At 38.0% G+C, this 60948-nt stretch overlaps 1 protein-coding gene across 3 annotated transcripts; it reads left to right on the top strand.

The window, feature by feature from the left end:
• Positions 1–5657: 5657 nt before the first annotated feature.
• On the top strand, positions 5658–23616 carry LOC307158588 (neuropeptide FF receptor 2). Of its 3 annotated transcripts, XM_079871299.1 has the most exons (6): positions 6250–6342; positions 16123–16478; positions 20691–20790; positions 21459–22359; positions 23053–23103; positions 23209–23616. In XM_079871299.1, the coding sequence occupies exons 1-5, from the start codon at positions 6281–6283 to the stop codon at positions 23068–23070; spliced, it is 1437 nt and encodes a 478-aa protein (XP_079727425.1). In that variant the 5' UTR covers positions 6250–6280; the 3' UTR covers positions 23071–23103; positions 23209–23616. The 3 variants fall into 3 exon arrangements, with proteins under 3 accessions (XP_079727426.1, XP_079727425.1, XP_079727424.1); XM_079871300.1 differs by lacking the exons at positions 6250–6342; positions 23209–23616 and adding an exon at positions 5658–5788 and having other exon boundaries at positions 23053–23116; XM_079871298.1 differs by lacking the exon at positions 23209–23616 and having other exon boundaries at positions 23053–23116.
• Positions 23617–60948: the final 37332 nt, after the last annotated feature.

Here is a 60948-nt window from a genome sequence, read left to right as displayed (position 1 = left end):
CTCGCGAGTGTGACCTGGCTTGTGCATCTCTTACAATTTTGTGCACCGTTCATTCCAGTAATGCTCCTTATCTGCTCGTCTCCAGTTGGCAATTTCAATCGTCGCATCTGATAGCCACTGTGTGTCACGGATCTATGAAGGAGGACTCAAATTCAGAACGAGTGTTAACAGGTTTATTAACAAACAGTTGACAGATGACAATATGTGGTCGATTCGTTCAGTCAGAACGAGAGTCGCAGATCCAAACGCAAGCAAGGAGTTTATTGTAGACAAGCTTAAACAGGGGTTTTACTCAAAACACCAAGTATAGCAGGCGGGCATCCAGGATAAACAATCTCAGGAGAGGAAGAGTGACATGGATAAACCCAGCGTGGGTGCAAACTGGAACTGGATGACGAAATTCCAAACGACCTCCAGAAGCCTGGATACACAGACGAGATTGAGGAAATAACTCCACAAGGAAACTCAGGTACAGGAACTGGGTAAGAGAGCACAGACCAGAGTGACGAACCGACACCAAACAATGTAACACAACATCTAACAAACTGGCCACACGAGTGAAAGAGCACACATATAAAGGGAGCTAAGAACAAGAGGAACAGGTGAGCACACTCAGGTAAACGAGGACTCAAACAAGGGAGCAGAGAACATGAGGAACAGGTGACAACACTCAGGTAAACGAGGACTAAACTAGACAAGAGGGCGTGGTACAGGGAAACAAGGAGGCAGGAACAGAGAAGCACATGGCCAACACAAACATAGAGACATGAAACAAAGACAACACAGACAAAACTGACAGGGCAGAACCCTGACACTGTGTTGTTTTTGCTGAATTTTTGTCTTTCAGCTGTGTCCAATATGATTGATCATTTCAATCATTCCTCTGGAGATTTTTCAGCTGTATTTAGTAATTCAAATCTGTTCTTTACCTCAACCGCATATTGTGTTTGGATGTTACTAATATCAAAACGTTGTTTAATGGTGTTGAACCATGAGTTTGACTTTTGCTACAAGCAGCTGATGATTGGAGATGTGATCGGCACCAGGGAGTGTTTCGACTATTTTTACTGAGCACCTCCAACTTTGAAATAATCAATCTGATTACGATATTGTCGATTTGGAGCTGTCAATGTGTATAGGTGACAGTTTGGCTGCTCAAACCATGTGTTTCCGATCAATAATCGATTTTCTTGACAACACTTGCATGCAAACAACACTATTTTTTGCTGTAAAGTATCCCACAAGCAACCAGGGAAGAGCAAGGACGAACTTTGACTAGCTTGGACAATTATGACGCAGGTCTGACAAATCCATTAGGATTCTCCTACACCTAGGACTCACCAACACCGTTCTCCTAATCCAAATTTGCCTACAACAGGTATTTCAATTCCAGCACCTACTTTTGCGCTGAAATCCCCAGCAATAACCTTGTTCCAGGTTACAATGTTGTAAACCTTCGTAAACTGCAGACGATTTATTTCACGTGGGGCTGCATCCTAATGGATTTGTCAGACCTGCGTCATAATTGTCCAAGCTAGTCAAAGTTCGTCCTTGCTCTTCCCTGGTTGCTTGTGGGATACTTTACAGCAAAAAATAGTGTTGTTTGCATTGTTTTCTCCACCCCTCATGTATCCCAAATACGAGACTACCTGATTCCTTGTTCCCAAATGGAGTACACACACACACACACACACACACACACACACACACCACATGATGTTTCTCTGTCTCCTCTAAAAAGCAGTTTAAATGAGTGCAATGACAGAGTGCTGTCAGTCACTGCTTGTGTCCCTATTCATTTTTGCATATGTCTGCTTGTTTATGTAAAGCCACAATCTACATTAATCCTTTTAATTCAGTCCTTTTAAATGAAACATTCAGTTTTCAAAGGAAAATAGCATTAAAATTGTTTTCTAAAGTGTGCCTTTATTTAGAGTAAAGGCCCGTAAAGGGTCTAGAATTGCCCCAGGGGAACATTAAGAGCTTATGATTTACAATGAAATCTTATGAAATCTAAACAAATAATGCCTTCTATAGGTCAGTGTACTCTTACAAATGCACTGTGTCAGGCCGTTTTCACATACACAGAGCGTATCAGCACATATTTCTTTTCGCCGCCCATGTTAACAGGTTAGAGCAGACTTGCTTTGACTCACTGAAAACAACACTGCTATTCTTGTGTCACCTCTCAAGAATTGTTAAAAAGTTCTTCTCAATATTCTATTAGCATGGTTGTGTTTTACTTCTTAAATTAATTGCCCCATTAAGCTCCTGATATCTGGGGCTTCAACTTGTTCAGAATTGTGAAATATGAGCTTATAAAACTGCTAATTTGAAGTGTGTCCAAAGTATTAAACTGTTTTCAGACTTTAGACAAAGTGCAGTGAATGCGAAAAAGATCTGAAATAACATAGCCTACTTAAGTATTTTATGTATGCCTTTCTGGTGTGTCTATTCCTGACTGCAACCCTGGTTCTGTTCTGATGGTCTTTTTGTGACACACAGATTTTGACAAAATGTGATTTCTCCTCCAATTAGCAATTTGGTTAGGGGTATTATTTTAACAATTTTGAAGAAAGCATTTAACCAATTTAACCATTTTTATGATAACATTTTGTCAGTTTAAACAATTTCTTTAAGGCACATTTAATTCCAGAGCTTCTTTAAGCCAAGGACCTATTTTTCTTTCTGAAGATGTGTGCGACAGCATATTTGTGTTCTGTCTTGTCTTTTGAAAAGTTAACTTTGCACATATGCTGGTCATGGGGTAGAAAATAAACTTAAGAATTAAACTTGTGACAATTTGCATTGTGCACATACTACATGTATTTTACCGTAAATGTCAAAATGCCATTATTATAAAATGGCTTGTTGAAATATGGACCAAAGGATTATGTAAATATTTTCTCTTGACATAATTGTGTGGTTTTAAATATGTACCAGAAGTCTAAAGAAATGCATGGCCCAATTATCCAAGTTGAAACAGTTTTAGGCCAGTTTTTGTGTCTTTCTGTTTTTAATTTAATATTACTTTATTCTTTATAATGCAATTCATTTACATAGTTTGAGCAATTTTACATTGTCATGCCAATAAAGAGTAAAAAAATACATTAAATAAAATAATTTAATTACTGGTGTATTTTTGAACAGAGACCACCAACTGACATTTGTGGAGGAGGCTGGCAACACAGTTATTTTAGTTATCAAATCCCTTATTGTGGACATGTACAGTACTAATGTAGCTTTCTACCTCTGGAGCACACATAGAAAGTTTTTCAGTCATCTCTTGCCAGTCTACCTGTTTTAGAAAAATTGAGACAGCTCTCAACAATCTCAGCCTTCACATAGGTTTGTCCATTTTTGGTACACCCATTAAAGTCTTCCTGTCTTCCCTTGCCTGCATGACTAACTGTTCCGCTGTCAGCCAACCACCCCCTTTCACAAGAAGCATGTTTTAGTTATTACTGCTACCACCTGCCTGATAGAAGCATATTCGGGTTTAAAAAAGCCTTCCGGAACGGTCACTAGGCAGGTATCTTTATAATGGAATATGGCTAGTCAAGAGCAGATGTCAGTACATTTTTTTTCTTCTTCAAAATTGTGTTGAAAGATCAAAGTAGCTTGTGAAAGTTAGATTTTGAGCTAAGTGCAGCACTTTTCTCCCAACAATCGGCAAGCATAATATACCAGCCATCGTATTCATTTTATATAGGCTACCCTTTGAAATTTTGATCTGATAAATGCACTTTTCTATAATGGTGACCAACCACTGATAAACAGTTTATATGTTTTCTTTTATTTTTTTATGGATGAATCTAGATTCAATCTACTGTCTTGTGACAATGAAAGAATGTTGAATGAAATATTTCCAGGGCTGACAACAATAAAGTGTAAACATGGTTAATCAGTAATTATATTTCTTCTTAAGACAGCCCAGTTTTAATTTAATTAATATCTAACATTACTCTAGAGAATGGAAATAGAAGTGATTTCAACTTAATGGAAAATAAACATTGCTAGATAATATTTTAATAATTTGTTTTGTCGTTAGTTTAAGTGACAATATAAAAGCCAAGTAATTCAGGGAGTATTCCAGAAAGCATATAACCGTCAAACATACCCTGAACTCTCGGTTGATTAACGCAAACCTTGCTTACCCGAGGCATGCTGGTTCCAAAAACGTGTCCCGTCTAGGAGTAAGTTCAGCCAACCCAGAGTATGTTCATGGTTAACTCATAAAACATTCTCAACCGAGTGATGAATCTGAGACAAATTTCTTCTTCTTTTGTTTAACGGTTCAATGGCTACATACTTCGTTTATATAGATAATATATATTTACAGTGCTTAACTCATTTATTAGACCACCACCTAATGTAAGGTTTGTGCCACAGCTGCCCTATATTGGTGATTACCAAAATCATTTTTTTATGTTTCTGTAATGGTTAATCCACCATACAGTATGTGTAAGCTCTTTAGTCATAGTTGGCCAAGTCAAAGTCTGGACTTGAATCCTATTGAACAAATTTGGGATTTAGTGGATAAAAATATAGATTGCATATAAGTTTAATCAAAAGCAAGTCTTTGAGAACAACTAAACTATTTGGAAGTCATTAACAACAGAGACTGTACATAAAAACAATGCCAGCCAGATGGAAGCTGTTATCAAGGCCAAAGGATGGCATAAAAAAAATTACGTTTTTTGGTTATTATGTGTGAATAAAGACTATTTAGTAGTTTCAGTTTGTTATTTGCCTAATAAATGGCAATAATTTTAGTCTATATGGGAACACTATCTTTAGGTTATAAAATAACCTGCAGGGAACGTTCTGACATTTTCTTTAGGTTAAAAAAATAAAACCCCAAAATAACCTGCATTCATCTTCATCTACATGTTGCCCCAAGTTGCTGTCTGAAATATTGACTGTGTTCATATATGTTTTATATTTCATATAAATATTGGATGGTTGGCCTTTGAATGTTAAGAGCATTTAAAAAGATTTCCTCATTTGGCCAGCAGAAGGGTACATGAGAGGAGTAGATAACATTGTCTTGAAAGATGGGGTCATCTTTTTTTTTTTTTTTTCTTAAATTTGGTCTCTAATTTTGCCCTCTGGAGGGCCACTGAATTCCTGATGAAAATAGTAGACGTGGGTGGCACTGAGTTACAAGCTTTCTTGGAATTGATCCTGGCTGTGCTCAAGTTGATTTTGGAGTTATGACTGCTCAGCTTGCTGAATCTTCTGTTCTCAATCGCCATAGCTTTGCCAAAAAGTGATTTGTAGTTGCAAACAGAGCAATGAAAACACTGTGAAAAAAAAGAAGAAAGAAAAGTAAGACCAACCATTATGAAAACAACACCAGAGCCACTTTTTGAAGCCCAAAACATTCACTCAGCAACACTAAGAGAATGAATACCTTGGCTTATTGTAGTTTATATGATACTAATTTTTGTGTATATTAATGTGCGTGCGTGTTCTTCGGAGAACAGACTGGTTCTATTTTCATAGTTCCCCTTTCATAGGGCATCTTTATACCCTTCAGCCCGTGTTGTTTCTCCTCCTCTTTTCCTCTCAGGAGCGGCAGGGCGGGAATCTCTCCATCAGGTCTAATAGTAGAGCGCAGCGCGTGCAGAAGCAGCAGTTTATTAACCCGCGCGCGCCGCAACTTTACTCAGAAAAAATATCTGTTGATCTTTTATGGATCTTTCCTCGCTTTGATCTAATTCCCCCTCAAAGAAAGCAGAGAGGATCTTCTGAATCAGGAGTGGGAACGTTTATCTCACAAAAGGTGAGACGTACGTTTTTTAAATTGTCTGTGGTTAGGAAAATGTTGTTTTGAAAGATCACGTGGTTTGATTGAAATTGGCTCTATTTCATATTAATGGGCATGTATTATTTATTTACTTGAGGCTATGTGGATTTTAATATGAAATCATATTGACTAAATTATAGGTAACAGCAATACAATCAATGTAGGCTAAGCTATATTTAATAGCTATAATATCAAGTTTTTATATATTCATTTGTATATGCTTTGCTAAACACTTAGCACTATTAATGAATTAGTGAATTAGTATTTATTACTGTAATCTTTGATGTAAGTTTCCATACTGGCTGTAGCTGCTCCTGTCGCTTCATCTTGCCGCGCGTCTATTACGTCTCTCTGAAGCGCGCTCTTGATGAAATTAGAGAGGTAAACCCAACACACATAAATTTTAAGTTCGTTCGTTCATCTGCAACTATAACTGAACATCGCGTTCTCCTTCAGTTAACATTCAGCATGTGGTCATTGTTCCCTATGTCAGCAGAGGACAGCACATCTCAATGTGTCAAGTCAGAAAGGTAAATATACGGGTTATAGATCAAAACAGATCAGATCAGTCAGTCAATTTAATGATTATAAAGGAAATATATGGGAAAGATAAGCTTTCTTTTGTGGTTGCCCTAGTGAAAAAAAAAAACTTGTATGGAAAAAAAAATGTAGGCTATTTAAAATAGGGCTACATTTAGGCTATTTCATACCAAGTAGGCCTATAGCCTACTACAAATCCATTATTTAGCCTACTGACATATCGCTTGCGACTTACTGATATAAATATTATAATACAATTTTATTTTTCTTATATTGCACAATGCACATTTCTTAATACTAAGCCTAAAATGTATTTAATATCACTATTAGTAAGGATAGTATGATCTCTGTATAATATCAGTCTTTACATGCAAGATAAAGTGTACCTTAAGTATACTTGCAATAGTTCCTTTAGCACAATCAAATATAAGTAGGCCTATATCTTTAGTTGGACCTCAGCACTATTTCCGGATAACTAAAGTGCATTCTACAAAATTGGTTGTTCCAATTTTACAGACTTTAAGTATACCAATTTAGTATACCAAAGTACAATTGCAGGGTATTTATATTAAGTACATAAATATGTAAATGTATTTGTAGTAGGCTACTTAGCATAAAATAAATGTATTTCAAATACATTTTAGTATATAAATATATTTTCTTTAGAGTCTATGACTATAAAGGAAACGGAATAGACACAGATCAGGTGTAGCACTTTTAACCAGCACTTTTGAGTGCATAATTTGCTAAATTCTCATTCATCTACCTGTGCCCAACTTTTAGGCTGTGATAAACTGCAGTCTATAATCCATGGTGGCTGGATCATTGATCTGAATGAGTGGTTTTTACTAAAAGGCTAGCTTTTTAATCTTTATGAAATCATTAGTTCATGATGATTGAATTGTGGAGACAGTATCTTGTTTCATGCGATGTTTACAATTTTTAAATTGGGGAAAAGATTTCAAACTTCTTCAGTTAACTTGAATCTATGAGTGGCATCTGTTGGACTTGGCAAACTTCACTCATTCAAAAAAAGTGGCATCATCCTATTGTGCTAAATGTATTGGAAGGCTTGCTTGTCAGTGCTGTTGGAGTGTTAAGCCTACAGTTATGTTTACAATTATGAAAGAGATTGGCATTTTCTAGAATAGTGACTGCCTTAAATTTCCACAACATAAATTCTGATATTATGTTGATAATATGTAACACAAATACTTCATATTTATTCTGCAATATACTCAAGGCTGCTGTCAGTCGTGAGAGAGGGGAATTGACTTTGGTTGATTATACAGACAATGACAAACCTGTTAGTAAACATTTTCCACAATTTTCTGTTAGATAAATTGCGAAATTAAAATTATGCGTGTTTTTCACATCACATAAATTGTGTAATAATGTATAGCTATAACAAAGATAATAGGGATTCAAACATTTGATCAAACAGTGCATGGAGAGTTCAAATATTTGAGGTGAAATTGCTGCTGTTTTGGATGGGGAGCTCTGAGAAGTTAGATTATCAAAATTCAGCCCGGTCTCACCCCAAAACGTCACATACTGACGCGTCTTGACCATACGGCAACATACGACGAAAAGGGTACCCCTAAAACGTCCATATGAGACGAAGACATAAGCGCACCAGCAGCGCCTCTTAGCGGTACCCTAACGCATACCTAAACCTACCCATAACCCAAAACGTCACATATGGACGTTTTAGGGGTACCCTTTTCGTCGTATGTTGCCGTATGGTCAAGACGCGTCAGTATGTGACGTTTTGGGGTGAGACTGTGTTACAAAATTCACACTCCAGAGGGGGCACAGTGTGTATTATTTAAACAACACAGTTCACCCGAGTCCACAAGATGGTTTGACCAAAGTATAGCACCATAAATGTAGGCTACAAATAATACTTTGTTTAGCTAGCTGTTGTAGAGCCCTGCCAGATGTGGTAGACTGAATTATGTTTTTTCTCTCATGTAGTTGCAAATTTAAAGTGGGAGATTAAAGGATATAATAAAATTGGAAGGTGGCTGATTGAAAATAACTATAACACGTATTCAATACAAAAAAAATATATTCTTTGAAAGCTTTTCACATAAGTTGAATTTTTTCAATGGGTTTCAACTGTTATTGGAAAAGGCAGTATGATTATAACAACTTAGTATTTCCTGTTCTCATGCGTTTACACCGCATGGGTGGAAAAAAAATATTTGTGGGTTTTATGAGGGATTCATATTTTTAAATAGGTTTTTATAAAATATCCTTTAAAATTTCAATATTTCTAACTTTCCCTTTTGAAGATAACATGGACATGTGCCATGGTTTAGTGGAAAGTTGATGTCATCTGCTAAAGAAAAAGCATCACTCACTGGCTCTTTTGCCATTTCCACATAGGTATACAAGTTTTTATTTTTATTTTTTTAGACATTATAAAATCATTGTGTGTGTTTACTCCATTGTGGATGTATTGTGGTGTCATCCCTTTTTGTATATGTTCTGCATTGTAACAGACATTTTTTGAGAAATGATGTAACAGAAAGTCATTTTTTGTAGTCTCCCATTGATTTCTATGGGTGATTTTGTGTGTGTGTGAGAGAGAGAGCATGAGCGTTCCACATTGTGGATGTGTTATGGTTTTGCTGCCACATTTATGTGTAGTGTTCTGCATTGTGGCAGTGATTTAGTGATTTTGTCACACTAACATACAACCAGATTCAAAGTCATGAAATGACAAAGTCATTAAGTCTCATGCCATTTTGATGAAGGGAACATGAACATCCAGCAATGTTCATTTCGGGTCACCCTATACACCCTAACAGCGCATAAGGGTTAATCATATTAACACATAGCTGCTTTAAAATCAGTTTTTCTTCCTTTTCAGAGCCACAGACTCACTAAAGGCTGTTCATAATTTAGACAGCAGGGACAGATATATGTACAGTACGTTACTAAAAAATGAAGTTTAATGCGCCTTATCTCAGCACTGCTCAGCAGGGTTATTAAATACAGAAGAGTTTCTTCCAGCAGATGAAGTTCTGTCAAAACAGACTATAAATACTGATGCATGGTAATTTACATGAACATGTGAAATGTTGATCAAAACTTCAAGACTTCAAGGCTATTGCAGATTATTGTTTGCTTCTTAGCTTATTTTTTATGAGCATTTTAAGTCAGTCTTATTCTTTTAAGTCAGTCACTGACTCTCTTTTTACCAACTCTTTTTAAAAATACAAAAAAATAGAGCTTTGTCTCTACTTTGTCCACAATTTTAGTCAACTTGATTAAACAACTTAATTCATATGTAAATGCAGCCTGTCTGAAAATTCCTCCCAATCTGTTTTTTTTTTATTAATATATTTTTTAGCTTTATGTGTTTGTAGACTGTCATAATCTTTTCCTGTTTTTTTTGTTTTTGTTTTTTTGTTTCAAGTAGCTGATGCAAGCTGGTTTCAAATGAATTTTCTCTTTCATCTTTGCTAAATTTGCTGGCTTGTGCAACCATTATGTCTTTTACAGAGAAGCCATTGTTCTCTCACCTCAAAGAACAGTCAAGGTGAAGGTGAAAATGACAGTAAATACATGTGGATTGAACCTTGAATTATTTATACATGCTATCCTCATCAGATTACTGTTAAATATGATTAGAGGTCTCCGTCAGAACATGATTCAATGCAACATTTAATTTCTGACATAACTATATAATAAAAAAAGAAAAGAAAAACATCTGTAATGTGCTGTCATATGCCAACCCTACTTAAACTTGAGCTTTTACACCTCATGTCTCCCATGTCTTTTCACACATCTCTCAACAAGAGCACTTTCACATTGGAAGTATTTTCCATAGTAAGCATAAAATACCAATGCAGCCATTAAACTGCTTTTAAACAATAAATTGCGTAAAAGAGGCTCAATAGTATTGTTCACACTCTAAAAACTGCTGGGTTGTGTTAACCCAATTTTGGGTCAAATATGGACTAACCCAACGTTGGGTTAAAAAATGCAATTTAAAAATGGACAAATTGCATTTTGGACAAAATCAAAAATGGACAAAAATGCAATTTAAAAATGGACAAATTGCATTGGTTACATTAAAAATGTAAACCAACAGCTGGGTTTGTCCATTTTTAAATTGAATTTTTAACCCAACGTTGGGTTAGTCCATATTTGACCCAACATTGGGTTAACACAACCCAGCATTTTTTAGAGTGTATCTTATATGTCACACTTGTTTATCCTGCATACGTGACCTCGCCTTAAGCTTTCATGAGGAAAGGAGCTTGCTAACAAGATGTGACTACAGTTTGAATTATGCATGACCTCCCAATTTTAGCCATACAAAGCACATACAACACACAACTATTTGGTTAGAGAATGGAATAGAATTTATAATATTGAATGCACGGTAATGTCCATAAAACTGAGAGTGTATTCGTGCACATGTCATTTAAATAATGACATTTAACTATACCTTGTGGGAATATGACATATTGAAGTGGCGGAAATATTCTTCTCAATATGATGTGAAAGATATGAGGGTTCCAGTATCATATAGAGAACAACAGGGCTAAAGCCACGCCTTAAGAAAAAAATTGCTTTTTTCACTACTCCCATAGTGTATGATTTCTGAAAAAAAATAGATGTTTATATTGAACATTTATGGAGCAATTTTGTTTAAAAATCGTATAAATGTATGTGGTGGCGAGGGGGGCCTTTTACCACACACGGGGTAAAAGGCTCACCAGAATAGGGGGAAATCCTTTTTTAATAATGTCTAAGTTAATACTTGTTCAAAACAATCACTTTAGCAAAGTTTGTACTATTCTCTGTTTATTAAAAAAATAAAATAATAATAAGAATTTTTGTTCAATAAGTAGGCTATACTGTCATTAAAGTCCAACTGAAATCAAAATTTACCCTATTTACTTTGTTAGCGCATATTACGAGTCGTGTGGTGAAAAATTAATCCGTGCAAGTTAATACACAGAAAAAAATTGTTTGCCGTCGTAATCTTTAATCAAAGTCTGAAAAGTTACTTCCGGTCTGGAATGGCGTTCCTTCTCTGATGATATAAGTTTGACGGCTTGGGTTGGGAAACGCTTAACCACTCCCCTCAAACCGTTAGTCTGTTATGAGCAGAGTTGGAGAGGAGGAGCGCTAGAGTAAAACCCTGCCCTCTGTTCAATATTCCTTTTCACTGGGAAATACGTCACAACACTGGAGAAAAGTCGTTTGCAACTTCCGGTTCACGCGGACTTTAACTCTTCGGAGTCTTGGGCTATTTTGGCCGTTTTTGAGTACTTTTTATTTTTTTTATTTTGCGACATAAACAAATGTTTACCATACCAATGTTTGGTATTGTTTTTTTCAGCACAACATCACCTATATGAACAGACAATTATTTTTTCACTTTTATGTAGGCTACTGTATCAACATACTGGACCCAAAATCACACAAAAAACACAAAATCCGATTAGAAAAATTATAGTTTTTTTACTACAAAAAACACAAACATGCTCAATGAAGCATTTTAAAAGGTTTAAAATGTAAACACAAGTTGTAAATGTCAACATATACAGGTAAAATTCAGATATAATCAAGCTATATACAAAAAAAATATGATTTACAAAAAAAAAAGCGAGTGTAGCCATAGGCTTTTTTTTCTCTTTTTAGCTTTGCCACTTTTTAAAAGTTTATGCACACAATTATACAGAGAGCTATATTTAAGGCCTTGCATTCCCAGAGTATGAGGGTTCCCAATTAGTGCAAATACAACATAAAAAAGGTAAAATTGAGATAAAATCAAACTATATACAGCAAAAAGCAGGTGTGGCAATAGGCGTTTTTTTCTTTTCTTTTTTGCTTAGAAACTCTACAAAACACTTCATGTACAATTACACAGACAGCTACATTACAGGGCTTTCATTCCTTGAGTAAGAGGGGTTCCTAAAAAGTGCAAATATACTATACAAAAGGTAAAATGAACACAAAATCAAACTAGGCTATATATACAACTATTTACAACGAATATCAGGTGAGTTTTTTTTTTTATCTGTGCCACTCCTCAAAACAGTTTCTGTCAACAATGAGACCAAAGACATTCGCTTCATTTTCCTTCCACAAAAAACTACCTAAACTATCTACACTACTCCTAAACTACTCTCAAAATCTATTCAAACTTTTCCAAAAACAAGCAATAATATCTCTCTCTCTCTCTTTCTATATATATGTCTCTCTGTCTACTCCGTCAATCTCCCGACTCCCGCGGGCGCCTTTCAATTTCACTTCTTTGCTCAGTTGGCTCCTCCTCCACTCCCTAAAATGTGCAGCCTGAAGAGCAGAGTCAGCAGATTCACACATTTTTCTCCGTTTTGTTTTATGACAAAAACCGACGAAGTTATGAGAATAAATGCAACGCCTGTCGCATCCCATCTTGCGTTCCTTTACGAACGCGTCAATATTTTCAATATTTTTGTATATAAAGTTTAACCCTCAGAGAGTCTTCGGTCACTTCTGACCGAAAAATTTTCTGTTTTGAATTTTAAAAAATCACAGCTTCATCGGAAGGTTATGATACTTGGTGACTTTTATGGCATTAGGTATGTGTATGCAAAAAAAAATTGAGGTCATGATCCGAGCATGCTAAGTGGTCGTAAAAAAAATAGTCACACTCAGTGCCTTCGGTCAAAAATGACCGACCCATAGGAAATGAATGGGAAATTTACAAAAACACAAAAATTCTCTGAATTTTTGTCTGTACAATCTACAAATCGGCCACGATTCTAAAAAAAAGTACACCGCAGTAAAGGGGTGACACTCTACAACATCAAGAGTGCAAAAAAATCACACCCACCCACACACACACACATACAAACACACTTTTATACACATACACACCAATAAATTCAGATTACAAAAAATCTGTTTTGAATTTTTAAAAATCACAGCTTCATTGGAATGTTACGAAACTTGGTGACTTTTCTGGCATTAGGTATGTGAACACAGAAAAAAATTGAGGTCATGATCCGAGCATGCTAAGTGGTCATAAAAAAAATAGTCACACTCATGGTCTTCGGTCAAAAATGACCCCCATAGGAAATGAATGGGAAATTGACAAAAACACAAAAATTCTCTACAAATCGGCCACGATGCAGAAAAAAAGTGCTCAGCAATGAAGGGGTGAAACTCTAAAACATCAAGAGTGAAAAACATAACATAATTAATAATTATAATTAATATATATATATATATATATAATTAATATAAAAATTATAAAAATTATTAAAATAATAATTAATAAAATGTTCTAAACCTTGGCAAAAAGTATTATTTGAGAATTTCTAAAAAAATACAATCAATCCACATCTTAAAAGTAAGTAATTTGGTCCAAAAACAACTAGAATTCACAAGCATCTCCATTTAGAGCTATTACAGGCATCTAGTGGTAAACCCATGCAATAACATGATTTATTTAATTTTATGTTTAATAAATTGATTTTTTTTCTTTCTTTTTTTTTTTTTTCTGAAAGCCTAGTCTCTATTTTAACCGAAAATACCGCATAGAAAAAAACAAAACAAACAAAAAAAACAATAAAAAAAAAAACATTATTTTCAATGGCAAAAAATGGACTATAAATATTGCATAAATATTAATAAGTTCAGTCAAATTGTCTCAAAATACTAAATTAAAAAGAATAAATATTATAGAACAAAAATAAATTGCATTGGTTTTTACTGGGATGGAGGAAGTTTCATTTTTAGGTGTCCGGTCACTTCTGACCGGGAAGGCACTGAGTGTGACTGCTAAACGAAGACTCTCTGAGGGTTAAATGATCATATCTCCGTTTTTACTTGGTCTATCAACACAAAACAAAAAGTAAAATAGAGTTTCAAGCCAGCACTTTCGACAGAAGTGGACAGCAGCGCTCAACGTGACTTTGTTTTTATGCTTCGACGTCTTAAAGGGGTCATGAACTGGATTGTTTTATTATTTTATAATGTTGCCTGGGGTGCCCTTATAATGTTAGTATGATTTTTACATCAAAAATTGTCATAATTTATAAATAAAAGCCATTTTTCCAAGCCTGATTTCAGCCTCAGATTTGAACGCTCCGTTTTAAGGGGCGTGTCTGCTGTGAGACTGCAGTGCAAACACCCACTGCTGTGATTGGCTGACATGCTTGCATATGAAATAGCTAGTAGGCCTATTACATGAACTCTCTCGAAAACTTTTACTACGTTTTTACTATTACAGCTATCGAGATTAACAAATAGTGAAAAGTATCGTTTAAAGCATTATATTTAAATCTACTCCATCACATGAAAGGTTGCAGCATGATGAGCTTTGACTGAGCAGGTGACAGACAGTCTGTTGATCGCGTGAATAAAGATCTTATCATTGCAACGCAATTTTTGCACTCTCACAAATGCTTACACCAAATCACAATGCAAACACGATGTGAATACACAGTAAGAGCTTCGTTGTGTAGTGTAACACTGTCATTATTTCATCACGAGTTTGGTAAGTGTCCAGATAAGCTCTCGCGGCTCGCGCTGTGCTGTTTGATTGACAGCTTGGGCGAATGGAAAGGGATCGTTCTTTGATCGCTTTCTGTATATAATTTAATAACAGTTTAAAAAAGATTATTTTCATAATACTACGAGAAATTATGTGAAGTTGATCGTTTAGTCACTGATGCATAAACAGTATTGAACGATTTTAAGAGAAAGATATCTGAACTTGAATAATTACACATCAGAAATCACTGATCGCAGATCAGGCATTAGAATACACATGGTTACTTACATGTTGCTGGCAGATCCGTCGGGAAATTGTGATTGACTGATTTTATAAAGTTTAACCATGCTGGAATCCGAAGGAAGCATGCTGTCTTCTTGCACAACCAGGCACTGCACAATATTTAGTCAACAGCATGTTTATTGCTTGGAAGTAGCTCGATCCGGTTTAGCAATCATCATGTCGTCCTATGTTATTTAGCATTTTTTGGGCGAATCGGTGGGCGGGGCTAAACAGGCCGTGTTGAAGTAGGCGTTGATCTTCTTTTGTGGAGGTGGTGTTTTATCCTCTTTGACGTCATAGTTCCCCACTTTGAAAAACGAGTCGTTTGCTGAGCCTGATGTCTATAAAAGCTTTTATTGGACTAACAAGGTAGATTTCAGTTCTGAAACTTACAGGATATTATTATAGTATGATGATCTCTTATATGTCAAAAGCTCAAGGAAAATTTGATTTCTCAGTTCATCACCCCTTTAAACTGGTCATGTGATTTGATCACGCCGGCGTGATCGGCGACTCGGAAGAGTTAAAATGTTAAAATAAAAATATCTTGATATTTAAAATACAGAAACAAAATTATTTTAAAAAGTAATGATTCTGAAAGCATTGAAGGAGATCCCATAATTTAATATAGATTTACAGTAGTAACAATACATTATATTTTATTATACAATTAATATTAAATATTATGGTTTCATTATAAATATGGTGATTATCTCTAAGTTGGACACCCAACTTAATAGCTATATGAAATTTCCCATCTGAATGTAACCATGTCATGTCAACAAATGGAAAGGTCAGCCAGTTATTTATTTTAAAAAGGTATAGCAGGGATGAAAACTTTTTTAGACTAATCACCTTTTGTGTCATATTTTGGCCTGAATTGTCTGACACTCCTGCTTTGAAATGTAGGAAAGGTCAATCATTTTTTAATTAGTTAATGAATGAATGAATGAATGAATTATTTTTCTCTCTTCAGAAAGATGGCGATGACACTGTTGGACCCCAACTCCACTACATCATCTCTGTTTTTCTCTCCTGTGGAGGACGGCCACAATGTCTCAGTGAACCGTACCTCCTCTCATCAATATCTTTATCCAAACATCTATGTGGACTTCTATCTACACAAGCCCTTGGTGTCTGCTATCTTCATTGTATCCTACCTCCTCATCTTTATCGTGTGCATGGTGGGAAATGGAGTGGTGTGCTTCATCGTGCTAAGGAGCAAGAACATGCGTACGGTCACCAATCTCTTCATTCTCAACCTGGCCATCAGTGACCTGTTGGTTGGCATCTTCTGCATGCCCACAACATTGGTGGACAACATCATCACAGGTAAGGCCCTTCTTGCTATTGTGATGAAATGTTTTCTTTGTTTACTTGAATTAAATTTAAACAAACAAAACAATTGTTGTTATCTAATTAGTTACAGTAAATATTATTTTGCACAGTTCACCGTCTAGGCATAATTACCTCCAAATATTAGTCACTCTGTTGCTGCTATGACCACCATGGTAGATAGTTTCCATCCCAATACAATTGCTTTGAAATTATACTATAGTTAACGTTTAAATGTTTATTATATATTATTATATATAGGTATAATTGTTCAAAAAATATATAATGTCACAGGAAACACAGGACAGATGAACTCACAACAGTAGAGACATAAAACAAGCTTAAATGTCACAACAGCACACCATTAAATTCACTACACAGGAATGTTAGACCAAAACGGCACATTCCCATGATGCTTTGCAAAATAAACAAGCCAATTAGATATATTCAAAGATAGTTTGATAAAACCAAATGCACCACTGTTCAGTCAGTGGTGACATAAAAAGTGTCAAGGCAGGTCTAGCCACCTTTATTTATATGCCGTTTTATACAATACAGATAGTTTCAAAGCAGTTTTACAGTGAATATAGGAAGATTATGCATTTCGGCTGTTGTACAGCTGAAGTCAGTTTGGTGTTGATTCAGTTCCGTTGTAAAAATCATCAATTAATAAATAAGGTCATTTCATCTATAAAGCAGTTCTGCAAAAAAATATGTCATCGACCAGCTCAGTTCAGTTCATTCATACAACAGCGTCAGTACAGTAAGATCAGCAGTATTGATCAACCGCATCGTTACAGTGACACCAATATTCTTGGCGTTTTGTGTGGATAAAATGGTTCAAAATTGAAATTACTTGAAAAATCTTAGAAAGGGTGGTTCTTGGCTGAAGCGAACAGCACAGTTTTTGCTAAAAACAGCTTAAAATGATGGCTGTTATTGTGCTGTGTGTAAAATACTTGAAAAATAGTTGAATAGTTGAAAAGTGATAATACTAGAATACAAATGTTTTGTGTATAAAAAAAAGATGAGGTGGGGGAGAATTGATTTGGAGTGGAGGGTGGCCTTGGAGTAAAAAAAGGTTAAGAACCACTGTCCTAGCACATAGTAGACCTTTTGAAATTTCACAATTGCAGTCATCTGGCATATTGCTTGTCTGTGTTTTGTTACGTGGACTCTTAGCTTGTAGTTTTGCTTTGTTTCCTGATTCCCTTTTTATCCCCTAATTGTCCTTAGCTACGTATTGTTTAGCTATTTATTGTAGTTCTCTTGTAGATACATTTGAAATCTTTTTCTCTACATTTCAGCCTTCCTTCCACACTGAGACAGTGTTTTTGTCCTGCAAAAACTGAGCTTTTAAATATGCTCTCTGTGGATGAATTTGAAAATGCTGTTTTCGTGCTGTAGTGTGGACTGTGAAAACAGAGGCATTTGAAAACAATGACAAACGATGGTTAGTTATGTGACACATATTTTACCCATAGCTATCTTTAGGTACGGCCGCCATGCGCCTGCTGTTTGCTTTCATGGTGTTGTTAAAAATAAATATTACTATGTAGGCTACAATCTTCCTGCAACTTTCCTGCAAGCATGACAGAAAACGTGATCACAAAAATAAGTTTTACACCTGTGCAGTAAGATGATTTATGTGTTTTCAGACATTTTAGTGTGGAAAATGCTAATGTTTTGAAACAAAAATGCCGTTTTCAAATGTATCCTAAGGTAGACTTAGCCTGGGTTTCTTTTACTTAAATATGATAATGTGCATGTTTATGTTGTTAAAATCTTGAATATCTAAGATACTGCAAACACTGAAATTAACAACAAAAGGACACTAATAGTCATTGATTTGGGAGCTGCTGTATGAATCCTCAGTAACAATCATCAGCCACCAGAACTACGGCCAACCAGCAATATTCTCTTACGGTTCCAAGCACACGCTTCCTATCCTGGGTGCATTTAGCTGTTACATAGCAACATGATCCGTGGAACTTTTTATGTGATACCTGCTGACGCCTGCTCTTTGCTTGGCTACAGCAGGCAGAGAGGCGGATATCATTAAAACACTGAACTCCCTCAGTTTTGTCTCCACCAACAAGACTACAGCAGGCGGGCTGCTAAAGAGTTTTTTTCCAGGGTAATGACAACACATCATGATGCACAACCAACATTTCACCCTCACCAGAGGTGCTTTTATGGCCCCAAATGTAACAACTCCATCATGTAATTGACTCCACACTTCACACCTCCAAAACCCATGCCAAGTAAGAGTAAGTGTTGACATATGGCAGGAAGATTTTTTTACACCAGCAACAGATTGCATAAAATAAATTGGGCTCTGAGTTCTCTGCTTTATATTAAAGGCCTCGATAAACTCACGGTAAAGTCTTTTTTCGTTCTTTGCTGAGGAGAAAAAGAAGTTTGAAATACCTTTGTATTGATATACTGTTAGCGACCATCCCGGCGTCGCCCACGTTTGCCGTGCAAATTCAATTTCTACTATATAAGCAGCTCTTTTTGTGCAGCTCTCAAGTGCCTCAACTTTGGTATTTCATCTGCTGCTCAGGTGTTGGAAAATGCAATCCACCAAACACTCTGTCACGTACTGCTCTGAGACACAAAGGTTGAGGATCCAAATGCAATTATTTGAAAGGGTAATCCAAAGACGTTATCCAAATCCAGGCAAGCGTCATACACAAACAAGCAATCCAAACAATAACAGAAAAGGCCTGAGGCAAGGAGAGAAATCCGAGGGAACAGGCAGAGAATCAAGGTAACCAGGACACAGGAGAAACAGGATACAAACACACTCAGTGTAAGTGTGTTTGGTCATTTAAAAACCTTTAAAAATAATATTGATCTTGATCTATAACGTGAGATGGGTGCCACCATGTTTCTTTGCGCCACAGTTCAGAGAGTTCTGTCAGTCATCAGATTCTCCCTAAATCCATGTAAGAAAGTTGCCGTTACCTGTGAGAAGAATAGTGTAAACTTTATATTTACTTCCACTATGTTTGTCTGACATGAATAACACGCGTCGGCAAATTATATTTGAATAGATTGTTATTGCTGCTTCCACAGACATCAGTGTGTATTTTACAAACTCCAAATGTATTGTTTTACTAGTGCTTATGTGTATTTAAATGTCTGAAACCTAAAATAAACATTATGAGGTTGAAAACAATGCATAGTTGTGATATATGACAGCGCTGAGCGCATCCGTCTCTGGCTCAGCGCCAACCAATGTGCGAAGGCACATTTTGAATCTGGCAGTTATGTGACGCCGCTGAACATTCTAAATCCCATATGTGGGACCGTACTCTCAGGGGCACCGAAATAAAAATCCCATATATGGGACCGTACCGCTCAAAAGGTTAAACATTTAATTTGTAACCATGAATACAAAAATGAAACTGAGGGGGCACAAATCAGATCTGAGGGGGCAATGCCCCCTTTTGCCCCCTCGTGGCGCCGGGCCTTTGTCTCACAATCTCTGCCTTATTCATTTTCTCTCTTATTTCATCTATTCTTCTTATTCCATCTGTCTTTTAAAACCCTCCTTGTCTATCACATCATTATTCATACCCACATGTCGACCAGCTGCTGCACAATATCTCCACATTTAATCAGCCTCTTAAAAGGATCTTCTGGGTTTACTCCTACAAGAGGTGAACAAAAACAATAATGTCCCCGAGTGATTGAGCTGGGTTCTTTTCTTCAGTCTTCTCTATAATCCCCTCAGTTAACACCACTCCTCACACAAAAAAGTGCCAGCTTAAAGTGGTGTCAGTTAGTGAAAAAGGAAGTAAATAAGGAGAGAAAACTGAATGGGAGAGAGAAAAAGAGAGATCAGAGTTTTCAGATTGTAAAGTCTGTCAAGTTGTATTTATTGTAAACTGAGGGAGAAAACAAGTAGGAAACAGAAGTACAATACCGTATGTACGCAGTGATAGTCTTGGATTGACAGCAAAATGTGAAATAAAATTAAATAAAAGTAAACAATACATTTTAGAAGAACTAGCTGTAGTAATGTTGTATAGCCGACAAGGTTTGTACTTTCTAGAAGATAGAAAGATGAACAATAATGTCGCAATTTGGGAGATGAGCCTGAAAAACTATAATCACAAAAAATTTGTGATTTCTTAAAATGTTTTAAGCTATGTTATTCAAAGTCATTTCTGTTGTTCATATTTCACTTTTCTCCTGCAGGCTGGCCTTTTGGCAGTTTGGTGTGTAAGCTGAGTGGGATGGTGCAGGGAATATCGGTATCCGCCTCTGTCTTCACTTTAGTGGCCATCGCTGTGGACAGGTGGGCAAAAAAGTATTGTTGTCAAAATATTTTATTTTTCTGATTCATTTTTTTTTTTTTTTTTTTTTTTTTTTTTCAGGACAATTATTATATATACACTACCATTCAAAATTTGGGGATTTAAAAAAAAAATGCTTTTGAAAGATGTCACTCACCAATGCTGCATTTATTTGATAAAAAAATACTGTAAAAAAAAACAACAACAAAAAAAAAACTAATACTGTGGAATATTATTACAATTTAAAATAACTGTTTTCTTTTTTTAAATATATTTTAAAATGTAAATTGTTTCTGAGATGCAAAGCTATTACTTCAGTCTTCAGTGTCAAATGATCTTTCAGAAATCATTCTGTGCTTATTTGGTGTTCAAGAAAACATTTGAAAACAATTGTGCAGAAGAATGACATTTAAGTAGGCCTATTAATTTATTTTTTATATATATAATAAAAATCTTACAGACCCCTAACTTCTGAATGATAGTTTTAAAATGGTAAACTTTTAAAATGCTTATTTTTTTATTTATTGTATTTATTTTTCTTAAAAAACACTTTCTTGAAACACTTATTTTCTGTTTCTGACTCAATTACCTCTGCTCTGTTTTCTGTCATCCATCTCTTTTCTTTTCTCCTTTTAATATGTCCTTCCTTTTCCTTATATTAATGTGTCAGATTCCGCTGCATTGTCTATCCCTTCAAACAGAAGCTCACTATCTCCACCTCCACCCTTATCATTGTCATCATCTGGGTTCTGGCTATCTCCATCATGTGTCCGTCTGGTGTTATGCTACAGGTCACCAAAGAGCACAGGGTCTCCATCTTGCTAAGTGATGGCAACACCACGCAACCCTTCTACTGGTGCCGTGAAAACTGGCCAAATCAGGAGATGCGCAAGATTTACACCACAGTTCTATTCGCTAACATTTATTTGGCACCTTTGACCCTGATTGTCATTATGTACGCTCGGATTGGAATCACACTCTTCAAAACATCAATGCCTGCCGCTGTGAGCCAAGTTGGGACCTCAGGCTCCGGTTCTGGCTCTGGAAAATATAGCAGAAATGAAAGTCGTCAACTGGTATCCCGGAAAAAGAAGCGGGTCATTAAAATGTTGCTAGTGGTGGCCCTGCTCTTCATCCTGTCATGGTTACCATTGTGGGCTCTCATGATGCTGAGCGACTACGCAAGCTTGAGTGAGCATCAGCATCGCGTCATTAATATCTATTTTTATCCTCTGGCTCACTGGCTGGCGTTCTGTAACAGCAGCGTCAATCCCATAGTCTATGGGTTTTTCAATGAGAACTTCCGTAAAGGTTTCAAGGCGGCCTTTAAGTTTCAGCTCTGCTCAGCCCTTTCGGGGAAGAGGAGAAGCTACTCTCACCGACTGCAGGGGAATGCTGTATTGCCTGCCAGCTTGCCGATGATCAAGGAGTGTGCACTGGAGGCTGGGGGTCCCAGACCAGGACAAGGGCTCATCCAAGAGCTGGTGTCTGTGGGCAATGGTGACAGAAGCCAGTCTTCAGGCAAGGAGAACATAAAAGAACAGGATCTGATCATGGAAGATCTGGAGAAGGTGTGTGTGTGTGTGTGTGTGTGTGTGTGTGTGTGTGTGCGTGTGTGTGTTAGAGAAACTTGTGTGTCTGTTTGTTTGACATTTTTTATTCATCAAAGAAGAAAATCAAGATTTCTACAAAAATATTAAGCAGCACAACTGTTTTCAACGTTGATAATAATAAGGAATGTTTCTTGAGCAGCAAATCGGTATATTACAATATATACTGAAGACTGGAGTAATAGCTGCTGAAAATTCAGCTTTGCATCACAGCAATAAATTACATTTTAAAGTATAATAAAATAGAAAACAGTTTTTTTTTTATGTAAAAATATTTCAGAATATTTCAAGTTCTTGCTGTTCTGTAATCAAATAAATGCAACCTTGGTGTGAGACACTTCTTTTAAAAACAAAAAAACATCTTACCAACTACAAACTTTTGAATAGTCGCGTATATAAAATACAGAATTACATATTTTATCTAAAATATTTAAATATTGTTAAAGTTCGGTGAAAGGCTTCTCTTTTGATCTGAGAAAATATTCAAGAGATAGTTATCTTAAATTACATTATTCAACAGAATTTGTGCATGGCAAATTCCCTAGTTTCATACTGAAATTCCACACTTTTAAACTGGCATGTACTTGAGCAGGTCAAAATTCAGGGTGTTAAACGATTTAAATGTAACCACTGTTTGTCTGTTTTTCTTCACAGGTAATGTATGATTTATAGGTGCTTAATGATCTTCATGGAACCTGTTCAAAGGTACTGTGCACTCAGATGATTTTTCCCTTCTCTTTGACTGTTTTACTGCTGGGGGGGGCACCATGAGTTCGTCTTTCATATCATTTCATCTCTTTCATCTTCTAGGCAAGGATGTGCTCTGCCTTTTCTCACATGAAATTTTAAGACAATAATCATTCCAGAAAGGCAGTCTGATCTGGAGGGTTTAATATTCAGCAATGTTTGACAAACACAAACAAGGCCATTTTGTGGACCTAGCTTTGACTTAATAAGATGAGAAATGAAATTACATCTTACTGGATGCCAAATTATGCACAATGTCATTCATGGATGTTTGCGCTTACACCCGGTTTAATCTGAGGAATACACCCTGAGGTTCATATAAAATTACACCAAATGTCAAGACCACAACTAATACAGATATTCCCATGGAAAAAGTTTTGATTCTAAGCCACATCTGAAACTGACTGAAGTACCTGAACAGGGGATATTTGAGGGGGATTTCTATTGCATCTCTAGATCTGGATGGTAAAATTACACCATTTTGTCAAAATGGCCTGTTCAGTTTCTTCTCTTTGAGTTACCTTTTATATAATTTTTTTTATTGCCTGCTCAACATGTTTACTTATTAACCAACATTGAATAAATGCCAGCAGCAAAACTTGCAGGTCTCTTGCTGGCGTGTTTACATGGTGAATGTAGTAGGTCTTGGTCTGTGAGAAGCATCATAACTATGAATCTGTATTAGCATAAAATAGTTGACTGTAACAGGAAGGCCATTTTTCCAGTTATTTTCACAAACACTCAACAGTTTGTGCCCTGACATGGGGGACAGTGCCTGAGGATCTTTTCAGACTCAAAAACTCAATGAAAATGAGCTGCTGAACAAGAGCTGTGCCTTAAAAAAATGGCATTAGCGGTCAGAAACCATGAGAACTTGAACGGTCTTATATGTGGAATGAGTCAAGAAACACATCCACGAGGGAATGGCAAGTATTCAAACTGTGTCTGGTTATTGCATCTGACATTTATGCATATTTCACAGTTTTGCTTTTGGCGAATGAGAATCTACGCTGTCAATGTTGTATGTGTAGAAAAAAGACCTCACTTTAAAATGAAATTTTATTGTCTGTGTTTCTAATGTAAACCTGGCTGTTGATTACAAAGTGATATACTTGGCACACAATGTATTGATGCTATAAGTCTTTTTCTTGGTGTGAAACTTTTCAGTTTGGTAATCCTCTTGTATGCAATTCTGCATCTTACTATGATTTGCAATGATGTGTAAACAATGAATAATCATGCGAACAATCTATTTTGTACGTGAGATGTTCTACGAGAGCAAAGCATATACATAATGAATGTTACATTATCTAATGCTCAAATTACAAAAGGAATAATTATCATTATACCGCCACTGCTTATTGCATAATGTGCATCAGACAGAGAACAATAGTTAGAGAGAGAAGCAGGTCCTTGTTGAAATGTGTTACTTGTTGATGGTCATTATGAGCAACTTTATTTTTTGTAAAAGTGAAAAGCAGTGTGGGGTGTCAGCCTACTTGTCATGTCAGTGTGTTGTGACAGCATAATCATGTCTTTAAAGCCCTATTATTGGGGACATATTTGACAGTATATTTGTTGGATGTCGGCGCTGCTAATGTTACCATTGGAAGATATTCATCTCAACAAAGAAAGATGCTATAGGATAATGTAGGCCTATAAACAACATTATTTTGACATACTGTCACACAGTGGACAGGAAAATTATACAGGAAGAAAAACATCTAATTTTGTCTCTCTCTATTTCAAAGTTGTTAAATGTCTCCAGTGCTGGCATTCGCACGACGTTCTACATTGACATTCAGTTTATTGTTCTTTAGAATCTGGAAACAGTCCCAACATCGAAGGAGTGAGTTGATATGTGATGCATTTATACATGATTCCCACATATGTCATCCACAGTAGCATCAAAAACCTTCAGGTCTATCATCCTTTTTCTGAACACGGAAGTTTCACCTGACTTCCATTCTCCAGTGTTTCTGGTCAAATTAGCATATTTTCCTAGAAGATAATGTAACATTAAACCTATTAAAATGGCTAGAAAAAGCATATGGTTCTGTAGTGCTGACACTTTGTTAAAGACAGTCATTCTGACACTGCAGAGTCTCAACAGAGAATGTCCTCAAACAGTTAAATGAGTGGGTATATGACATGAAGTGGCCCAAAGTTATGTTGATAACATATCCTACATACAGCTCTGAATCGCAGTGAAGTTCAGAGGGCTATTTGTCCACATTATAGGAGCACTCCTATACCTTACTCACATACAGTAAGTGCTGCCATGCTCATTATCTCTCATAAGTCATTGACATGTGATGCATTGGTGACAGAAACAGATATTCTTTTCAGGTTTTGTGGTGCACTAATCAATTAATTTCAGGAATTATTTTAGTTTATTGCTGTTGTTGTGGCAGCTATTAAACTGAGCTCGTTTTTATTCATTTAAAATAAGTATTCAAAAAGTTTAATTAATTCAGTCGCTCTTTTTACCCGGTATTAACACGGGTTCATATGGAGACCAGAATAGGACATCAGTTCAGGGGAAATTAGAATCGGTAATGGCAGCATTCATTGGTTGCTCAGGAAAAAGATGTTTCTACATATTCAAGTGACAACAGGCTCAATTGAGATGTGCCTCACCTGAAATGTAGTCAAGTAGATCGCTACAGTCAGGTAAGGAGTGAAATATAGGCCTATGCATTCGACGGATAGTTCTCACTTCTTGTAATTCTATGGATGTAATCTAAATTCCGTTGCTTTTATATGAAAATGATGAACAAGTCATCTAAAGTAGCGGTTAGTAGGTTAATTAATTTTCCTATACCAAAGATGCGTTCTCCATCCATTTTTAGTTTAATAAAGACATGTATTTTAGATTTCTTTTAGGAATATGTCATCAATTACTTATCTCATGCAGAGAGTTTAAGAATATTCACACATAATTTACATAAATTAAAACATGATATCAGGTTTAGAAAATTAAACATTTTGGAAGAGAACAAATCATCATGGTTGTTTAACCAATGAGCATTAAGCTGTGTTGTCAGCAAGCTATTTCCCATCATCGCATAAGCAACTGTGCCCGAAATCTTTTATCCCCCCGTCCCCCCGTCCCCCCTTCCCCCCTGTCTACTACACCCCTATTTGTCCAGTTTGGGTAAAAGGGCTTGTGCCTATCGGCTACACACAATGTGAGTGCTGTCTGAACTCCAAATGCAGCACAGCATCTTTAAGAGCAGAAATCTGCACAAGTATTTTGATAGTGTGTAGCAGCCCATGGCACCTGGTCTGAAACCAGTTCTGTTTCTTCTGTATTGAATGGGAAATGTTCCTGTTTCAGCTCTTTGGAGCTTACTTTCATCTATCAAGTGGCAACATACTTGTGGTTAAAGTTAGCATGAAACGATCCTCTCTTCTTTCTTATTGTGACGTACTGTATATCCAAGTGAAACGGCTTCTTGATTTTGTCGGCGGGACTTGATTTTGTCCATCATGAATTGATTGGCTCACTGTCGTTTGCTAATTGCTGTGATCTCCTGTTATTGTCTTGTCCTCGCACCAGTGCACACGTCATCAGTCAGAAAAGAGATGTTTTTGCGAGGGGAAGTTATATTGATTAAAGATTAGAAGACACATTGGGCCCTATCAATGAACTGTGATGTGCACGGATACATCATTTATTAAAAAACACTGCAATATTCCACAAAATTAAAAATGATCAATTTTGATTTCATTGTCACTTTCATTGATTTAGTTGGTCATACAAAAAGTAAGAGTGCACTGGAGAGTTATTGAAATCTTGAGATACCAACACCAGGCTACTCTGTCCATGCAATAACTGCATTGCTAATTTTAACGACAAGTATATACAAGACAAGTAAATGGGAGAAATAATGGAAATTACACTACTGTCAATTAACATCCTTGTACCCTTAATAAGTTATTCTAAAACTGCTGTGTGTATTGTTTTGATATGTTTGTAGATTATTTAAGACTAAGGTCTCCAAACACATCACCTTCTGTTTTAACATATTCCAAGAGTAAGCTATTGACAATTGGCTTTGGGACCCCCTAGAAGAAGAACTATGCTGTAGGAATTTTCCTTCGAAACATACTGACAAGGTCAATGTTATAGATACATTTGTTCAAGATGTTTCAGTGACTGTGAACATTTAATCTGGGCAGAGTCTGGCTGGTAAAGAGTGAATATCTGTTATATGGTGGTGTTATCAAACCGTAATTGTGTGCTATATAATCTTTGTGTTTGAACTCATTGGGATGGTGTTTGTACATGGAATGTCAAATCTATGAAACCGCATGATGTCATATTTGAATACTGTCTGGGCTTACTTATTTTTGTGATTGTTTAACAGATGTCCTCCCTTGTGTGACAGTTTGTGTGTACAAACCTGGTATCAGAGTCAATTCACTGAACACTACTTTGCATTTTTATACTGAAAACAGCAAAAAATGTTTATTTATGGAATGTGGGAGTTATGTTTTTCTCCACCTTTCAATATTTGTATGGCTTTGTGCATCATTACAAGAAAAAATACTGCTCATCTCTGTTGTTTAAAATATAGGAGACTATATGTGACTGTAAATATTGACTTAATAGCCTATATATATATTAAATAAAACTAATAAATACATTTTGTTTATTGAATGTGTTGATTGTATCTGAGAAGAATGTCGATACCTTCGTTTTGCTGGCTTTTGCAGTACAAATGTTCACATGCCACTGTCTTTGTCTAAACGTTCTGATTTAAGACTGACGAACAGACAGACCATGAATTAAGCCTATTCAGTATTAAAAAATGAGGTAAGTCCAGAAGAACCAACAATGAGAGAACTGGAATTGGAGATTGGAATTATAGACATACCCTTTTAAATGCCCTTAAAACAACCATTTCTTCATTGAGTGGACACAAAACATTGTTGAAAAATTGCTCTGATTCCCTCTACTTAGAGAAACACAACACCCATGAGAAAGCAATATGTCCCAATGGCATATGGCATTTTTGAGAGAAGAAGAAGTAAATGGTAAGCCTTCCCATGACAATGCCATGCAGCAAGCAAAAATGAGAGCCGGCACTTCAGCACTTATGACAAGGGCTTCCTGAGGGAGGACTTGATAAGAGCAACAAATCTTCCATTATTAGATTATCTCTAAAACTCTTTAGATAAGGGAGAGAAATGCCAGTTCTCCATTAGAGGATTACTTTAAGTCCTATTAATTAGAAAGAGAGAGAGACTTAACCTTCTGCTGATTCTTAAAGAGGTATTTTTTTTTTGCTACTGTTAATTTTTTTGCTTCTCATTACTACTCAGAATTAATGAAATGCACATTGTGTCTGATGATTGTTATATGCTGACTGAGGTGCTTTAACTTCATCAGTGACAAGGAATGTGTTTTGACAAATGACATGAATCTCTTAATGCAATCGCACAGTGAAATTGAACGCATATTATATTAAGTAAAACAACTTGTAATTGAATTCAGATTGTAGATTGAATACTGATGAAAAGCATGTATCGCTTGTGATTAAAATAACTACTCTTGATTGCATTAGTGTTTAAATGTAAAAAAAAAAATGCTGATTACTATAAGAAAAGTCTCTTAAGTCTAGAAAAGTATTATTTTTATTCATAAGACAATAATATATTACTATAATACAATGGCACTATAAAATAAACATAAATGAAAAATCAATTATTATAAGCATATTCAATATTTTTATAGTAAAATGACAATACTTGTGTCTTCATTTTTTCACTTTCAAAAGTTTAAACTTCAAGCTTTTTTGGTTTGATGGAAAACTGCAAAACATGTCTCATTACAAATCTAGTGCAATCACCATAAACATTTTTTTAGAAATAATGTGGTTGTGAAAATAAAGTGTAATTCCCAAATGCACGTAAACTGACAACACATGCAGAGATTGAGGTCCAGAGAAGAACGTGTTGGACAGAGATTACAGACTGAAGTCCTATCGTAAAACACTAGCATTCAAACATGTCTGCATGAGGGGCTGTTAAGCCTTTCTGGAAAATGTATGTCACATATTCTGGGTATCTTCTGATGTTTCTGCTTCAAGGATACTGCAAAGAGGGTAAGGGAGAGAAAGAGAGTAATAGATTGGAAAAAAATGCAGAGTTGCTCTAGTGCTTATTTTCTTCTCAAGTCCTGGAGGAGAAGGGTTGATGGCATATGCAAACACAATAATGAAAGCATTCTAAAACTGGCAGAAACTGATATTAAAGGGTACTGCTATGCAGTCTGTTAGTCTTTTCCTTCCTCGCACTTGTTTAGACATTCTCAGTAGTCCAATGAAGAATTTAAATGAAATTTAAAATTTAAAAATGTATTTTTTTTAAAGTTTTTTCAAATTCTGCAATGTGATGTAAACTTTTGACCTCAACTGTATGTGTGTGATAGAGTCAGTACTGCAGGCTAACATCTGTGAGATCTCATCCTGTGGTGTCTGTGCCGGAGATGGTGGTGTCCTTTCCGGAGACGGTGGAGTCCGTGCCGGTGTTCGTGCCGGAGTCGTTGGTGTCTGTTCTGGAGACATTGGTGTCCGTGCCGGAGACGTTGGTGTCTGTTCCGGAAACGTTGGTGTCCTTTCCGGAGACGGTGGTGTCCTTTCCGGAGACGTTGGTGTCCGTTCCGGAAACATTGGTGTCTGTGCCGGAGACGTTGGTGTCCTTTCCGAAGACGGTGGTGTCCGTGCTGGAGACGGTGGTGTCCATTCCAAAGACGTTGTTGTCCGTGCCGGAGACGTTGGTGTCCGTGCCGGAGACGTTGGTGTCCGTGTCGGAGACGGTGGTGTCCGTGCTGGAGACAGTGGTGTCCGTGCACTTGTCTGTGCTGGAGACGCCGGTGTCCGTGCACTTGTCCATACCGGAGACGGTGGTATCCGTGCCGGAGTCACTGGTGTCCATCCCGGAGAGGTTGTTGTCCTTGCCGGAGATGGTGGTGTCCGTTCCGGAGATGTTGGTGTCCGTGCCGGAGTCGTTGGTGTCCGTGCAGGAGACGGTGGTGTCCATTCCGGAGATGTTGGTGTCCGTGCCAGGCCAGAGACGGTGGTGTCCGTGCCGGAGACGGTGGAGTCCGTGCCGGTGTCCGTGCCGGAGTCGTTGGTGTCTGTTCTGTAGACATTGGTGTCCGTGCTGGAAACTATAATACAACGGCACTATAAAATAAACATAAATGAAAAATCAATTATTAATAGCATATTCAATATTTTTATAGTAAAATGACAATACTTGTGTCTTCATTTTTTCACTTTCAAAAGTTTAAACTTCAAGCTTTTTTGGTTTGATGGAAAACTGCAAAACATGTCTCATTACAAATCTAGTGCAATCACCATAAACATTTTTTTAGAAATAATGTGGTTGTGAAAATAAAGTAATTCCCAAATGCACGTAAACTGACAACACATGCAGAGATTGAGGTCCAGAGAAGAACGTGTTGGACAGAGATTACAGACTGAAGTCCTATCGTAAAACACTAGCATTCAAACATGTCTGCATGAGGGGAAACGTTGCTGGAAACGTTGGTGACTGTTCCGGAGACGTTGGTGTCCTTTCCGGAGATGTTGGTGTCCGTGCCGGAGACGTTGGTGTCCATTCCGGAAACGTTGGTGTCTGTGCCAGAGACGTTGGTGTCCTTTCCGGAGACGTTGGTGTCCGTGCTGGAGACTGTGATGTCCGTTCCAGAGACGGTGGTGTCCGTGCCGGAGACAGTGGTGTCTGTGCACTTGTCCGTGCCGGAGACGCCGGTGTCCGTGCACTTGTCCGTACCAGAGATGGTGGTATCCGTGCCGGAGTCTCTGGTGTCCATCCCGGAGAGGTTGGTGTCCTTGCCAGAGATGGTGGTGTCCGTTCCGGAGATGTTGGTGTCCGTGCCGGAGTCATTGGTGTCCGTGCCGGAGTCGTTGGTGTCCGTGCAGGAGACGGTGGTGTCCGTGCCAGGCTGGAGACGGTGGTGCCCATGCCGGTGTCCGTGCCGGAGACTGTGGTGTCCGTGCCGGAATTGTTGGTGTCCGTTCCGGAGACAATGGTGTCCATGCCGGAGACGGTGGGTGGTGTCCGTCCCAGAGACGTTGGTGTCCGTTCCAGAGACTTTGGTGTCCGTGCCGGAGACGGTGGTGTCCGTGCCGGAGACATTGGTTTCCTTTCCGGAGACGGTGGTGTCCGTTCCGGTGTCCGTGCCGGAGACGGTGGTGTCCTTTCCGGAGACGGTAGTGTCCGTGCTGGAGACTGTGGTGTCCGTGCCGGAATTGTTGGTGTCCGTTCCGGAGACAATGGTGTCCGTGCCGGAGACGGTGGGTGGTGTCCGTGACAGAGACATTGGTGTCCGTTCCAGAGACATTGGTGTCCTTTCCGGAGACGGTGGTGTCCGTTCCGGAGATGTTGGTGTCCGTGCAGGAGTCGTTGGTGTCTGTGCTGGAGACTTTGGTGTCCGTTCCGGAGACGGTGGTGTCCGTGCCGGAGTCGTTGGTGTCCGTTCCGGAGACAGTGGTGTCCTTTCCGGAGACGGCGGTGTCCGTGCCGGTGGTGTCCGTGCCGGAGACTTTGGTATCTTCCAAAGATTTTAATTTTGGCGCAATGTTTTCTATATAGAGTGTTGATATGGCATCTAGTAAATACACTAAGTTTCGTCATGCTAGCATGTGTGGAAGTATTTAAAACAAGGGTGCTACAACTAGCCCCGCATTAGGTTGTGCCTCGCTCTCCCCTATCCCTGGGGGTATGTGAGGTGACAGAAGGGGGTGCGCGAACAAAATGCTGAGTTTTGCGTTCATTTAATTAATTCTACCCCACCTTAAAATAACATTAAAACTGAGCATGTATTTCTAGCAGGTAAATATTATAAAGGTAAAAATGCACTGGAAAAATCGATTTAAGAGGGCAAATATTACCCCTTACTGAAAAAGGTGTGACTGCAGAGAGGGGGTACACAGAAGGATGTCAAAAGCCTTAGGGGGTACGATACTCTAAAACGTTTGAGAACTTAACAAATGGTAGCTAATGTTTACAAAAATGTTTTATTTTTCGGTTGTATTGTGTTTCATTTGATGCATTAGAACAAAGTGTGAAGAAAAAAAAAAAAAAAGACAAAAACGAGAACACAAATGATCTGACCTGGGCTGCGTTCAGCCCCGACAAAAAGCTTCAAAACGTATTTTAAATGGAAACGGTGGTGCGTTGAACACCCTGTTCTGATGACGCAAGATTTGCAACTATGGCAGCTGAGAAGGCCATTCTTTGTGCTCTTTTTGAAGAATTTTCGGAGCCTGATGAAATCGGTATAAATACGTGTTTAATACTACAAAATTCGCTCAATGTTACAGTCACTGCCATTGCCGTCCAGAATAAAAGAGAACATTCCCAATCGAGTGAAGGGATTTGTGGAGCTCAGAGCTCAATCCCAGAGCTTTTGATTTCCAACTCTTCAAAGCCGAAATGATCAAAGTTTTTGGTCTATCTGTTTGGAAAGAAGGCCTCAAGGCTATTGGCAGCTCTTCGACAAGGCAAGAGATTGGTGGCAGATTATGCTATTGAATTTAGAACTCACGCAGCCACCAGTCAGTGGAATCCCGAGGTGCTGGTGGCACAGTTCCTGGATGGGCTCATTGATTATATTAAAGATGAAATTTATGCTTGTGATCCCCCAGAAGATCTGGATGATCTCATCGACATTGCCGTTCGTCTTAATTCCAGAATGGAGTTACATCGTCGTGTTCTGGGGACAGTTATCCAGGCAACGGGAAGAACTTTTCGATTATCCTTCTGCTTCCCAGATACCTTAACCATTGGATAGTGTAGAGCCCATGCAGATTGGCAGAATGCATCTTTCTGCTAAGGAAAAACAACAACGGTTGTCTGAGGGTCTATATTGTGCAGGAGTTCACAGCAGAAAAAGTACAGAGAGGCAAACGGTAACCCAGGAAACTTCAAACTCCAGCACCAGTAACAGTCCAAATGGTCAGCAGCGATAGAGCAGTCCGAGACCAGTGAATTCTGGAGAGGAACAGAGAACCGCAACACAAATGGGTAGAGAAAAAATCTGTGAGATAAAAAGAAAAGAAAAAAACAAATAAAATAACAAAACTAGACAAGAGAAAATGGGCAGGTGAACAGCAAAGAACACACTGGCAGAGAACAAAGGGAAAGGAAGAATAGATATAGAGGAGAAATCAAGCAATAAGGGGAGACAGGTGAGCGCAAAACACAAACAGCTGTGCACAAATGCATGTGGAAAGAGGAAGGAAACAGAAGGGAGATCAAACCCGAGTCCTGACACCTCTCAATGTGAAGGGCTTTGAGCAGTGTTAAAAGTTGAATGCATTGCCAAAATCCATTATAATTTCAATCATTATTTTGTTAACTAGAAATATAGAATGTAACAACATTGGAGTGCATATATTAAAATTCGGTGAGAGACGTGGGCTCTCAAGACGCCTTAAAACGTTAGTCAAGGTGTCTTGCACCAAAATAGTCATAACACAATTACTTAGACGTTTACTGTCGGGTTCAGTGTACTGCATTACTGTGATGGGTTCACATTCACAAAACAGTCAGCACTGAAATGTGCCATGCAAACTGTTATAGTCAAACTGATGACATCAGGGACCAGCAAACTTCAGCACTTGTTCATAACATCATTATATTAATCTAGTATTATTCTAACTATTTTTTTCTGGTGCTTAGGATAAATAGTATCTATCCAACTTTCTCTTGAATATTTTACCTTGACTGGATACAGAACACCACCATTATGTAAATGTAGGCAGTTGTGTAAAGTGCTGGAGAGTAATTGAAAGAAACAATGTCACTAACTTAACTACTTTAACAATAGCATAATAGCAACATTCAAACAACAGGCACTCACTCAAACTTTTATTTTAAGATATTCACACAGCACTTAAAACATTCACAACAGCACTCCATTAAATGCACTACACTTCAAGAGGGTGAGAATAAGCCAATCATAATTATTTACAACAATTATGCTGAAATGCTAAAGCAATAATAATATTAACCCTCAGAAGTCCCTGTGTTTTTATGATGAAATATTTCGTTTAATAATTTTAAGTATGTAGTATTATAATATGAATGTTTATGTTCATAGTCTCCAGTGTCTTCTAGGTTTATTAGTTGTATATTTAATGTTGTCACACTTCACAAACAATTGTCATAGTTTTTGTGCCAAATAATGCTTTGAATGCAGATTTAAATTACATCAAGTTATTCTATAATTAAACATATGTTGATTTCTTGAAAATCTGCAACATACAGTAGTTAGCTACTGTTTGTTAGCTAAAGTTAAAATATGTGTTGCGTAACCTGAGGAAATGAAGTAACAATATCAATGTATGCTTATGTAAAAATAATAAAACCCTGCGTTAAAAAACAGCATATGAAATAGTTCACAATAAAATTATTATAAATGTAATGTGTATTCACTGGTTCTTTTCGTTATAGAAACAATAGGAGTATGGAGTATGCCTTGCGATGTATGCCTTGCGATGCACATTGAATTGCAGACATTTCCAAAAATATTTATTGTTAGTAAGGCACATTGTTTATGTTGAATCACTTGTTAGAGCATGCATATCCCTTAATAATTTGAGCAGTAGTCAAAGTTCACTATATTCTCGACTGTTTTTGGGAGAATCCTGTCTGACCCATGCATGTTGCACAACTAACACAAGTAACACAACTGAAGAAAACAAAAGGTAACACACAATCATTCATAAGGAAAGTGGAAAGTCTACATTGAAAGTTCTAAAGCCATTTCAAAATCAGCCTTTTAGGGCAACATCAGATTTTAATGATCTTGCGACATGCTCAGTTGCATTTTCTCTGAGTGTGTTTTGTCAACTGTGACATTGCTGCTGTCACTGTGATCAAAGCAATCATCCACCGGAAATCTGCCAGCCAACACATTTAACACGCTCACAGCTTTAGAAAGCAGGGAAGTGTTGCTGCAGACACCATAAGTACAAATATGCCAACAAATTACAATAAATGAGTACAGTAAAGACAAGATTTGGGGTCATCTATGTAGTGTATTGAATTGAATACACTCAGAGTAAATTTAGGAATAAGCACTGTTTGGTCACTCTAGATTAATTCTGGGTTAGAATTTGGTTGGCCAGATAATTGTCAAAAGAGACACTTGTGTTCACAGAGTTTGTGATTCAGTTATTGCTCAGTAAAACAAAGAACTGCCCATCGTTGTCACGACTCTTATTTGTGTTGTTTCAACAATAAACAAACAATAAACAAACACAATAGTTCTCGACTAGGATTTTTGAATATTATATGGACGCACTGTCTCCTAGTTTTTTTTTCTGGATGGGCGTTTTTTTTGTTTTTTTTTCTTGGGAGAAGTGATAAAGAGAGAAGAAACTCAGTATCACGGAGAATGAGGGATAGATTCAGTGACAGTAAGTGAAATAAGGAAGATGACAGGATATATCACAAAGATTGATACATTTGACAATGTTACAGATAATTGGACTTTGTACTGTGAACGAAACAAGCAGTATTTCAAAGCTAATGACATTGAGGGTGACAAGCGGGTGTTGTTTAGTGCGATAGGAGGTAAAGCTTGTGCACTGCTGAGAAGCCTCACTGCTCCCACAAAGCCTGCCGATCTTAGTTTTGACAACATTTTGAAAGTATTGCAAGAGCATCTAACACCAAAACCGCTGCTCACTGCAGAACAATTCAGTTCCCTTTTGAACAGTCAGTCATATTACGTCTGCTAGACGCGATGGGCAAAACTCCCTTTTCTCCAAATACTGAATACTGTCGTGCTGGATGGGGCTGTAGCTGTGTTTCAATCGGGAATAGGAACTCTGAAGCATATCAAGGGAAAGATAACCCTGAATGAGAACGCAGTACCCAAGTTTCACAAGGTGCAGTCCGTTCCTTATGCTATTCGCCAGAAAGTGGAAACGGAGCTGAATTGCTTGGAAGCTGAAGGAATACTTTCAAAGGTTGACTGGAGTCCCTGGGCAACTCCAGTTGTCCCTGTTGCTAAGAAAGATGGAACTGTAAGTAGGACTGGGTATCAAGTTCGATACTTTTTAGGCACCGACCGAATTGCCTTGATACCATCGAGTATCAAATAATCTCGTCTTTCAGTACCAAATTTCGATACCTAAGGGATTAATCTCGTCAATGCAGTGAGCCAATAAGCATGTAGCATGATTGGCTGTGGCGAGGCATCAAGGAAAAACACTAGTTTCGCCTGTTACGTCCAGAAACGTGTCTCACACTTTAGGCTGTAGTGTGTATTATTATTATTCAAATATTTTTATTGGGTTTTGAATTGTAAATGTAGCACACGTCAAATAATATTGAACTTGTTACTAATATTCACTATAGGCCAGTAGGTTCGACTATGGAGGTGTAATAATGACAACACTGGTTAAATAATAAAGTAAATCTTTGTATTTAAATGAATGATTGGAAGTAATTGTTGATATTCAAAAAATAAAATAAATTGAAATAAATTAAATAAACAATTTGTGACAGTCTTTTGATCAATATCAAACCACAGTTATATGGATTAAATTCACAATCAATGAACAATTTCACTTGACTCTGTTCGTTCAATTAGTTGGATGCACCCTCTAGGCTATAAGAATATCCTAAAATACTACACCTTCAAAATCAATATCAAATACAACCCTATAAACCTTTACAAATGGTCACAATTGTAAATGTTGACAACTCACTGAATCACATTCAAAAATAAACTCAAACGAATTGAACAAAATACAAATAAACAGTTCAAGTAGACAGCAGTTCAATGAATCAGTTCAAAAGGTTGTTTGAAAAGTTCAGTTCAAGTTCGTTTAGAGGCTCAGATTCAAAAATTCGTTTCAAAAGATTCAATCCAAAAGATTCGATTCAAAAGATTCGATTCAAAAGATTCAGTTCAGAGAATCCAAAGTTCCTTAGAATCGTAAAATGATTCTATAGTTTCAAAGAAAAAATCTGTTGTGCAGAAAAATAAAATACTCTGAGCAGTCTTTCAAAAACAAAGCTCAGTCCTGTTTAGGAAAAAAAAACTATCAGGCAATCAGAACTTTCCTACCCGAATCCACAGGTGTTGATTTGAACTCAAATCTGAAATCATTCAATGTTCATCTCACTGGGAAGGCTCGCCATCTTAGATCGTTGCGCCGAAATGAACGCAGTTCCAGCAGGACAAAAAAAACCCGACCTGAATATGTAACAGGCAGTATTTAGTTCACAATACACATTAGGTTCACTGCTTTTAGGTTAACAACAATAATTAGTAGCACTTGTTATCCTATTGAACATATTGTGCTACACTTCAATCGTAATTAGACAGCTTAGATAACATTATGCAACTTAAAGAAAGAAAATCACTTGTTCAATATGATCAACAACAAAATATGAACATTACGAACTCATATACACATACTCTTACCATTACATAACTTTTTGCTCGTTAACATCAGACCTTATCAGCATTTCATACCAACAAAGAAATACGTTTTCACTCTCTCTCAATTTAAACACATCTGTACACAATTAATTACATTTATGAAAGTTTACACATTTCAAAATGTGTACTCACCAAATCCAAAGAAAATAGATCATATAAATGTCTCTTTTTCAATCCTCTCTGTCGATCTGAACTTTTACAAAAAGTTATGCTGCTGCTCGTCTCGCAGTAACGCAGAGAATGTAAAATGGCTTCCCCCATACAGAAACTAACGTGGTGGGGCGGGACATCAACAATAAATCTCACGCAATTGGACAATCATTAAGATGTCAATCATCACACTGAAATGCGTTTCTTTTTGATTTTATAATTTTTCTTGCACTCTTTAATAATTTCTGGTTAGTTTTAACAACTCTTTATTTAATTCCTCTTTATAATTAATTTGTTTAATTATAAAGGGTTACATTCTCCCCTCTTAAAGATAAGCAAGTCTCTTTGCGTTTTGTCCTGTACTTGACCCTTCAGTAACTCTTGGGCAGCACTAAATCAGTTATAGGTATATCAGCAAGACTCATTGAATTAACTACTGCCTCACTCAATGACTGGAACAAGTTTTGGACTACTGAGGTAAGGGGATTACCCAACTGTGGGTAATGGAATTTCTTTGGAGGTTTTTGGACCCTGTTTGATCTTCTTAGATTTTGATCTACACTTGATCTTGCATATGCATTAACTGGTTCTGTTTCTTCTTCCAGATCTTGAGCATCCGTGGATATATCTTTTTCCTCCTCATCACCAGTTGGATCGGATGAAGGTAAGTATCCTCCTTCAATTTCATTTCCTGTTGGTATAGTTTCTTGTACTTCAGGATCTGCAGGTTCATACATTTCTGTCACCTCTCCTAAACTTTCATCCAGTGGAAGAATGTTAGCTGGACCGTTCACAGTCTGGGGTAATTCTGTTTCATGAGGTAGTTCTGGTTCCTGAGGTAAGTCAGATCCCTGAGGTAAGTCTTTTTCTTTCCCATCAGCCGCTTTTGACTTCGTGGTGTCATATGCATAGATAATCTTTGTTTTTCCAACAGGAATTCTACTGAATATGCAAATTTCATCCTCTGAATCTGATTGTTCCTCATTTAACAGTTCTCTCTTTCTTTGGCTTCGTGTCTTAGGCTTGGAGATGTTTACTGGGTCGGGAACACTCTCCTCAGAAGAAGTAAGGAAACCACAAGGTAATAGTAGATCCCTGTGCAACACTCGTAGAGGAACATCCTTATCTTGTGGACGAACTTTATAAACTGGCAGGTCTCCTACTCGTTCCACTACTATATGGATAGTAGATTCCCACTTGTCTGCGAGTTTATGTTTTCCCCTGATTCGGACGTTCCTCACTAGGACTTTATCTCCCACTTCAAGAGTTGACTCTTTCACTCGTTTGTCGAATCTGTCCTTATTCCTTCTTGCAGACTTTGAAGTGTTTTGAGTGGCGATACGGTAACTCTCCTCAAGTCTGGCTTTGAGACTTTGAACATATTTGGAATGCGACTCATGGACAGGTTTTTCTACGGGTAGCCCAAAGGCTAAATCGACCGGTAGTCTGGGTCGCCTCCCAAACATGAGCTCATAAGGCGTGAATCCAGTTGTCTCGTTTTTTGTGCAATTGTAGGCGTGCACTAATGGTTTCACAAAGTCGTGCCAATGTGACTTATCCTGTTCCTTCAAGGTACCCAACATGTTTAGGAGTGTCCTATTGAAGCGCTCAACGGGATTACCGCGAGGATGATAGGGAGTTGTCCGTACCTTGTGAATTTTTGCCATCTCGCAAAGCTCTTTGATGAGTTTGGATTCAAAGTCGGCTCCTTGATCGCTTAGTATCCTCTCCGGGAAACCATAGTGGACAATGAATCCATCCCAAAGGCACTTAGCCACAGTCCTGGCTTTCTGGTTGTTGGTGGGTATGGCGACCGCATACTTGGTGTAATGATCCGTCATGACAAGTACATTCTGGACATTACTTCGGTCTGGTTCGATGGAAAGAAAGTCTATACAGAGCAACTCAAGGGCCCGTGTAACCTGGATGTTGACCAAGGGGGCAGATCTCTCTGGCAAAGCTTTCCGCATCACGCACCGTTCGCAGGTCTTAACCTTCCTCTCAACATCAGCACTCATCTTTGGCCAATAAAAGCGAGAACGGACAAGGTCGAGGGTGCGATCTACTCCCATGTGGCCCATCTGATCATGCAGGCTCTCCAGCACCATAGCACGGAACTTAACAGGTAACACCAATTGGTAAGTTGTTTGATCATCCCACTGCCGTCGTCTGTACAGAATTCCATCTTTTAGTTCCAAGCGGTTCCACTCCCTCAACAACAAGGAAATGTCTGGACATTCATACCTCACTGCCCGGCACGGCATTTGACCTTCTTCCAGGTGACTGATGACTTGGTTCAGAATCACATCTTCCCTTTGTTCACGTTTCAGGTCTATGTCAGTTAAACCAGGTACTGCAGACTCATCTTCAGTCAGGTCTTGAGTAAAGCAACCAGGAATCGCATCCTGCTCCATTGCCAGGGACTCCACTAGAGCATGAGGAGTTCCACATCCTTTCTGAACCAGATGCTTGTCCCACACAGCTTGTACAACAGCACAGTCCATGACAAAACCTTCATCTCCACCCAGATGCTTGGCGGCGAATTGCTGTATCCGTTCAAGTTCCTTTTGTGATACCATGTCATTGATCAACTCGCCATGGGGACGTCTTGATAGCCCATCCGCATCTTGGTTTTGCTTCCCTGATCTGTAGGTCAGATCAAAGGAGAAAGTAGCTAACGCTGACAGCCAACGATAACTTATGGCATCAAGCTTTGCGGAAGTTAGGATGTAAGTAAGAGGATTACTGTCAGTTATGACAGAGAAGTGATTGCCATACAAGTAGTCAGAGAATTTCTCGGTCACTGCCCACTTTAAAGCAAGAAACTCCAACTTATGGGCGGGATATCGAGACTCACTTCTGGAAAGACCTCTACTGGCGAAAGCTATGGCTTTTTTTTCTCCATCTTGCTCCTGATATAATGCAGCGCCAAGACCTATGGTGCTCGCGTCTGTGTGGAGGATGTAAGGTAAGGTCGGGTCTGCAAAACCAAGCACAGGTGCACTAGTAAGTTTGGAGATAATTGTGCTGAATGCTTCATCACAAGCAGTTGTCCATCGGCTCCCAAATGACTCTTTTGGGTTAAAATAGCTTCCTTTCAACTCACTGTTCATGGTCTTACAATTCAGTGGGGCATAACCAGCAGTTAATTCATTTAGGGGTTTCACTATCTTGGAATAATCGCGGATGAACCGTCGATAGTATCCCGAAAATCCCAAGAATGATCTTAGCTCCTTTAGGTTCTTTGGTTTTGGCCAGGTCTTAAGAGCACTGATCTTTTCAGGATCTGTCTGGACTCCTGTCTCTGAAATTATGTGGCCAAGGTACCGGACTGAAGTTTGGAAGAACTTGCATTTTTCTGGGGATAACTTCAACCCATACTCTCTTAGTCTTCTCAGTACTTTTAGAAGCCGTTCTTCATGCTCCTCAGGGGTCTGGGAAAACACTATTAAGTCATCAAGGAACACCAAGACCTCTGTGAGATGTAGATCCTCCATACACTTTTCCATTAATCGTTGGAATGTACTTGGTGCATTGGTAATTCCTTGAGGCATCCGATTAAATTCCCAAAATCCTAAGGGACAAGAGAAAGCGGTTTTGTACTTGTCAGACTCCTCCATTTCTATCTGGTAATAACCAGACTTTAAGTCCAGGACAGAGAACCATTGAGAACCTGTCAAGGCTGAAAAAGACTCCTCAAGGTTCGGCAAAGCGTAGGAATCCTTCACAGTTTGTGAATTAAGCTTCCTGTAATCCACACATAGTCTTACGTCGCCATTCTTCTTACGTACGACTACGATTGGGGATGCAAAAGGAGACTCAGATTCCCGGATGACTCCTGACTCTTTTAACTCTTGCAAATGGCGTCTGACAGCAGCCAGGTCATGAGGATGGATAGGGCGTGCCCTTTGCTTACAGGGAGTTTCGTCAAACAGCTTGATGTGATGCTTTACTTTGGATGTTCGTCCAAAATCAAGGTCATGTTGCGCAAAGACATCAGACATATCACTGAGCTTCTTACTGATCCTATCCCTCCACTCTTTGGGCAACGGTGAGTCGCCAAAGTCAAAAGTAATCACTGCTTCGGAACAGCTCTGACCAGCAGGTACAGATTTCACCTCGCGTTCTTGAGGGATGATACTCTCGATGGCATGCATCTCAGCAACCACAGCATTTGGCTGCAGGACTACATCCCGATGAGACTCATTCCGTAGCTGGACATTCAGCTTTTGCGTTGGAAACGATGGCACTTGAACTACACCTCTTCGGAAAAGAACACCTCCAGGAAGGGAAGAGTTTGATGGGGGCTCCAGAAGAACACATTCTTTAGTGGTTAAGCACTCCACATTTGCTTTTCCACAGAGAGCAACTGTCTGCTGTGCTGGAATGACGACGGGCTCCTTGCTTTGTAGTCTCACCAGTCCAAGGCATCCATTGGTATTCTGTTTATGCCGTAATTCCAGAGTTTTAAGCACAGCACAGTACCCGTATCGTGGAGAATGGTGTTCAAGGATATTCAAGTCAGAACATTCAGTATACAAAGAATCAAGCGTATTCATTCCGATTAAGACTTGAGATTGTTTTTCAGATTTGAAGTCAGGAACGACTAGTGCCAGCGTGGAAATTTCAACCTCAGATCCGACCATGTCTTCTGGAAAAGTTATTGGAATTTCTACATATCCTTTGTATGGAACTGGCTGACCATTTGCTCCAGTGACCTCAAGCAGAAGATTCAGGGGCTTAATGGGATGATTAATCAAACAAGCTTGGTAGAAGGACCAAGGAACTGTGGTCACCTGCGACCCTGTGTCAAGTAAGCAGTGACATTCAGTACCTGAAATGTTGACTTGCGCTGTACACTTGGATCCGACCAGACGATGAATACGGAATTTGTGGTGTGGAGTAGATTTGTGGTGTGGGCCTGAGTTTATTCTGGGGGGACTACTTTTAGGTTCACTAGTTCCAGTTTGTCCCGCAACTGGAACTGTTAGGCGTTTAAAGAAACGGCACCAACATGACTGTTCTCTCTATCCCACTCCTGTTGCTTCAACCGCAGTTCGTCTCTTTTCTTTTCAACAAGCCTGGGGTTTGGAGAATTTTCGCAGGTTACAGATATGTGGCCATCTTCACCACATCTGAAGCAGTAACCAGGGCGTGGTCTGGATTTCGTGACAGGATCACCAGTTGACTTGAACGCTTGTTTAGCAAACTCAGGAGTGGTGAAAGAGGGTGATGTCTTATGCTTGGGTTTGACAGTCTTTCTGGGTTTTGGAAGAGTCAATGAAGTTAACTGTTCCTTTAACTCAGCTATTTGCTTCTTCAATTCAGCGGTCTCAGACAACAACTTTGCCTCGTGATGGGATTTGCTTGAAATGGCAGTCTCTTGGCTATAAGCATGAGCAGATCTAGGTGACGCTTGAGGTTTCTGCTTAAAAGCATTGGTGTGGCTTTTCATGCGCAACCATTTCTGTGCACTCTTGTCTTCTCTGGTTCTAAGGGAACGCAGTAAGTCTTGGAACTCGATAGGGTCGTCTCTACGAGTTTCGAGACGAAGCTCAGAGATAAGCAAGTCATCCCAGCAGCCTCTGCAAAACTGCCGCAGAAGATGATGGTTGGCCTCAGATGATTTAATTCCACCTCCCCTGACTGCCTTACTCAGAGCAACTTGAAGCCTTTGGAGATAGCTAGATGCTTTCTCCCCATCATTCTGAAATGTGTTCATGAACTTTGAGAACAACTCATCACCATCATCGATTGCACCATAAGCTGCATCAAGCACATTAAGGTAAGCTCTGGGAGAAGCACGAGGCCCTAAAGACTTAACGATATCAGTGGCAGGAGGTAAGAGACTCTCCATAATTCTCCTTACTCTTTGTAAGTCAGACACAGAAGGGTCATCAAAGAGTAATTCAACATTACACCGCCAAGTGTCGTAATCGGATTCATTATTGGGCTGGGGAATTCTCCCTGAGAAAGGGCGGAGCCTAACTACAGCAGTAGATGGAATTGCTGCAGCAACTTCGCTCTTAACTATATGCTCCACAATAACTTTCTGCACCTCAGCAGGATTGAGCTGAACGTGACTCATGGTGCCTGACGACCGTTTTTCAGATCTTGGTAAGTCATCTTGATCATGTGTTGGCTCATTGAGAAGGGAACAAGGACTCTGGACATTCCTCTTGGATGCATTCTGCTCTTTAATGGAATTGAGCTCATCAAGTGCAGGCTCATCTGCATCCATCTCATCTGGAATTAAAGAGCTTGAGATCTGAGAGAGTTCTTCTCGTAGCAGAGCATTGAAGGATTTTCCACTTTGCTTAGCAATGGTTTTCAGGGTGGATAAGTAAGAGGTTGTGGCACCAAAACTCTCCTCACAAGAGTAGACACTGCTCAGGGCTCTTATCTGGTAAGTTAATCTTGGGTCGTCTTTACCTGTGTAGTTAAGGGGTAGCAAGGGACTTATTGATTCAATAGCTGATCCAAAGTTGTACTCTACAATGGTGTGGTCATGATACTTGGACTCAGGATCATTAATGGGAAGGACTCTTGAGATGGAACCATGACGTTTTAGAAGATCAAGGACCTCTTCATCCTCAAGAGTGTTAATTGGTCCACTGACTAGAAGAGCATTTACAATTTTGACACTTTCCTTCTGTACCATTTCCATGTCCTCAATGTCAATTTACTTGCCACACTAATAAACTGATTTGAATGTCTCTTTCGTCTATTTTTGCTTTTTGGATGTTAAGTAGGAGTAAAGCTATTAATTACACCTCCTGGCTGGCTCGCCACTTTTATGTAGCACACGTCAAATAATATTGAACTTGTTACTAATATTCACTATAGGCCAGTAGGTTCGACTATGGAGGTGTAATAATGACAACACTGGTTAAATAATAAAGTAAATCTTTGTATTTAAATGAATGATTGGAAGTAATTGTTGATATTCAAAAAATAAAATAAATTGAAATAAATTAAATAAACAATTTGTGACAGTCTTTTGATCAATATCAAACCACAGTTATATGGATTAAATTCACAATCAATGAACAATTTCACTTGACTCTGTTCGTTCAATTAGTTGGATGCACCCTCTAGGCTATAAGAATATCCTAAAATACTACACCTTCAAAATCAATATCAAATACAACCCTATAAACCTTTACAAATGGTCACAATTGTAAATGTTGACAACTCACTGAATCACATTCAAAAATAAACTCAAACGAATTGAACAAAATACAAATAAACAGTTCAAGTAGACAGCAGTTCAATGAATCAGTTCAAAAGGTTGTTTGAAAAGTTCAGTTCAAGTTCGTTTAGAGGCTCAGATTCAAAAATTCGTTTCAAAAGATTCAATCCAAAAGATTCGATTCAAAAGATTCGATTCAAAAGATTCAGTTCAGAGAATCCAAAGTTCCTTAGAATCGTAAAATGATTCTATAGTTTCAAAGAAAAAATCTGTTGTGCAGAAAAATAAAATACTCTGAGCAGTCTTTCAAAAACAAAGCTCAGTCCTGTTTAGGAAAAAAAAACTATCAGGCAATCAGAACTTTCCTACCCGAATCCACAGGTGTTGATTTGAACTCAAATCTGAAATCATTCAATGTTCATCTCACTGGGAAGGCTCGCCATCTTAGATCGTTGCGCCGAAATGAACGCAGTTCCAGCAGGACAAAAAAAACCCGACCTGAATATGTAACAGGCAGTATTTAGTTCACAATACACATTAGGTTCACTGCTTTTAGGTTAACAACAATAATTAGTAGCACTTGTTATCCTATTGAACATATTGTGCTACACTTCAATCGTAATTAGACAGCTTAGATAACATTATGCAACTTAAAGAAAGAAAATCACTTGTTCAATATGATCAACAACAAAATATGAACATTACGAACTCATATACACATACTCTTACCATTACATAACTTTTTGCTCGTTAACATCAGACCTTATCAGCATTTCATACCAACAAAGAAATACGTTTTCACTCTCTCTCAATTTAAACACATCTGTACACAATTAATTACATTTATGAAAGTTTACACATTTCAAAATGTGTACTCACCAAATCCAAAGAAAATAGATCATATAAATGTCTCTTTTTCAATCCTCTCTGTCGATCTGAACTTTTACAAAAAGTTATGCTGCTGCTCGTCTCGCAGTAACGCAGAGAATGTAAAATGGCTTCCCCCATACAGAAACTAACGTGGTGGGGCGGGACATCAACAATAAATCTCACGCAATTGGACAATCATTAAGATGTCAATCATCACACTGAAATGCGTTTCTTTTTGATTTTATAATTTTTCTTGCACTCTTTAATAATTTCTGGTTAGTTTTAACAACTCTTTATTTAATTCCTCTTTATAATTAATTTGTTTAATTATAAAGGGTTACATAAACACTTATAAAACAATTAACAAGTCCCCATACAGCAACCCCAACATACACAATAATAAATGACAATAACCAAAAAATAAAATAGAAATAAAATAAAAATAAAATAAAAATAAAAAAACAGATAAACTGACATGTTACAGAGTTACAGAGCCTGTTAATCAATTATGTCCCAGTTTTTCCAGCAGGAAATTGTAAGTTAAAATAATCCAGAAATGGCTGCCAGACCGTATAAAATCTCTGGGTTGAACCCCTGACCGTGTGTTTCAACTTCTCAAGTTTCAAGTGTGTCATGACATCCTCAACCCAGCGCCTGTGTGTGGGAGGCATATCTGACTTCCAATTGCGCAAAATAAGACGTCTGGCCAATAGAGATGAAAACGCAATGGCATCTGATTGTGCACCAGATATCGCCATCCCAGCAGGGGTCACACCAAATATTGCGATTTCAGGAGCAGGGCTTATCTCTCTGTCACAAATGTAAGAAAAAGTGTCAAAAATTAAAGACCAAAACTTTATTAACTTTTGGCAAGCCCAGAACATATGATAAAGGGTAGCCGGAGCCTGACGGCATCGGGAGCAAGTCGGGTCGACATGTGGATATATCCTGGCAAGCTTACTAGGCTGTAGTGTGTAAGCATCCTAACCCCCATAGATGGAAAAGATGTGGAAAAGATCAAAAGTGTGGCTACATTTCACTAAGCTCAATGCCAACAGCGCACGATGCAATATTTGCGACAAGATAATTACTGCCAAGACCGGCAACGCAACAAATCTGAAGAAGCACTTGACAGTGCATGGAATAAACTTAATAGCAGAAAGTTGCTCTGTCTTCTACTGCAAGAAGAACTGGAGCATGTCACAAATGAATCGAAACTCACAGACATGAGAAATAGGCTTATATAAAGCTTGAAATATCTACTTTTAAACAAACCAATTCGAAAAGAAAACAAATACTCTGTTTATTTTTTTATTAACAACTGTTTATTGAGTTTTCTTTTTTAAAGTCAAGAAACACAAAAATACAAAGCAAAAAGCAACTATACAAATCTAGAAAATAAAAACTTCAAGAAAGTAAAAATAAAATACAAACATAGAAAGTAGACCCAAAAATAAATAAATAAATAAATAAATTACATAGTTATTACAATTTTTTGACACAATATCAAAAGCAGCATGCCATAAATTCACAGTCTTAACATTGGATCCATGCATACGAGAAGTTGAGAGTTCCATTGATATAATGTCCAGCAAAGACACTGTCCATGTTCGTCTGTCCATTGTGTGTCCATTGATTTTTTTTGCCGCTGTGAGAGCGGCTAACAGTAAATATCTTTGTTGAATGGATAAGGTAAGGTCCCTAAAATGTTTTTTTTTTTTTTTTAAATGGTGTGGGGTCAAACAAATATCAGTGTCCAACAGATATGATAAGTCCTGTGAGAGCTGGGTCCAAAAAGGTGAGAGAGAGGGACAGTCCCAAAAGAAGTGCAAGTACGTGCCTAGAGATCCTTCAGAACAAAGATTACACTTGGGAGAGGAGGATAGATTCATATAGAAACGTTTCATAGGAGTCAAGTAAACCCTATGTAGTAATTTCCAGTGTATCATTTGATGATTGGGGTTCTTTGAAGACAGCTTAAACATCCTCCATTCCTGATCCGAAAATAAAACATGCACATCTTCATTAAGATCCTTGGCCCAAACAGTTGTAATAGATAAGGGTTTGTATGAATGCTCAATAAGATACCAATAAATAACCGAAACAGAAGAGGGAGATCTCTCAGAAGGAAGGATTAATTTGCGCAGTGAGTGAATATGTAAATGGGAGTCCCAAGGCACCCCATATGCCCGAAGGGCCGATCTTATTCGCAAATACATATAAAAAGATGTACCTTGTAAATTATATTGAGCTTTAATGTTCTGAAATGATTTTAGATCCATATCATCATAGATCTCTCCCAAAGTGTTTACTTTTTTTGTCCATAGCGACAATGAAAAGGGGCCTTGCCAGACAAAAGATTATTATTATGGAAAATAGGCAAATGCGTATGCCAAGACTGTAACTTGGTGTGTTTGCTTTTTGACTTCCCTCCAAGTGGAGAGAAGATGAGTTACAATAGGACCGAATTGAGATTTACACTGCCTCAGTGGAACCCCGGAAAAAACAAGATGCTTCAGTTCATATGGATAAATTATAGATTCCTCAATTGCTCTCCATGACACAGAAGCATCAGGATCAAACCAGACTGATAAAGGGCGGAGGACAAAGGCTTGAGCATAAAGTCTAAAATTAGGAAAAGACAGACCTCCATGTAATCTGCCACGCTAAAAGGTAGTCAGCTTGATTCGATGATGTTTCCCATCCCATATATAACAAGAAACGCATGCATCGAGTTTATTCCAGAAGCCAGCAGGTGGAGAAAGAGGAATCATAGATGAAAAGAAATTAATACGTGCAAGAACATTCATTTTAATTACAGATATACGAGCATGAAAAGAAGTAGGGAGACAAGACCAATTTTCTAAGTCTGAGGATATTTTTGCTAAAATACTATTCAGGTTTTTCGACATAATTTTCTGCAGGGATGGAAAGATATCTATCCCCAGGTACTTAAAGGATTGAACCACCGGAATATATATGGATAGGGGTGTGGGGTCCATTTTAAAATTGAGGGGGAGTAAACATGACTTGCTCCAATTAATTTTAAACCCAGAGAGAGATCCAAAATGGTCAAATAAATTCAACACCTGAGGGATAGAATGTGAAAATTTCTCCAAAAACAATAAGATGTCATCAGCAAACAATGAAATATGATGGTGTGTGTTAACTATAATTATTGGGGAGATAATTTCAGATTGTTGGAATCAGCAACGTCAACTTCATCTTTGCAGCCAACACTGACTCAGAAAACACTATTAATAAACAATTACAATATCTCCTTGCTATTTTTTCCCGACACATTCATAATCATTAGGCTACTTTTGCCAGTGCTTTGCGTCAAGCTTTATGCATGTCATTGAGTCATTGGGCCCTATCTTGCACCCAGCGCAATTGACTTTGTACACCGACGCATGTATCATTCCTATTTTGCACCCACACACAGCGGACTTTTCCCTCCACAGACGCACGTTGGTTAACTAAGAAATACACTTGCGCTCCCCGGGGCGGTTCAGCGCAAAGAGGAGGCGTGTTCCGGCGCAAACGTTCCCTCATGCTATTTTGCAGGTTTAGAAAACAATTCCACCACTGACCGAAAAAAACTAGTTTAAAGTCAGTGGCGCGTTGTGCATGTTATTCATATGCTATTTTAAGGGCGCATGCTTGGCCATAAAAAGTGTAGAGTGTGCACAACGCGCATACACTTTGATTCTCTCATCTACACAGAAGCAGCGGTTTTCATTTTTGCAAATCATACATTATTACGATAGATAGATAGATAGATAGACAGATAGATAGACAGTTTATTATAAAAGCATACATCTAGCTTACACATTTACCCAAATTATCATATGCCTGTTTAACCGAAGTTAATTTGGGTGTGTGTTTCTCCATCCCCAACGTCCCTGACAAGAACGTCGGTCTCCTCGGCTGTGAACTGCGCCTGTTGCGCGCCTGGCAAATCTGCCGTTATAATAGGAATCCGTTTTAGAACAAGCGCGCCTGCTCTTAAAGGGAATGTGAGATGATGCTCTGATTGGTTTATTTCACGTTATGCCCAAACCACACCTATGAATAATAAAGCTACTTCAGACCAACCCATTTTAGATTTGCGTCGGGCGCAAGAGTCATTTATCCCGCCGGTATAATAGCAACAGCGCCCAAGACCCGCCCACAAAGTTACTTGCGTTTTGCGCTTGATACTTGCGTTTCAGATTGTTAAAATAGGGCCCATTGAGTTTGTAAAAAAAAGTAAACAAACTGAAAAATTAAAACCAACATTATTTTAGGTAATATATAATGTAATCTTGTTAAAACGGATTTCATAAAATTGGTATAGAAAAATGTATCATTCAGGAACTGGTATCGAAATTAAGGTATTGGTATCGATATCGAAAACATTTTAATGATACCCAGCCCTAACTGGAAGACACTGCAGGGATTTTAAAGTCTCTATCAACCCTGAATTGCAGGCAGAACATATCCACTACAGAGAATAGAGGATAATTTTGCTACACTTTCAGGAGGACAACTCTTTCGCAAGATAGACTTGGCGGAAGCATATTTACAGATGGAAATGGAGGAGGACTCAAAAGTGGTCTTGACTATCAATACTCACAAGGGCTTGTACTGCTATAACAGGCTTGTTTTCGGCGTCACCTCAGCACAGGCCTTATGGCAAAGAGCTATGGATCAGGTACTTCGGGTTTCCCTGGCACCCAATGCTACATCGATGACATCATCGTCACAGGTGGCAATGACAGTAGTCAGTAGACAGTAGTGTATGGACTGTGTGCAAGACGTGACAAGTGTGCGTTTTTCAAGGTCACCATCACATACTTTTTTGTCAATTACTACAACAGGTTTTGCCAAATCTAGCTACTGTTCTCCATCCTCTAAATGCCCTGTTACAAGCAGGAAAGAAATGTATGTGGGCAAAGCAACGCACGCAAACCTTTCAGGAAGCAAAGAAACTGGAGATGTCAGATACAGTTCTGACTCACTATGACCCACACAAACCATTAAAGCTGGCAGGTGACGCCTCACCATATGGCATTGGAGCAGTGCTGTCGCATTTGATGTGTGATAGAAGGAGCGTCCCATAGCTTTCGCATTACACTCCCTCAGTGCTGCAGAGAAGAACTATGCACAAATTGATAGGGAAGCTTTGAGCCTGGTATGGGGTGTGAAACGATTCAATCAGTATCTGCATTGGAAAAAAAAAACCTTGGTTACGGACTATCAGCCTTTGGTTTCCATCTTCAGTCCTCAGAAAGGAGACAAAATGTTTCCAGAGGTGTAAAGTCCAAGGGTCAGAAAGTAAAAGTCCTGCCATATGTTTATTCCACCCATGAACTCAGCCAGCTGATTTGACTAATTAGTTAAATCTCCTGGCAGAAAAACTGTGCTAATTAGCAAATCCAGGTGATTGTAACAAAATACTGAGGAGGACTTTTACTTTCTGAACCTGGACTTTACACCTCTGGTTGTACCTCCTTAGTTGCAAACTCGAGTCTTGGAGGAGCTTCATGTTGGACATCTTGAAGTGGTAAAGATGAAGTCACTTGCTAGAAGCTTCGTATGGTGGCCTGCTATAGATCAGCAGATCGAGTATCTCGCCATGCATTGTTCTGGATGTCAACATGTGCAAAATATGCCAAAGACTGGTCTGCTACATCCTTAGGAGTGGCCTGCGTTACCGCGGCAAAGGAGCCATGTTGACTTTGCGGGTCCTTTCATGGACACTGCATTTCTGTTTCATTTCGTAGTTGTTGATGCGTGTTCAAATTGGCCAGAAGAGTTCAAAATGACCTCCACAACCGTTGCCCAAACTGTGACTGTTCTGAGAGAACTTTTCACAAGGACTGGTAAGTGACAATAGTCCCTAGTTTATATCTGTGGAGTTCCAGATCTTCCTAAGGAACAATGGAATCAAGCATGTGACCTCAGCGTCCTACAACCAATCTACAAATGGCTTAGCTGAGAGAATTGTTGTTTGCATATCGAAATGCAACTCATGTAACATCAAATCGAACACCTACCATGTTGGCTGGATTTGTTGAAACCCAATTTGAGGAGAACCGTACATGACAGACAGATGAAACAGTCACAAGGAGGAGGGAAACAAAAGAGTTGAAGTTGGAGAGAGTGTGCTTGATACAAATTACAGAGGAGATCACAAATGGACACCTGCAGAGGTCAAAGAAAGAACAGGACCACTCTGATATACAGTTGAGATTGCACCAGATACTCTCTGGAGATGACACATTGATCAATTGAGAAGATCAAATGTTCTTCTGGAAAGTGTTCCCGCACGTTTTCCATTCACCACTACTAATGCTGCTACCATGCAGTGGAAGTGATACATCAACATCTCAAGATGGCACTGTGTCTTCCAGTGAAGCACCACAAACACCAATTGAAACCTGTGAAAAGAAATGTTATCCTACCCGTGTACGGAAACCACCAACCGGTCTTGATTTATTAAAAAAAAAAAAAAAAAAGAAAAGAAGAAAAAAAACATGAGTGGGACATTGTAGTCACACAGTAGCATACGTTTATTTATTTTGTATGGGAAATGTTTTGTTAAAAGAGAAATTGTTGTTTGAGATTTTTTTATCTCGGGGGGAGGAAGTGTAGTTTTGAGTATTGAGTAAACTCAGAGTAAACTCAGGACTGGCCAAAATATTGGAACAGATCAGTTTTAATACCACTACTAAAGAAAGGCGATGTAAGTAACTGTTGCAACTCAATAGCCAATTTCTCACACAAGCAAAATCCTTCAAAAATTATACAGCAGCGCCTACACCCAATCTCTCAGGCTGGGTTTCGCCGAGGTTGTAGCACACAGGACCACATAGCAAATCTGCAGTGGATCATTTAGAATTGTAATGAATATCAGTAAAGCATCTACATGTGCTTCATTGACTATAGCAAGGCTTTTGATTGAGTTGAACATGACAAGTTATGGAAGGTACTTCAAGAACTGGGAGTGTCAGCACATCTGAACCAGTTGATAAGATCGCTTTGTTCAGATCAAGAAGCAGTTGTCCGAACACAGAATGGTGATAATGGTTCAAAATTGAGATAGGGCTGCACGATTAATCGAAATGAAACCACACGTGATTAGGCAAAGGCTGCGGTTATTTTATGCACAGCTTGTCAGTGCAGCACAGCTCTGTGATCAGTAGTAAATGCTGCTGCATCTGAAAGCCAGAGGCTATCATACTAACACTGCAGCTGAATCAACAGAAGATTGAAACGCTTTGATTGATTTGTTAAATGTTGTCTTTTGTTGGACAAGCATAAATGCTTCTCATGTTTGGAAAGATTTTTATGTTTGGTGGCAGAAATATCAATAATCTCCATTATGCTGATGATACAAACTCATTAGCAGAAACCGAAGATGGTCTGAAACACCTTATCATGAAAAATTCAAAAGGAAAGTGAAAAGATGGAACTCCACCTGAACATCAAAAAGACAAAAATGATGTCAACAGCCGGAACCGGAGCAATTAAAGTAACATCAACGGAGAAGAAATTTAATGCTTTAAGGACTTCTGCTTCTGGATCTATGATTGACCAAACCGGCGACTGCACATCTGAAATAAAACAGCAAATTTTATTAGGACATAATGCAATGCTGAGCATGCACCAAATCTGGAGGAGCAAAGACATCAAACTCTCAACCAAATGCAGGCTAGTCCAGGCAATTGTGTTTCCTATATCAACATAGCGATGTGAAAGCTGGACTATGAAAAAAAAAAAATCTGGGTTAGAATTTGGTTGGCCAGTTAATTGTCTAAAGAGACACCAGTGTTCACAGAGTTTGTGGTTCGGTTATTGCACAGTAAAACAAAAAACTTCCCATTGTTGTCCCGACTCAACAAACAAACACACATAGGACTTTACTTCGAATCTATTTTACTCTTTCCCCGACATTGACTGGATTTTTCGGTACCATGTTTTCACTGTTATATGCAGATAGTACAGAATCTCTGGATCAAAACACAGGGGAAGAAGAAAAAGCAGATAGAATATTGCTTATGCAAATGTCAAATAACGTGATCATCAAATATTAAACAGCATATAAGTTCCAAACTGCCTAACGTTACCGAATGAAATGTCAACCCAGGAAGGGTTAATGACTGTGAAGCTTTGGGGGTGTTAATGGACTCAGTCTACTCCATCTTTGATCATCGTTCTGAATCCCATCTAGACGAAGTCTTTGACAAAAATGCGATTTTCTCATCTTTTTGTTTAAAATGTTGCTTTTTTATGAAACTTATGTAACCCACATTCAAGTGTTGATAAAAAAGAATGCAGGAAGCTAGAACATAATGTTTTAAAAATGGTTAAAGCATTAAATGGTTAACATCCATGGTATTTCAGTATAAAAAAATAATACAAATTAAGTACAAACATAGTAGTAGCCTATACTTAAAGGTCCTGTATTATGCCCCTTTTCACAAGATGCAAAATAAGTCTTTGATGTCTCCAGAGTGTGTATGTGAAGTTTCAGCTCAAAATACCCAACAGATAATTTTTTACAGCATGTTTAAATTGTCATTTTTTGGGGCTCAGAAAAACGAGCTGTTTTAGTGTGTGCCCTTTAAATGCAAATAAGCTGCTGCTGCACGACACAGGGGGCGGAGCCTCACGAGCTCGCGCTCAGTCTCTCAGGACAATTTCATCTCATGGAATGATGATAATATCAGAAACTCTCAGTAACGTGTTCATTTCGAGTCGGACAATAATGCCTACAGAGTCAGAGTGCTGTATAGAGATGAAACAGGTATAGTTTAGTAGTTTAATTACGGTTATTATAACGTATTTGTCATCTGCTTGTATGCATCCATTATTTATTAATAGCCTACAAGTCTGCTGTCTGAATGATGATCAAACATATGCTGATGAGTTTAATAAAGTTTATTGTACATCACACAAAAGATGAAGCGTCAGTTTTACTTTAGAAAATCACGTAAGAACTGAGTAAACACAGTAAGTTATAAAAAGTGCGCAAGTAGGCTACATAAACGAATTTGGGTAGAGTTGAGGGAGCATTTCTGTGGGCAGAGGTTAGTCAAAAAACTGTTCTACTGACGTCATTAAAGAAGGAAGTAGAGTGCAAACGGGCCGTTCGATGTAGGCGACTTCTGTTAAATAAAATATATCGCTTGGCATTGAACTTTGAGCTTTATAATTTTACAGATATTATTTATGCTCTAACAGCAACATTACACACTAACTAAAGTTTGAAACATGGGATCACGAAGAACGGGACCTTTAAAACAACACTAAGTAGGATTTTTTACCTTCAAATAATATTTCCAAAATCGTTTCAGTGGTTCATCAAGTCGTGACAGGGTGAAAGGCACTTATGCCACCACTTTGCGGTCCTTTATCTGGTATCCGCTATGTAAGACTGCCAGATCGGGCCGCGTTTCTGTAGTTCTAATGAGACATAAGAAAACTACAAATTTGACTTGCTTTACGGCAAGCGTTACAATAGATTCCAAAGCCGGTGCTGGATAAACAGCGAGCGTGCACGTGCGACAGTAGGATGCGGTAGTCAAGTCAAGTCAAGTCAAGTTTATTTATATAGCGCTTTTCACAATACAGATTGTATCAAAGCAGCTTCACAGCATTAAATTAAAATAATACATCAATGTTTGTTTCTAGTGAAAAACGTCCACGTTTGGTAATGCTTATCTATAATATTGTTGATTGATTAATTAAATTAAATATCCCCAAATATTCCCAACTGAGCAAGCCAAAGGCAACAGTGGCAAGGAACCGAAAAACTCCATCAGGTGACCTGATGGAGAAAAAAAAAACCTTGGGAGAACCCAGGCTCAGTCAGGGGCCAGTTCTCCTCTGGCGTCTATGAACTAGAGGTCGGATTTAACTGTAAGATTAAAAGTATTATATGAATGTCTGGCTGAAGAGATACATCTTTAATCTAGTTTTAAACTGGGAGAGCGAGTCTGAGCAACGAACAGTATCAGGAAGACTATTCCAGAGTTTTGGAGCTAAATGTGAAAATGCTCTCCCTCCTTTGGTGGACCTAGATATCCTAGGTATGACCAAAAGCCTCGAATTTAGTGATATTAAAGAGCCGATGGATTATAGGCTAAATTATTTATGACAGCGGTAATGGACAATTCCGCTTCCAACCTGTAGGGCGACCGCAGAGGAAAAGTTCCTTGGTGTTGCTTTAAAGTGCAAAAATAATATATAAAAAGCAAACTATAAGTATGATGTTATGTTCACTTAAAGAAAACTCACAAGTATACTTGGAGTATAAAACTACTTGTAGTTTACTGAGAGTAAAGTGTACTTTCATAAACTAAAAAAAAAAATTGTGCCTCAAGTATTTGACTAGTAAGCTATCAGTACCTACACTGTAAAAACCTTTAAAGGTGCCTCAAATATCCTGTCAGATACTCAATGAACTTAAAAATGTAATTTAAGTGCCTCAAAGCTCTTTCTCATATGGTTACTAGTGGAGCATTGACAATCTTTGTGGTTCTTGCTGGAACTTATGGGAGCACTTTGTATTCAGTTCAGAGGTTCTGGAGTAACCTTTTCATTACCATGAGACCTCGAAGTGCTTTGGGGGAAATTAGAGGAACTCGAATTCTATAAAAGGGTTATTGTAAGATCTTTTTAACATTTAAGTGGTTCCTGAAAGATCTCTTATGTTAAGCCAGCATCAGGAGGAACCCAATGGTTCTGTGAGGCCACAATAATATTTTTATTATCCTATTATTATTACATTTACATTTAATCAATTAGCAGACGCTTTTATCCAAAGCGACTTACAAATGAGGAGAGCAATAGAAGCAGTTAAACTAACAATAGAGGACAACAATATGTAGGCTAAGTGCTGTGACCCTATTAGTCTGACGCAGTAGGCTATACATTTATTTATTTATTTTTTAAAACAGAAGTAGAAGAGAAGAGAAAAGAAAGCGGTGGTATTAATGGATCCAGTGTTTATATTTAAGTTTGATTCAGTATACATAGGCTTACATTTATTTAGTATATTTTATTGATTCATTTAAACCTTAAACGACAACAACAATAAATAATAATAATAATAATAATAATAATAATATGAAGAAGAAGAAGAAGAAGAAGAAGAAGAAGCAGGAGGAGAAAAGTTTTTTTCTGTCACGAAACTGCTGCTATTCCTCTGCTGTCATCGCTTCAGTGATCCTCGCGCTCCTCGCGCTGCTCGCGCGCAACAAAGCTCAGCTGATCATCATTGGATTTGAAAGTAATGGCTCCCCTCATCAAAGCCTGCTGCAGCTTACGCCGTTTGTTCGGCTCTCCGTTACATGGTTTGTAAACTCACCTAAGAAATATATATACAGTCTACTCACTATTAAAACACATACATATATAAACTAAATGTATTATTTATGCCACAAATTGAAATCATTGACTTATTGTCTTAGATTTTTTTTAGTCATTCAATTCAACGTAGTGCAGTATTGTGCACAACTGTGTCTTTAAATTGCTGATATAACTAATTTAGCTTATTCATGCTGTAGTCATTGGCGTTTGTTATGAATTACACAAGTGGTTAATATAATGTTAGTTTGGTCTGTTTTTGTTTATTTAGGCCTACTACAGGTGCCCTCATTCTCTCAAATACCCTTTTAAAGCCCTTTACTGGCCAAGAAATATTATGTTGTGAATGGATATAATCTGCTTTGTTCTTTTGTTTCCCCAGAACAACCAGTATGCCTACATTTCTAAAAATAATCTGAACATCTCAGAGGCAACATTGAATTACAGTAAGTCACCTGCACCACATGCAAGTACTTTATTACTAAGAACTTTTCTGTGTGAAATTATATTGTTTGACTGTGTACGTTTTTAATCAGATATTCTCTGAAAATCTTCCCTCATGCTCTCAAATCATGTAAAATAATATCACAGGTTTGGCACCAATAATGCTATGCATTTTTTCTTATACCTTAATCATTTACATTTGAATATAAGACATTTGAACTCTGAATTATAACTTCCAAGTTGAGTCTTTTTAGATAAAAAAAAAAAGAAGAAGCTATTATGGCTTCAGAAGACTACAACACAACCCATAACACATGAGTTGTGGACTCATTTGATTATTTTTAGGATCTTTTCTGGGACATATTTGGATCTTAACAGAATATTTACCAGAATAATATGGAATGTGACAAGGCTGAGGAAATTATTTTAATTTCACAACTATCACTTTAATAACATTACTAACAGTAAATGTTGTACTTTGCAGGGATCTCAGTAAGCTGAAATACAAGTTTGAACAAGAATAGAAATCCTCTTGTATGTGACCAAACCAACTGACAAAATACAAGTCATCAGAGTCCCAAAATTGACTCAAAATGTTGCACTGAATGCTTATACCAATAATGGATGGAAACAATAGAAGATGGAGAGAAGGAAGAAAAGAGATGGTGAACAAGGAGAACGAGAAAGAGCAAGGTGTGAAGAATGTTGTCAAGGCTGGATCTGGCTTTAGGGTTTTTCCCTTTGCCTGCAGAGATGATATTGTCTGTGATGTGGACAAAGTCCTCAGGCCGGACCCAACGTGAAGACATGATGCAGAAGCAGAATCAATCTCTCTCACTGACCTGATTTTGCAGTTGAACAACTCTTCTGAGTGTACTGTAACATGCTTTTCATTTAGAGTTTTTTTTTTTGCTGCAACCTTTTTGGCTTTGGCAGTTGAGTCTCTGTGTTTTCACAGTATGCAAGTGCTGAATATACAGACATTCGATAGGCCTATATTTGGTACAATACTATATTTGCAGTGCATACAGTATACAATTTATTCACCTTACTACTGTAAGGTGTCATTACTATACTTTTTTTATGTAATTGCAAAATTTGTTTACTTTGTTACAATATACTTTTTTACTTTCACTGCATGCTTTGGATTCTGTGTTCTCCATTTTTTTGATGTAGTGTCTAACAAATGATCTGTAGTGTTTATAAAATTGACTCGCTGTGTGTATGATCTGATTTTGAAAAGTCACAGGGTTCTCTGAATGTGGTTTGAAAATTTGGTTTTGTGTTTAAGATTTTAAGAAAGTAAGTGATGCTTTCAAGAAATGTGTTTTAGCAATTGAGAAAAATTGTAATGAGGCATTGTTTCACACCAGCTCTTGTTTAACCCTTGAGGGAGGTGTTTGAACTTCAGTTATTTCTGGGTCATTAATGTGTCACTGCTCCTGGCACTGGCACTCATGTTAACTGTCTCTGGATGTTTGTCAGTCTTGACTTAGCAAGGTTTTTTTTTCTGTTCAGTTTTTCAGACTCTAAACATATGAAACCTAAATATGCAGAAAAACAATTTTCTTGAGTGACTCTCCCATAGTTTCTATATATATATATATAAAGATTTCATAAGCATTGTGTGTCCAATGAGAGCTCTTTGTAACATTACAGTAGTCTAATGAATGATGTATCACTTCAGCTGTGTTGCGTTCTTTCTCTCTCTGTGTTTATACTTTGCACAGAACTTTTCTTGTGCTGCTGTCTTTATTATAATGGAGACCATGAATTATGTATAAATGTGAATGCATGTGTGTAGAAACTTTTAATGTTAACAATAATTCAAATGGAGGAGATTGGGCTAGTCGTAATATTTTCTCAGGACTTTTCTTCATTCTGTCATGATACACTGTTAGAAAAATCTGTAGAAATTACAGTATTACTGGCAGCTACTTGCCAGTAACTTACTGTAGATTTAAAATAGTTATTTACTGGCAACAATTTGTTCAAAATTAAATGAACATTAAACATTAACAAGTCTTTATCTTTACAGAATAAAACTAAAATAACATCCTCATGCAAAGCATTCTGGGAACCAAAATCTGAAGGAAAAAAACAGAAAAAGGTTGATGAAGATTTCTGGTTCCCAGAATGCTTTGCATTAGATTGTTATTTTATAATTTTATTCTTTAAAGACAAAGACTTGTTAATGTTTAATGTTCATTTAACTTTGAACAAACTGTTGCCAGTAAATAACATAAATTTAAATCTACAGTAAGTTACTGGCAAACAGCTGCAAAACTACAGCAAATTTTTTACAGTGTACGTTTAAACAAAATGTTTATATGTGTTAGACACAGCAAACAAATTCCACAACTGGAATGGCTAAGTTGTGTTTTACCCAACAATAACCCAATTAAAATGTTGATATCATATATGACTGGACCTCAATGGATAAAGACTTATCCATTGACTAATTATTTTAACTAAATAAATATTGTAAGAAAACTCGGAATGAAGAGTATGGGTTTAATGGAGAAAAAATTAATGATATAATAACCTAAACCTAACTTGTAACTACAGAGAGTAATCATTTTCATAAGCTATGATAAACTTGTATGGTTGTAGCGTTCGAAACTTTCAATTTGAACCTCCCTAACCATTAAGTAATGATTCACTGGCTATTAGATGATGGTCTGATTCACCAAAATGCATATAATAAGCTACACAGTTTTACAACCTCAAGCAAACTGTGTTGCTAGGCAAACTAGTTATTACGAGAAACTTGAGGGTGTCACGTGCTGGTTGCAGCGATAAATAAAAGTCATCAAGATCTAGATGCTGCAGCTACTATTATTAGAAACAATATCAAAGAAACAACTCTCAGAACACTAGAACGTAAATGACTGTGAATAGAACAACCAACCTAATCTTGACAAGGACAGACAATGAAAACTGTGGTTAAATAAAAGAGCAATCTAATTAACAAAAATGCAGCGGACGTGCGCCTTAATAACAACAACAAAAAAACACAAGCGTCCAACAGAAGAGGGCGGAAGGGGGCTTAGGTGGGGGACGCAGAGCAGGGACAAAGGTCAGGCAGGGCCAGGGTGGAGATAAAGGCATGAGGAGCCAGGGTGGAACCCCCAGCAGAAGGGCTAGGATGAAAGCCCATGGCGAAGTCGAGGGAGGGAGGAGCCATAGGGAGCCTTGGCAGGTGAGACCAGAGGAACACCAGGACAAGACGAAGCATGGCTGGAGTGGAGACCCATGTATAACCGCGGGACTACATGGAGAGGGACTA

The sequence above is a fragment of the Squalius cephalus genome (genome assembly GCF_949319135.1).
Source record: "Squalius cephalus genome assembly, chromosome: 5".
Lineage (NCBI taxonomy): Eukaryota > Metazoa > Chordata > Actinopteri > Cypriniformes > Leuciscidae > Squalius > Squalius cephalus.
This window is presented reverse-complemented; position numbering and strand designations above follow the sequence as displayed.

What these genes read in the sequence shown, in the direction of transcription:
- LOC307158588 (XM_079871299.1), top strand. Translation starts at nt 6,281, where the DNA reads ATGTGGTCATTGTTCCCTATGTCAGCAGAGGACAGCACATCTCAATGT. An exon ending in CAATGTGTCAAGTCAGAAAG is followed by an intron (nt 6,343 to 16,122) that starts GTAAATATACGG and finishes TTCTCTCTTCAG; the next exon opens with AAAGATGGCGATGACACTGT. An exon ending in GTGGCCATCGCTGTGGACAG is followed by an intron (nt 20,791 to 21,458) that starts GTGGGCAAAAAA and finishes TTAATGTGTCAG; the next exon opens with ATTCCGCTGCATTGTCTATC.